The following is a 55,124-nucleotide window of genomic DNA, read 5'->3' on the forward strand; positions in this document are numbered from 1 at the left end:
TTTTTTTTTTTTGTTTTGTAGATAGGCTTATAGCTTGTGCTGGCTTTGACCTTGACCTTATTCTGTAACTGAGAATGACCTTGAATTCTCAATCCTCCCCAGTGCCCCCTCACAGGCGGGCATTCACCCATCGTGCCAGGTTTTTACCCCGCTAAGGACCAAATCCAGACCTTTGTTTTGGGTCACTGACTCCCTTCCGAGAGTTCAGATGTCATTCCTGTAGTGCCCCTCCACGAAGCTCCATGTTTAGACCCTACTGGGTGCTGTCTGCTACCCTACTGGGTGCAGGCCTTTGGATAGGTAAACACTCTAACAACTGGATAACAGCCCCAGCCCCAGCCCAGGCTGGACTTGAATTTGCCACCATCCCTACACTTCTGCCTCCAGAGTGCTGTGCCAACAGCCTAGGCCAGCCTGCACAGGAGTCAAAGGTCACCACCTGACCCCAATGCACCTCTCCAGCTGCTGCCTCTGTCCCCCACACTGCTCGCTTGCTCAGTGGAGTAAAGTGAAATTAACTGGCTAAGCTGGGCGTGGTGGAGCTCACCTTCAATCCCAGTCCTTGGGAGGCAGAGTCAAACAGATCTCTATGAATCCAAGGCCAACCTGGTCTACAGATTGATTTCCAGGACAACCAAGGCTATACAGAGAAACTGTGTCTCAAAAAAGTAAAACAAAATAAATTAGCTGGCTTAGAGAATGACTTAAAATAATAACTTTTTTTTTTTATTGTTATTGGGTTGTTTTTGTAGCCCTGGCTGAGCTGGGACTCACTCTGTAGATCAGTCTGGCCTCGAACTCACAGAGATCCACCTGTGTCTGCCTCCTGCGTGTTGGCACTAAAGACGTGTGCTACCATGCCCAGCCTAGCTTCTATGCTTTACCCCCTCCCTTACCTACCACAAACTGGGAGAAGCTGTTAAGTGCTGTCCAGGCTGGCCTGGGACTCTGGAACCTCCTGAACAGGGTTTACAGGTGTTCTGTACCACACCAGGCCCCTTGGACGATTCCTAGGAGCCAACACTGGGAATGGTGATGGGGGGCAGGTGTATTAGGAGTTAAATGAATTCCTTGATAGACAGACAGACAGACAGACAGACAGAAAGGCAAGCCCAAAATAAAGAAAAAGATGGCAAAGTTTGGCTTCTTCCTCCTGACCAGAGACACCGGCCTAAAGACCTGGTGAGCAGAGACCTCGATGTGTTGTTTTCATAATCCTGAGCCCATGAGCGTCCCTGTCTGTTCAAACTGATCTCCTTAGGAGAGGACAACCTCTCAAAGACCCTTAAAAACTCCCAGCCATCAAGGAGAGACCCAGTTTCACTTCCTAGTCCCTCCTTAGCTAAGCAGAGGGTCTCTTAGTGTGTGTCTCACTCTGCCTGTGTGTGTGTATGTGTGTGTGTATATGTGTGTGTGTGTGCCTGTGTGTGTGTGCCTATGTGTGTGTGTGTGCATGTGTGGTGTGTGTGTATGTGTGTGTGTATATGTATGTGTGTGCCTGTGTGTGTGCCTGTGTGTGTGTATGTGTGCCTGTGTGTGTGTGTGTGCCTGTGTGTGTATGTGTGTGTGTGCCTGTGTGTGTGCCTGTGTGTGTATGTGTGTGTGTGCCTGTGTGTGTATGTGTGTGTGTGCCTGTGTGTGTGCCTGTGTGTGTGTGTGCATGTGTGTGTATCTTTACTGGTTGGCTCTGTCTGCTGTGTCTGAGATTTCCCTAATCTATTATTACATTCAAGATTTTTCCTGCCTATTCTTTTTCTTTTCTTTTCTTTTCTTTTCTTTTCTTTTCTTTTCTTTTCTTTTCTTTTTTGGACTTTTCATTTAACTTATTTAGTTATGACAGTGACGACTGCCCCAATCTCCTAGGGAGTTTCCTCTTGATACTGCTGCAGTTTCGTGGTACCGGGGCTTCAGGTGTCATCAGACAACAGGGCCACTGCACACCATAACACGGGGTAACGTTTGGACGAAAACATTTGGTACAGAAAGATCCCAAAATGTCACTGCCAATTAATTCTTTAACTGGCAGAGAAAATGGACCCTATCAAGACCCACAGACTGTAACAGGAATGTCGGGCTCCCTCTGGCCACAGAGGTTTGAGATGGATGTCGTGAAGCCACAGAACACAACTGGAGGCAAAGCATAGCTCATGGTTTCTGGTGTTGGACCAGAAGGAAGGATGGGGAAGTAGTTAGATTGAGTTAGCTCCAGCCTGAGACTTTCACAGTCATGTGAGTCCACTGAGAAGCAGACAGCACCCAGTAGGGTCTAAACATGGAGCTTTGTGGAGGGGCACTATAGGAATGACATCTGAACTCTCACCAAGGAAGGGAGTCAGTGACCCAAAACAAGTCGAGAGGATTTTAGGGAGCAGGAATTCCTTGGAAACCTTAAAATGGAGAAGTCTGAGCCCATGTGTAACACTCATATCCACTGATGGGCTCCACACACTGCTGCCCTCCAGCCCAGGCAATATGTGGCCTCGGGGTGGATGCTCTGGCCTAGTATGGAGTCTGTAGCCTTTGGACAGACCACAGCCAGAAGCCAGCTCCTTTTCCCTTGATTCTGGGGTTCAGGCTCCACACTTAGGCCTTTTGGGAGCCCTAAGGGAGTAAGAAAATTGATGTAGTAGCCCAGACTGGCTTCTGTGACCCTGGGGAAGTCACTGCTTTTTTTCTGGGCCTTGGCTTAGTGCTTGTTTGAGGACAATCTCTTGCTCCAGGTTCTGTTCCAGGTGAGGACCTGAACGAGGTAGGCATGACCCTTACAACTGGTGTGAAGACCCATTTGAGCAGGAAGCTGGTCTAGGTTGTTTTTCTAACAGCTTTCAGATGGTCTAGCCTGTGACTCTTGGACTATTGTCCAAGATGGGATGCTGGTGTCACACAGGATGATGGAACAGTTTCAGAGGAGAGAGTGGATGCAGGTTCCACAGACTCTCAAGGGAATTTTGGGACTGAACACTGAGTTTTAGGCTCCCGCTAAAGGAGGTCTTACCCTGCAGGCTAGTGTCCTGAGCATGTCTCTTCAAGAGGGACTTCACCTCATGTTCAGGTGATAAGATGACCAAGCTTGAGGTCTCTGTGTCATCTTCCAGTTGGCCCGGCTTCCACAGGAGCAATGGGTTCCCTTCTAGACACCATGCATAAGAACAAAGAGATGGGAATGTTTCCAGAAGTCACCGGCTTGGCTGTTAAAGGGCTATTGTTTTTTTCATGTGTGAACTCTTGGGGATAATCCCAATGCCCAGCCCATAGCACACCCTGCCACTGAACTACTCCCACAGCCTGTCCGAAGCCTTGCTGGATGAAGAGAACCTAGGGTTGGTGGGCACTGGGGGCAGACATTAAATCCTTGAAGTGCTGCCTTGTGGATTCCACAGGAAGGTAGATAACTGAGCAAAAGACTAAGTCCTGACCTGTATGGAGCAGAATGGGATTTGCCGGTGCCTCACATAGTCTTTGTAAGAGTGAAGAATTGCAGGCAGGATTCAAACTCTCCAAGGAGGGGATGACAGAAAGCGTAGTGCCATTCCCCTGGGACTGGGAGAGAGCAGGTGCCACCTTATGAACAGGAGAGAATGAGCTCTGGTCTCCTGTGGCCATCTGCCTTCAGGAAGGGCGCTGCTCGCTCCTCCAGCCCCACTCCATAAAGATAGGCTTGTGACCTACTGTGGAGCAGGCAGACCGGAGGAGGGCTTGGGAAAGGAAGCCAAGACCCTTCCCTCCCACGCCACCATGAGAGGCTGGTCATTAGCTTGTAGTATAGAAGTTGGACTGGGCTGGGCCAGGCCTGGGGGTGGGATGGGAGGATGGCTCCTCGATGAGTCATCAGACCCTGTCTGTCCCTTCTTCCTTGGGGGAGGGAAGCTGGGGAGACAAGCTGTAGCCAGCTGGGTTTGTGAAGGCAGTTTGGCCACCGGATCCTCTCAGTTCTGTGGACAACCGGGGACTGGTTTCTTTAAGCTCCTTGTCCACAGTCCAGGACATGGAGTTGGTGAACCACCTGATCAGGGTGGAAGGCTCCATCCAAAACCTAGTTGCCTGCTCGCACGGCTAAGGTGGCCGGCCGTGTCTCGGCCTTCGGAGAGACTGCTGGGCCCTGACTGGTACTCTGCAGGAGCTGCTTGCATGTTTCCTGTGTGATCACAGCTGAGCCCGAGAGGCCCACCCTCCCTCACACCCTTCGGAGCCTCCTTCCAAATCTGTTCTCACCCAGCAGGCCTGTCCGCACCACACCCTCTCCCAGACTCCCAGGGAAGCCTGGGGACAAGAGGAGTAACTTTGGGTTGAGGCCCAACCTATCCTCCATCTTGCCCCAGTCAGCCTGATGCTGTGTCCTGGATGTCTTCTGGAGTAGGGACCACAGAAGCACAAGGTTATCATACATCTGGGAAACAGAGTCCTTGAAGGACATATGTAACAGGAGAAGCTAGTTTGCAGTAAAGGGGACAGCACAGTAGGAGTGTGTTACCAAACCCTGTCAGGCCTCCACTTTGGGGACAGTTTGGGACCACCTTATGGTTTTTCTAGAGTGGTCTCTCTTTCCTCTTTCTGACTGGGATGAATATAGGCATGCAGAGGGTGGGGACAGTTGCCCTGGGCAGGCAGCAGTTTGGCTTGGGAGCCAAGGCAGATGAGAACTGGAACTCCAGGGGCTTCAGCTTGTGCCAGCAGGAGCTGGAGATGTGCCTAGGTCTCTCTGAGCCTCAATTTCCCCATCTGTAAAATGACAGTAATAACTATCTCCTAAAGCAAGGCATGTTATCTAATTTAATTGAGGGGCAGCAGAACCAGGCAGCCCTAAATATGCCACTTTGGCTGAGGGTTTTATGGAACAAAAGGTTCTTAAAAGCCTGCAGATACGGAAGGACCTCTGAGGTCACCTTTTCTCCTTATATGGAAGAGAAGAAACATTCCTGTTACAAGAAACAGGCTTGAGGCTGGAAAATGTCTCTACAAACCAACCTTGTTACAACAACTTCCTTCATCCAGCTATGGTTATACATGTCTGGATTTCTAACACTTTGGAGAAAGAGGCAGGAGGATTCCAAATTGAAGCCAATCTGGTTTCTATGGTGACTTTTAGGTCGGCTTGGGGTCTTTATAAAAAGACACCCCCATCCCCCGCCTCTGGGTACATTTTAATTATCAATACATTTCACTACTACCATGTGAAGATTTGGAGGGGGGTCATTTGGGTTCTTAATTTTCTTGGAAGTTTTCCATGCACGTGTAAAATAAAATCTGTAGGTTTCTCCTGTTGGTCTGACATAGCTGACTTCTCAAGTCCAGCTGAAGTCTATACTAAGGCAGGGCAGAGCGCTCCTCCCTACCATTCATAGCAGCACTTGGAGGCAGATCCTCCAAGTTTTAATGGAAAAACAGAGATGAAGTTGTTGAATTACACCCCACCCCCACCCCCACCCCCACCCCCACCCTCGCAAGGCAGGGTTTCTCTGTGTAGCATTCACTGTCCTGGAAGTAGCTCTGTAGATCAGGCTGGCCCTGAACTCAGAGGTCTACTTGCCTCCGCCTCCTGAGTTCAGGGAGTAAAGGTGTGCGCTAGGCCAGAGGTGAAGTTGTGAACAGGCTGTCATTGGGAACTGACCGCAGGAACTGCTCTTGGGAGTCGGCTGCTGTCAAGGGGCAGCTTCGAGAACACAGAGATGAGCTGAAGGGTCGTTTTTCGCCTGCTGTGGTTTGTCCCCTGAAAGGCTCACATGCTGAATGAAGGTGGAACCTTGTTAGGGGAGATCAATCTTTGAGGTGTATCTGTGGCGGCTGTAGCTTGTCAGGATGCTGCCCTCTCTGCGCCCTCTGCAGCCTCCTCCACCACATGCAGAGGACACTACAATGCTGCCCTACCTGACCATCTCACTAGTCAATCAGCCCATCACTGACCGAAATCCCTGCAACCATGGGCTGAAAAAGCCTTCCTTCCTTTCAATGTGCAGTGTCTGTCACAATAACCAAGGTAACACAGTGCCCTTCCCTGGACCACGATGCCCCTTATCGGAGGAGAGCACAGGTGGGTGGAGTCGGGACAGGAGAACTTCTGGAGGGTCCGAAGTGGCTGGAGGCTTACACGAAGGGACCAGCCCAAGGACTTGCAGCGATGCTTGCTGGGACATTGGATGAGGGGAAAGTTTTGAGCAACAAGTGTTGACACTTAGGAGTAAAAGTTCAGTGGGTAAGGCGCCCGCACGTGGAGGTGGGAGGAGGGGGCAGCAGGGACATAGCATGGGTGCGTGGCAAGCTGTGGCCGTGTGTCCTCGGGGGCTGGTGTTGAGTCTATTTCACACTACTCTCACTCCTGTGATATTTACGTTTTTACCAATGAGTAGTCAGGTGTAGTGCCGCAATCGTTTAGCCTGAATGCTTAAGAAGTGACAGCCAGAGCCGGGCGTGGTGGCCCACGCCTTTAATCCCAGCACTCGGGGCAGAGGCAGTCGGATTTCTGAGTTCGAGGCCAGCCTGGTCTACAAAGTAAGTTCCAGGACCGCCAGGGCTACGCAGAGAAACCCTGTCTCAAAAAACCAAAAAAAAAAAAAAAAAAATAGACAGCCGCAGGTGGATCTCTGTGAGTTCAAGGCCCACCAAGGCTACAGAGTGAGGAGGCCCTGCCTCAAAAGCAAAACAAAACACATTTTTACCAACACTATACCTGACTCAAACTTTCCTCTCTCTCTCTCTCTCTCTCTCTCTCTCTCTCTCTCTCTCTCTCTCTCTCTCTCTGAGATGGGTCCTATTATGCAGCTCTAGCTGCCTTGAACTTGTAACAGTCCTCCTGACTCAGCCTTCTGTGAGGCGTAATTAGAGACTTGTGCCACTATGCACGGCAAGCTTGTAATTTTTTTAAGGAAAAACTGGAAACCAGGGACTTGTGCCTGTGCCAGCGGTGTTCGGCGCCATCTGTGACTTGAGTTCCCTTGCTTAACTTTCTACAGCAAAGTATTCAAGAAACTCAAGAAAATAAAAGTGTATGCATATATACACATATAAAGTAATATATTGTAATATCTAATATAAATAATACATATTATTTATTTTAATTTTTCTTTAAAAATATTTTAAAGATAAATACATATTAATAAATTAAAAGCAACACAAATATAAAACAAGTAAATAAATTATAGATATATAATTTGAATATAGGTGTTTTGCCTCCAGGTATGTCTGAGCACCAATTGCGTGCCTTTGGCTAAGAGGATGGTGAATGCCCTGCAAATGGAATCAGTACAGCTCTGAGCCATGGTGTGGGTTCTGGGAACCAAGCCTACAACCTCTGGAAGATCAGCCAGTGCTCTTAGCCACTGAGCCATCCTTCCAGCCCTCGAGAGTAGTTTTTAAATGAGAGTCTCTGTAACAAGGGTCTGTCCGAATGGATTCTTCTGCTGTGATGGCATGCCGGCAGCCACAGCAGCTGCTGAGTGCCCGACAGGCCGCTAGCACACACATAATTTATTTCATTTTGACTGCTTTCAATTTAGATAGCCCAGCCTTGAGAAGGCCCAAGAGATGGAGGTGATGAAGCTGAGTTGGAGGCCAAGCTTCCCTCGGACACTCTCTGTTCATCTGCCGTCCTGCCTGGTCCCCAAGTCCTTCTCTAAGCATATGCAGACAACAGAGATCTCGTCAGATGACTCTACGTGTGCCATGGTGGGGACGCTGCCAGATGAGAGAGTCCAGGCAAGCAGATCTTCTTGTGGAAAACTTGGTGACAGTTCCCTTTCTGAGTCAGTTTCCTTATCTGTACAGTGTAGACATGGGCCAGAAGCTGTAGAGAGTCTGCATGTTCTTCAGGCATAGGCAGGTCATTGGGTACAGCCAGGTGTATTTTAGTACCTGGACTAAGGGGACAAGCGGGATGGCTAAGAGGACTTCCCAGATGGAAGGCCTGGCATGGGTGCATGTGGAAGTATTCATGGAAGAGAGACGAGAGTTCAGCAGCCCATCGGCGCTCTGCCCCTCCCCTCAGTGGTTAGTAAGGTACATGATCATTGGCCTCATTCTGCTTCTGTCTTCAGGGTACATTTGGGTTTCTGCGTCTGCCATCTCTTACTCAGATTGCACCACTTTGATGAACAGATGGACAAATGGTTCCCTTGGAGACTTAGCTTTGCCCACTGGCATGGGAGACACGCATAGTGGCTTAAGGAGCCAGTCTTGGGAAGAAGTAGTCAGTGAAACTCACAGACGCCTGTCTTCACTTTCTGCCTCTTTAAAGATTTTTGTTTGCTTGCTTGCTTGTTTAAGAGCTGAAGATGGCTCATGTGTTAAAAAACATCTGATGCTCTTACATAAAACCCAGGTTCAGTTCTCAGCACCCACCAAGTGACTCACAACCACCTGTAATCCCAGTTCTGGGGGGATCTAGTGCCCCTTCTGGCCTCCTCAGGAACTGCACACTGGTGGTGCATGTACATACATGGTCGGGAAACATACTCATACTGATAAAATAAAAATAATTCTTTTTAAAAAGTGGTTTTCAATCATCATTATTAAGGAACTATCAGCAGAGCAGACAGACAGCCCACAGAATGGGAGACCATCTTTATCAGCCATACTTCAGACAGGGACTGACATTAGAATGTACGAAGAACTGCAGAAATTAAATACCAAGGAAATTAAACTGCCAATCAACAAATAGGCTAATTAAATGAGCAGACAGTTTTCAAGAGAAGAAACACAAAAAGCCAATAACTGTTTTTAAATGTGTTCAACATCTCTTATCATCAGGGAAGTGCAAATTAAAACTACTTCGAGATTGCTGCTCATCCCAGTCAGAATGCTGTCATCAAGAAACTTGATGAATGTGTGAGAGGATGTGAGGAAAAAGGAGCCACTGACTCAAATCCAGCCTCTGGAACTCCTCCCAGCCTGGGCTTTCCAGCGGTGAGGACCTGCCTGATGGTCCCAGACAGCCCCATACCGCAGCATCCCAAACAAGCAGGATTCTGATCTTAGGCCTACCATGGGCCCTCCTCTCTCTACAGTGGGATTCTTCCATGAGTAGGCTTCACACAGCACCTTATCCTATCTTGTCTGAGCCTCCAGGGCCTGGTAACTCATTAGCTGTATCTGTCTCTCCCTCTCAAGTTCTCCAATTAAGATGAGAACTTAGAATCCCAGAGACATGATGTAATGATGTGTGTGTGGACACTGGGATATGTGTTTGTATAAGAGCGGTCTTGTATACATGCATGTGATGGCGTGTGTGTATGTATACGTGCCTGTGCAAAGGCTAGAAGGCACATCAGATCCACTGGAACTAGAATTACAGATAGCTGTGAGCTGCCACATGGGCCCTGGGAATCAATGGGTTCTCTGAAGAGTAAGCAGCCTTCATAACCACTGAGCTGACTCTGCAGCCTCTCAGCCTGCTCTCTTATAGAACCCAGGACCACCAGCCCAGGCGTAACTCTGCCCAGGAGCAACGCTACTGTCCATATCAATCACTAGTCAAGACAATGCCCACAGACATGTTCACAGGCCAATCTGACGGAGACAACTGACTCCTCAATGAAAGTCCCCTCTTGTTCGGTAACTCTAGATTGTGTCAAGGTGACAAAACTAACCAGTGTACGGTACATGCTTGGATATTTGTGCTGGTGTTCTTATGTGTGTGAAAGCACCTATATGCCTATGTGTGTGTAACTACATGCATATGTGTACCTGTGCATACATGTGTTTACGCACATAGTTGTGTTCATATGTGTTTATACATTTGTGTATGTAGTATTATGTATGTATTATGTGAGTGAATGTTTCTTTGTCTGCACATGTGTATATACATGTGAATGTATGTTTGTGCTTGCATGCACCATTGTGTGCCTGTATGTATCTGTGTTTGCATTTTCATAGATGTACATGTGTGCCCATGCATATGTTTGTATGTATGTCTTCTTATGTCTATATGTGCATGTGTACACATTCTTTTGTGTGTGGTTGTGTCTCTGTGTTCATGCATACCCAGGTACTCAAAACCAGATTTCTGAGATTGAAATGAACCTAAGGCTAGGTTTAAGGTCATTTGCCTTAATTGAGGGGGACCCTAAGAGCCACAGTGAGAGAAGTGGAAAAAGACTGGGACCCCCGCTAGCACCTTTCAGCTGTGTCTCTCAGGACTGAGAAGGTGAGGGGAAGATGGGTCAAAGTCGGCTGGTTGCAGCAGGTCTGTGATGGGGACTTCTTTCTGGCATGAATTCAATTAGTGATCCATCTCAAGGGAAGTTAAATTTTCTCTTCCTGCCTCCACCTTTTGGGTGTCTGATAAATAGTCAGAGGACCACCCCCAAGTATAGCTTGAGACCTTTCCTGACACAGCTAGTGGTTTCTCGGCTGGGGGATTGACGTGTAGAAGTGGCCTTCCTGTAGCCGAGACAGGGTCTGGCCACAGCAGGCATTTACTGGCCTTTGGCTTCTATACAGTGAGCTGAAATTCCCACAAGGATAAGGAAAGAGGCAGCCATGAAGCCTCAGATGAGGTGCTTAACGGGGTGCAGAACCAGGATCCCCAAAGGCAGACTGGGAAAGAGACTTGGGGTACTTTTGGAACCAGAGTCAACTTGACGAGTCCTTCCTGTAGGCAGGGATGTGGCAGAAGTGACCTTTTCAGCAGCAATGTGTCCAGGCCGTTTCACCCAGACGGTCACTCAGTGAACTATGTCAGGGCTGGGTTGCCAGCGTGGGAGCGCTCTCCTGGAGGCTCTGTGTATAAGAGGCAGTGCTGCTGTCCCCACCCAGACTGCCCTTCTGGCTTCTTGGGTGACTCAGGACTTACCAACATGTCTGGATATGCTGTGCAAGCCCCACCTCCTTTCCTCCCTTGACACCATCCCAGCAGGCCTTGGTGGGGCCCATGGTCTCTTCCCATGTTCATCTGAGGGTTGTCGATAAGCTTTCAAGGCACTTCGCTCTGGCGGCTTCCTTGTCTAGCCCTGGTGGCAGATCAGAGTCCCTGTTGGAGTCCTAGATGGCTGGGAAGTCTCCTGGAAATAGCTCCCGAGGGGGTCATTTGGGGCACTGTGGGACCGCACCCACTCTTGACATCTCTGTGCCTTGCCAAATCCTACTTGATGGGCAATGTAGACATCATTTCCTCTCAAGTGTAGGGGCTGACAGTCTTGCCTCAAATCCATGCTTCTTGACTTCAGAACTCACTCTCTTTCTTAGACACCACACCTGCTCGAGGAGGGAGGGCCCCCCACGGACACATTCACAGGGCTTTGATGGTGACTCAGGACAGGTGGGTCTCAAATTCTAGGATCAGCTTTTGCTGATGAGACTGGGGGGAGAGACTTAGCCAAATAAGCAGGCTGTTAGTCTGGAGGAAACGGCTCCTGGGTCTTCAGGTCAGAGGTGTTGCCAGTGTCACCCTGTGTGTCTCTACAGAGTCCACCTCAGCTTCTCCAAGCGGTTCTGGATCTGGCCACCCAGTGACAGCCTTGACGTGGAGCGGTCATTCTTTGGATTATTTCTCTAAGTTCCAGAGAGTGTGCCATCAAGTTTAGGCATGCGACGTCACGCATGTCTCCTGTTGCCACACCTGTGTACCAGAGACGCCATTCTTACTGGCAGATGTGAGAGAGCAGCTGGGTGCGACAGGTCTAAGGCTAGTGGCAATGTTGACTTTGAGCCCAGATCCGGGATTGACTCCAGGGCCTGCCCCTGCAGGAGAGGTTACCCTGCCTGAAAGATCTGGTTATAGCTCCCCTTCCTCTTACTGTGGTCCCAGTGTCTCCTCCCTCCCCTCCCTCGGCAGCACAGACAAATCAGCTGTGCCCTACACTAGGTCTGGGCTGCCCTTTGGGTTTGCAGAGCTTGAACTTGCTGTGGCTTTGTGACCCAAGAGGTTAGCGAGTTGGCTGGCTCTGCAGGGTACAAAGCACACGTGCGCTGGGCCAGCTACCTGCCCAGGAAAGAGAAAGCACCAAGTCTTCTTATTTGCTCCCACACAAAGAGACCCAGGTAGTGGGAGTCTACCAGACTGACTAAGCTCTCTAGTACCCTGGGGCTGAGACCTGCACTTGCGGGATAGATGCTCTGGGAAGGGCCTGCCTCTAGGTCTTGAAGTCTGAAGGAGGCAGTGGTAACCCTGACTCAATGTCTCACTCTCTGGACCTCAGGGAAGAGAAAGAAGTGGGGGATAACTCACCCTCCTTTAAAAAAAAAAAAAAAGAGGGAACACAAACAGACACAAACAGGGGAGGCTCCCCGAGCCCCAGGATGGCAGGGTTCTGTTAGGTGTTCCATTGTCTCCTGCATGAGGTAAGTAAACCATGCTTTCTTCTACAAAGACGCAGCTTGGGGGCCTGCCACCTCCCTTAGGCTGTTGGCTTTGCAGCCTCAGAACTGACCAAGAATGACCGCTCCTTCCTCCCCACTCCCTTTCGGTGTGGGCCGCAGCTGGCAGTGGCATTCAGAGCCAATTCTGGGAAGGCATCTGACCTTGGGAGGAATGTAGGAAATGTCTAGCCAGGAGCAGCCACCCCCTACCTGTGGCCCAGGAATGTGGGCTCTGGGCCACCTGTGGCCCCCAAGAGAGGTGCACATAGACACGGGTTTGGAAGAGAACGGTGTGTGTGTGTGTGTGTGTGTGCAAGGTTCAAGACTGGACTAGCTGGAAGACTGTCTGGCAGAACTCCTACGTAGCAGAGGGCAAACTCTTGTGGTGGCAGCACTGCGCCCTCTCCAGTCTCTGGGTCCCCTGGAGCCTGAGACCACAGACGCAGCTGCAGTGTTTGTTTGTCAGGGTCACAGGACCCCAGGATGCCAGCACAGAATTGATATGCACAGTGGCCACCTCCAGCCTGCTTTCCTGATGTGGAAACTGAGGCCCAGAGAAGGGCTGGGAGTTAGCTGCGGGGCACTAGTTATGCGCTGAGACCAAAGGTTGTTTTCTGGTTTATTTTTGTTCTGCTCCTCTTGTTGCCTTCTCCTGCAAAGGGACTATTGCAAATATCCACAAAGTTCTTGCTGGGAAGTGCTTTGGGGCTGTTAGGTGTAGGCGCTACAACCACAGGGCAGGCGCTAAGTGCTAGGCGTCTGCTATGTAGAGGGCCACACCACACTTGGAAAGCTGGTATTCCCTGCCTCAGCTGAGCAACAACTGTGACAAAGCCAAGCTAACACCAGTAGCCTTGAGGACTTCATCTTGAGAGAGGTTTTGGAGTATGGACTCTGCTGACCCCTTGTGGCTACAACTGGTCATAGCATCTATGGGAGCTTCTCCATTTCCCTTCTGGGAAGCGCTCCAGCAAAGCTGGGGCTGGATGGAATGATAGGCACATCATTTAAGTTGCTCAGAGCAAGGCAGGTGTGTGCGTGCGTGGTGTGTGTGTGTGTGTGTGTGTGTGTGTGTGTATGTGTGTGTGTGTGTGTATTCCTCATTCAATAAGGGAGACAACATCCGGCCAACAGATGATACCCAGAATGCTTCAGTATGGGGAGAAATCCTGTGATTTTTCAGAGATGGCATAATCAGCAGACACCAGACAGTCTGGTTTGAAAACATAAAGGATATTTATTTCTTAGGAAGGTCCACCACAGCTGGCAGGCACTGCTTCTCCTGCTTCATGGATTCCTCTCTCCTGTTCTAAGAAATCCCCACTGTGCTTGGAAAGGCCCTTGGGGAGGCTGGGTTGTGCAGAATCGAACACAACACTCCAGAGCCTTAAGGAAAAATGACAAACATCCTCTTCCTCACAAACACACATATAAAATAAATATATATATATAAAAGAGGCCATACCCCTCCTGCCCACCTGCTGGGGCAGCTTGGGAGAGCAGGCTGCATGGCCACACGCCCTTTCTTCCAGCTAGGACACCAGAGGATACATGGTCTAGAGTATGATGAACCAAGAATAAGTCCCGGCTTCAGAAGGAGGACGGCCAGGGCCCTCTCTCTGGAGCCCAGCTGGGTAGCAGTGAGGGAAGGGTGGGAACAAATAAATAAATAGGGAAATAAATAAATAAATAAATAGAACTCAACGTGATCTCAGAGGTCTAAGGGTTTGGGCTGGAGGCTCAGGGCCCTTGGGGCCTGTTTTTCAGAAAAACAGCACACCCGGTAACAGGCAGAAAGATGAGCAGAAAAAACACAAACCCAAAGCCACACCCTACCCAGCCTCCAGAAACCAGTCTCAAACCAGCTCAAGTGGAAGGAGAAGCCTGGGGAGGGGAGGCTGAGCTCCCAGTGGCTATGCCAAGCCTGCTTTCTGGCCCCAAGGCTGGGGACCCTCCCCTTTCTGCACTCTCTGGGCTCAGCATAGTCTCCCACTGGCTTTTATCCAGACCATCTCCATGGGAGGAAACTGTGGCTGCCTCCAGGATGGGCTCTTCCCTAGGGAAATTGAGACTGGCCTTCTATCTTAGTGGCTTTCATGACTAGAGCATCCTCCGGTCAGCCCAGAAAAGTCCCACGTGGCTGCAAATAATTCAAATAACGCAGCCCTGGTGTCTGCCTCCCCACTGCTCCACTTGGCTGTGAGTGTCCCTGCTCCCTCCAGCCCAGAGCACCCTCTCCGAAACCTTCAGGCCGAAAGGGAGATGGTGTCAGACAGAAGCAGTGAAAAGAAGGGACAGTTAGGGGCCAAACAGGTCACATGACAGACCCCAAGGGACACAGGAGCCCCGGGCCCTCCTGGAGATGCCTGTGGCCAGTGGAATCCGGAGAGCACAGGGTGGGACGACAGCCGCTCAGCTGGGCAGCAGCACATGCTCCAGGAGGTAGGTGAGCGAGTCCCAGTGCTTCCACAGTAGGAAGAGGACGAGGAGTAGGAGGGCGGTGCTGGTGATCCGGAGGCGCGTCTTCATGAGGGGGGTGATGAAGTTGGCAACGGTGGACACAAACACCAGCAGCACGGCCATGAGTGCCAGGATCACGTTGATGAACTTGCCCAGCAGAGCACGGGCGTTGGCGTTCTCCACACCTTCTAGCTGCACCACCTGCTGCTGCTGCTGCTGCAGTTCCAGCTTGGTGACTCGGGTCAGGCAGGACTCCACAGCCTCCTGTGGGGACAGAGTGCTTGAGCCCAGAGTGGCTGAGACCCTAGACCGAGCCCAGTCCACCTGTACAGATTCCAGTAGGGCTTCAGTGTGGCCTCCGGGGGAAGCTCAAAAGCTTGCTTTCTGCATGGCAATGTCAGGGTAGTGAGCTTTTAGTGTGTGTGTGTGTGTGTGTGTGTGTGTGTGTGTGTCTACTGTAAAGAAATAAGTCACTGGTAGGATTGCTGGACTCTGAGTTAGATCCAGTGGGAAAAAAAATCTGACCCCCAAATCTCTGTGCCTCACCATGTGACAGTTCCTGCCCTAGGGAGGCTATAGCTGTGAGTTCCTTACCAACTCTAAGGAGAGGATGACTCCACACCCCAGTGACAGCTGGGCAGACCTTTTCTCTTTACAAATTATCCAACCTCATGCATCTTGCTACAGCAAAGAATAGACTAGTATGCTACTGTACCAAGAAGGTGGTAGCACATGGCCCCTCTCGACGGCCAAGGGCACAGGCTAAACAGCTGGGACTGGGAACAGAACACTTTAATGAAGACTGTATGAGGAGGATCTAAGGAAGAAAGCCTTGCTTATTGATCCCAGCTCCATACTGAGGCAAGGAAATGCCTGGAAATAACAATTATTCATTTGTAAAACTGTCACCAAAAAGATGTGGCAAATGAAGGTGGCCTTTACCCACTGGTTTGCCTTTATATAGTGCATGTATTTGGGCGAAGTCTTTCCTTGCTCTTATCTCTACCCCACGAACACTCCCCTCTTTGGCTTCCTGTACTTATTGGCCCCATGGATATGCTCCTGCTCGTGTGTCCCATGTGATATGTTCACCCCCACACTGTCACCTGTACCCTGTGCCTACGGTTAGGGCAGTTGCTGTTGGCTCTGTCAGCATTTTGGGACCTCCCCAGGGTGGCCCCGCCATACCTGGATATCCCGGGCCCTCTCGTAGGACTGGTAGGCCACCTTCTCCTCCATGCTGGCCAGCTCCTGCTTTAGGTTGGTCATCTCATTCTGGTGAAGCTCAGTCAGGTCGTTCAGCTGTTCCTCCAGCCTCTCATACCTAGGGGAAAGGGGGCAGGTAACACCATTTCTTTGGCTACTTGGCTGTTCTCTCCCTAGGACCAAGGAGCCAGTCAGTAGCGACATGCAGCCCACCCATGTGTCCAGTCCTGCTCTCGTCTTAACCCCCGTGACATCGCAGCATTTCTCTGTGTCAGCCTTGTGCTAAGCATCACCTCAGAGGATTCTCACACAGCCTCATGAGACAGGACGAGGTCGTCCGTGTTGGCAGGTGCGAGAATGAGACAGAGACTACTAGGGAACCTGTCTGGGACCTCATGGCTCTTGTCAGGCAATTCAGGATTAAGTGACTTCAGCCCAGATTACTAAACCCTGGCTAAGATGCTCTCTGGGTAGCAGAGATCCTGGGGTATAAAGGATGTGACCCCTACTCTGAAAATCACCAAGTATCAAAAAATGACTCTAAAGTGAGGGTGATGAGTTTTTAGGTGGGCTTCCCCTCAATTTTACAAACTATCATCTAGAAAGAAGTGCTAAGGGCAAGATCCCCCAAATCCCAGAAAGGGAGGAGGTGGGGGGAGGATCAGCCTCCAGTCCATTCCTGACCTCAGGAGTCTGAGGCATTCCAACTGTCCACCCTACATGTCTATCTCCATTTTGCATTTTACTTCTTCAGCCTTTTCTTTAAAACAAGCAAAACAACAACAATAACAACAACAACAAAAAAAAAAAAAAACAAAAAAACATGGTTACAGTGTAGCTCTGGCTGGCCTAGAACTTGCTGTATAGACTAAGCTGGCCTCAGTTCACAGAGGTCTGCCTGCCTGCCTCCTGAGTGCTGGGATTAAAGGTGTGCACCATCACACCTAGCCAGCTCATACACTCTTAGAACCACTCCACGATGTCAGTCAGAGCTATCCTCACTTCTCAGCAGGGAAACCAGGTCCAGGGTGCTAGCTGCTTGAGGTACTAAAAGCAAGTTCTGGGATTTGAACCCAAGAAACTGCCTCCAAAGTTCTTTCTGAACAACAGCCTCTCCAGAGGAGCATAGCTATGGTGCTGGCCTTAGTTTCCCCTTTGTGAATTTTAAGCGTGAACCACCCCAAGACATCTTGAGACCAACAGAACCTTCCTTCCAGAGGTCTTGTGCCCCCTCTTCCATTCTGGAGAAAGCTCTGCGGAGGTTCCTCTTGGCATTGCTGAACCCTGCAGTCGCCTCCATAGCTCAGAGCAGCTTGCTTGTTCCCCACTGGGCCCCCACACAGCTGTGAAGCCAAGAGGTACCCACCTGTAGCGCTCTTCTTGCAGGCACTGGGTCATGTAGGTGTAGTCCCTCTGCAGCTGAGTCTTCAAGTCCTCCATGGAGTCCTCCAGGTGTGACTGGCCCTCCTTTATCTCCCGCAGCTCCTCCAGCAGAGTGTCCAGATTTCCGGGGGCACCATAAAGAGTGTTGGATCTAGGGCTCCCCAGTGCGCCTCCTGGCCCAGCCCCAGAGTTGCTGCCTGCCCCAGCTGAGCTGGCACTGGCACTCGAGCATTCATCGTCACTGCCATACTTGGGACTGGACACCAATGTGGCACTGCCACTCAGCGCCCGGGCTGCCTCTTCAGGGGGTCCATCTTCCATGGGGTCCTTCAGGTGGGCGATGTTGTCGGCACTGCCGAACTTGTTGCGAATGAGGCTGGCGAACTCCCGGGGCTTGGACACCACCGCAGTGTGGGTGGCTTGCGAGAGGCCAGAAAGACTGCCCTTGACCCCCTCCACCACACCACCCCCGAAGCCACTGATGCCGGCACGCATGTTGGCGCCCACATCCTTCAGCCCTTGCTGCATATCACGTAGCACATCCTTGGGCTGCCGCGAGGGCCCATTCTGCTCGATCTCCTTCAGGCGCCGACGGTAGTGCTCTAGTTTCTTGTGCAGCTGGGCGATGGTCTGGGCCGACTTCTGGTTTTTCTTTTCAAACACCTGCTTGATGCGCGACACCTGCTGCTTGTCTGCATTGTTGGCCAGCTTCAGGTACTCTGCCACGTTATCATCCCGCGCCTCCTGCTCGATCTTGATCTGCTCAGTGATCTTCAGGATCTTTTGGTGCAGGTGTTCGATGGCAGCCTTAGTCCGCTGGGGGTCCGGCGCTCCATCTGGCACATCCAGGCTGATGGGTCCATCAGTGTCACCATGGCCAGGGCCAGAGGGGAGGCCCAGGGCCACAAGATCTCCCTTGTCACCCTGGGAAAGAGGCAAGCACAAATAAATCAAGAGACATGGGAAGGGTCTAGGCCTGGTCTCTGTGTAGTTCAGGACAGCTCTGGGTGCAGCTTCTCCACCTAGACAATGCCTGCAGGGTGAAGTATAACTTCAGTGGAAGAGCCTGAAGCAGTAGGCCCCCACAGTGGTATGCCGTCATGACCTTTATAAGTTTTTTCTCTGAAATGAAGTCTAAGCAGATCAGGGTGTGACCAGAGCTGGGGTAAGCTGTCTCTTTGGATTCTCCTAATTAGGCTCCTGCCTTAAGTATTCTTGTCCTTCTGAGCCATGAAAGTCCACATGCCTTCCAGCCCTTGTTCCATGTTCTTCCTAACAACCTGCATGGGTCCCTGGCCCCATCCACAATTCTCCTAGGGTCTTGTTACCTTCCTGGTCTCTGAAGGCATCAGAAATCTCCTTTGATTCATAATGGTGGGAATACTCGACCTCTCCCAGTCTCTCAGAGAAGAAAATACTGGGAGAAGAGAGTCCGCCCGCCCACCCACCCACCCACCCTGCCCAGCAGCTCCTTGAAGTGTAAAGACCCACAGGCCAAGAGAGGCTGGGAGTCTGGAAGAGTCTCGAAGGGGAGGATGTGCAAGAAGGAAGGTAGGACCCTGTTCCCTACCCACCAGACAGGCAGGACACTGTCCCCTACCCACCAGACAGGCAGGACCCAGTTCCCAACCTACCAGACAGTCAGGCTTCCTGAGTACAGCAGAGTGGCTCAAACTCAGAGGAAAAAGAGGAGAGGCCGGAAAAAGAATGAGGGGGAAGGAGAGGGTAGAGAAGATATGAATGCAGGACAGATGTGGGGGAAGGCTGGGAACCCACTAACCCCAGTGTCCGAAGCTGAGTCCTGATACCTTATCACTACACGTCAGAAGCGAGCTTGGGTCAGATCCCTGAGGGGCAGGGGTGAGGTAAATTCCGTGTTGTGAAAGGGATTAAACAAGAGAGAGCAGCCTAGACACACACAGGAACTGGAAACAGCCAGAGATAATTCTAACTGAAGGCACAAGTTATTGGAAAACATCACGCATAGTAACAGTGATGGCAGACTCTGGAGGCAGGGAGGGGGACCTCTTAGGCTTTCTCAAGTCACGGATCCCCTAAGGATGCTAAGAGGACAAACTTCTGAAGTAAGGGCTTTCCTCCTGCTAGGCTTCGGGCGTCCCTTTATGTCCCTCACCTTCCCAGCAGGTGCTTCTGCCTGAGGATTCTTCTTCTCAGACTCTGGCCTTTGAAACCCAACTCATGTCTCCCCAGAGCAATCCATCCCAAGGTCTGTCTCACCTTGTTGGACTTAACCCTCCCACACCCGTCACCCCTTGCTGTGATCCCTCTGTGTCTTTGCCTGCATAATGGGTGGAATCATACCAGCTCTCACTTTTCATGGGATAGTTACATGGATGGTGTCTCCTAAGTTCATGATAGATGACACATCTGAATCTAGGCAGAGTTCTCTCCTGGGGGAGTGATGCCTACAATCAAGCTGGGCTAAATTTAAGAGGTTATCAAAGCATATGTACTCAATATTGACAGAACTGTACAAAGTAAGTTCTCTATGTGACACATAACCTTTACTCTACAAGAACTTGGCTTTACCACAGATGTCCGAACCCTTTAACCTCCTCAGTGGGACATCTACACCACTCCCCCAACCCCAAAGGTTCAGAGAGAATTCCGGTGGGAAGTAAGAGCCACAGGCGGTAGACATCTGCAGAGAACGTTATTTACTGGACACAACAGGGCCATGGCACGCATGAACTCAGTGGCTGTGGCAGCGTGCACAAAACCTGTGCAGACATGACAAAGCCAGCCAAAGTCTCAGCAAGCAGGGGGAAGTGTTCATAAAATCCTGTCCCTGACTGAGAGGCTATCAGCAATTGAGTTGCTGGATGAGGAAGTACGTTTTCTTCAGGATGTGGCCCTTGGAAGGCTCCCCATGCTCCAGTAGATGGTCTTACCACACTGCACTAGATGGGCTCAGTGTGTTTTAAGAAAGGAGAGAGAGTTCATGGAGTTGGAATCCTCATGTTTTTCTGGTAAGGTGAGATGGTACAGCCAATGGAGGGATACACATGATCGGTCCTCACCAAGGTAAATACAGAATTATTTCCTAACTGTCTAGTTCGACTCTGAGGTGTGCCCCTGTTCTGGTTTGCTTTCTGCTATTGTGATAAACACTACGACAAAAAGCAACTTGGGGAAAAAATGGGTTTATTTCACCTTATAGGTTTCAGTCCATCATAGAGGGAGGTCAAGGCAGGAACCTAAAGCGGAAACCAATGGAGGAATGCTGCTTTCAAAATGGAGGAACCTTCGGCTTGCTTGGCTACCTTTCTTACATAGCCCAGGCCCACCTGCCTAGGGATGGTACTGCCCACAGTGGGCTGCTTGCTCCTACATCAATTAGCAATTAAGAAAATACCTTGGCCAGGCAGTGGGGGCTCATGCCTTTAATCCCAATATTTGGAAGGCAGAGACAGGCAAATCTCTGAGATTGAAGCCATCCTTGTCTACAGAGCAAGTTCCAAGACAGCTAGGGATAGACAGAGAAACCCTGTCTCAAAAAACAAAAACAAAAAACAAAACAAACAAACAAAAACCCCACCCACCACAAAAAAACACTCCTCAAAAACATGGCCACAGGCTAATCTGACCTAGGAAATTCCTCAGTCGAGGTTCCCTCTTCTCAGAGGACATTGGGCTGTATCAAGTTGACAGCTAAAGCTAACTATGGCAATACCAAAAGGAATTGAAAATAGTATTCAAATAGACACTGGTACAAGTTCACAGTGGCACCCTTCACAATAGCCAAAGGGTAGGCGCAACCCAGAGATGGCATTTAAACCAATGAATGGGCTAGCAACGTGAGACAGTCCATATAATGGACTACTGTTTGGTCACAACAAGAAAGGGCATTCTGATAATGCCAGAACATAGACAGTTTGCTAAGTAGGGGCCACATGCTGAATGGTTCCATGCTGTGAGATTTCCAGAGTGCTAAATCTATAGAGACAAAGGCGACCAATTAGTAGTTGCCAAGGGCTAGGGGAGCGAAGGGATGGGAAATGGGTACCTGATGGGTATGGGGTCTCCCTGAGGATTATAAAGATGATCTGGAACTGGGAGGAGCTAGAGCTGTGCAGCACGAGCAGGGAAGGGCAGGACCCACCCATCGCAGAGTAGCCACAGGAGGGTGTCTTGGCTGTCTCGCTCTGCCTCATGATCAGCAGAGAAGAATCTTGCCAGAGTGCCTCTCTCTTGCACAGAGAGAGGAACAGTGCGGTGACTCAGTGCCTGTCATCAGCAGGTGGAAACTCCAGGCCCCCAGCTTGGAGCAGGGCCTAGCTACAAAGACAGCTCCTCTCTTCAAATGGTGCAAAGCCTTACTCACTCATTCTGACAGCTACTAGTACCACATCTGGGGCTGAAGCCCCCACGGCATGGTCCCCTTACCCTACTTGCCTGACTGAGAAAGGCTGGTCCACTCTGTGGCTACCTGACTTGGGATGAATACCCATGAATAGGCTGAGCAGATTAAGGCAAGATCTGGCAAGGCAGACCTAGGGAGTGGGGAGTTCATGACATGGTCCTATTGAGAGAGCTTACTAGCCAGGAGTGGGGAGTCCATGACATGGTCCTACTGAGAGCTTACTAGCCAGGAGTGGGGAGTCCTTGACATGGTCCTACTGAGAGAGCTTACTAGCCGGGAGTGGGGAGTCCATGACATGGTCCTACTTATTACTAGCCAGGGCTGCGGCTATACCCAAGTTCAAGACACAGTGATGAATGTTCTGGCTAAGGCAGAGCTGGAGTGACTTCTGAGTCTCTGGGGCCAGTTTTTCTTGTTTCTGTCTTGGCTTCAGTGAGATCTCCCCACAGTTCATGAATAGCTGGGCAACCTGTCTGCTATCTTTGGTCATGCCACAGACCTATCTTCCTACCCTGCTTCAGCAACACAAACTGAAACTGGATTAGGTACTCTGCCAAATTACAGAGGCTGCTGGCTCAGGACTTCCCCAGCCTTGGCTCCCATTACCCTCTGGGGTTCTTGCCTCCTCCTGGGCCTGAGTTCAGTGTCCTTGCATTAACCTGGCCAGGGGACATTTGCCCTCCCCACTGAACGATAGCCCAGCATCCTGGAAGATGGCAGGCAGATGGTAGACACTATCAACTTGCCTAAGTCATGCTTTAGCAAGGGAGAAAAAGGTAGTAACTATATATGTTTCATTTTCTTTCTTTAGCATCATATGTACACGGGCCATAGAAATAACCACGGCTTGTGAGGAGATCACGCTTCTGTGCTTGTGTTCCCAAGTCGACCCAGGGCCTTCCACCACCCGGGCAGGAAGCTCAGGGAACCCACAGTGGGCCGGCATGTCTAGTCAGAAAGGCAACAGTAACGTTACTCTTAAGAGGAGGAGGAGGAGGAGGAGGAGGAGGAGGAGGAGGAAAGAAACAGGTCTTTTGGTCTCCTGGATTTCTCTTTAGTGAAGTGTTTACTCTGATCTGTCTATGTGCTTGGCCACACAGGTGGGACCATGCAGGATGCTGCTCCTGAGGGTGGAGTCTGGCTTCCACTGCATCAGAGCTCAGTGAGTGTGCAGGTTGAAGGTGGGGGGAGTTTGTCAGGACTAGTGACTCAGCAGTGACTCAGCAGAGACGCTCTGAGCAGCTCACTACTGTCCTGGAGAGACTGATTGTATCAACTCTTGGGATAGGGAACACTGATTTACTTTACTTTTTAAAAATTAAGTCCCTTGGGCCAGGTAGTAGTGGCGCACACCTTTAATCCCAGCACTTGGGAGGCAGAGGCAGGCAGATTTCTGAGTTCAAGGCCAGCCTGGTCTACAGAGTGAGTTTCAGGACAGCCAGGGCTACACAGAGAAACCCTGTCTTGAAACCCCCCCCCCCCCCAAATTAAGTTTCTCTGGAATTAAATCCAGATCAAGATGGAAAGGAAAGCCCATGGCCAGCTAAAATCTTCCAGCCTCAAAGAGGCAGTTTGGCCAATGGGAAAACGGTAGTGGGCAGAAGGAAAGTCTCCTCCAGCCCCAGGCCCTGAAGTCAGGGCTGCTTCGGCTCCAGTGTAGCAGGGATTACCTTATCAGACTGATGCCCCTTTCTTCCTGGTGGGAACATATGGGGCCCATGGAAATGTTAGCTCCAGCTTTGCATAAGTCATCATACTGATCCAAGTACTTCCAGGCAGGCAAGGGGGTAATATGGGAGAAATACCAAGGAAGCCTAAGGGCCCTTTCTCCAGAGGGTCGGGGGTCAGATGTCAGATACTCAATAGGCCACCCAAAGGGCATATGTATATATGGAGAGCAAGGTGGAAAGATCCCCATAACAACAGCTCAAGCCACACGAGGGGACAGAGTATCCCCCCAGTGGCTTTGTAAGCCCTTTATTGCTTCTACGAGGGCATTACTGGGTACAGACTACACATAGATGAGAGAACACGTTCCTATTTCATGCCGCACCCATCCATGCCAAGGCCACGTGTAGCTACCCGCCTTTCATCAGTGTGCCTCCTGCAGCCCTCAGGCCTGCTCTGCTCCTAAGGACTACTCTTTGGTGCTGGAGGAGGCTCTAACCTTCCCTACACCTTGGTTTCTGATCCTGTTTGGACCACTTCGTGGCTGCAGCCACAGCTATGTCCTCCCTTCAGCCCTGGCCATTCGGAGAACAAAGCACCTTTGTCCACATAAATGTCTACTGTTCTCCTTCCATCGCTGTAGAGCCACAGGCTCTTGGTGCGACTGACTCTGGAGCTGCTCTTTGATTTCAAAGTCTCTTTAACTCTCCAGCAGTCAGATGCTAGGGACCTAAACTCTCTCTGGTCCATGAGGGTCAATGCTCCCAGAACCTCTCCATTTCCCTCTCCCTGACACTCCTGAACACAGAAGCAACCATGACTAGAAGCACCCTTTGCATTTAATTTCATGCCAGCTCCTCTGCATCCAGAGTTCTCTACAAGTGGGCAGGAGAGAGGTTGGTTCTGAGGAGCCCACAGAGGGATGTTGCTGCTTGACAACCTCAAGGACTGACTTCTTTATTCAATAACCCTACTGCATCTACCACATCGAAGTCTTTCCTCCCCCAACCCAGAGCCTCACCTGTATAGATACTGTTTCCCACAGTCGTGCTGGCGATGAGGTGCCAGGAGCTTTAAGGCCCCAGCTGTCTGAGGACAGTGCCAGGCTCCCAGAATCACAGTCCCTGGGCAGCATTGGGCTGGCTGTTGGGAGCCGGGGTCTTCTAGCAGGCATGCTAAAACTCCCAGGCTCTGAAGCTGCCATCTCCAGTCTGAGTGAGGCCCAGCCAGGGATTAGGGGCGGATTGCTCTAGATTCTCTCCTCCCCCAGGGCACATGTCTGTTCTTTCCCATCTGGCAGGATCTATGGAGGTCTATCGAGCCAGAGGATGGAGCGGTGACTAGGGACCTCTTCCCCAGCCCAGTGAGTAGGAAGATATCATAGTATGGCTGGCTGGGCTGTGTGCAGGGGTTGGAAAGCCACAAGCAAATATAGGACAAGTACAGTTCATCCACCAGACAGGCACTGACCAGTTCCTCTCATGCCCAAAAATGAACTCAGTGATCAGAAATCCTCTCACAGCAGCTTGACTGACCAACTCCTCACTTTAGCGCATTATGGAAGTGAGTCTCCCAGAAGGGGTCCCACTCAGAGCCTCCTCTTTCCCTGTTTAGTGACTTAAGGCATGGTCACTTCCACCCCAGATTCCCCAGTAATGGCCCAGAGGAGTCAGCCAGCCTCAATAAGGGAATTCCTCTGTTCTGAGACTTAGTCCCCGGAACCCATTCTGCTCTGAACACCACTGTGGCTCCCTCCTGGCTTCTGCTTCCTGCTCCCCGCTTTCTGTCCCCTAGCACTGCCCAGGCAGACACCACCCACGAGACAACAAAGATAGCCAACTCACAGCCATCTCTTTCTCCCTGGGCTTCATCTGTGCAGTCCCGGTAGGAAATCCTATTGGTCAGCAGAGGGGGCCAGAGGGCCACGCTGGAGGGCAGCAAGTGGTGAGGAAAGAGCCTGCAGAGTCCCAGGTCCACCGGCTCTGAGCAGTTTTCCCGAGGCAGAGACTCTGCACGCATCTGAGCCTCAAGAAGCACACAGGGCTTAAATACTGAGGGCCAGTGTGGATCATACTGATGCAGCAGTCCCAAGTTCAAGAAGGTCCCAAGAGATAAGGAGGGCCCAGTGCTATCTCTAGGAGCCAGTGCCAAGGTTTGCAGCCAAAATCACCGAGACCAGGAATCCCCCACCCAGGGTCTTGGAAACTATGCAAACATGTGTCAGCTGCTGACTTAGGCTTTGTGAGGAGGCTGGCAAGGCACATCACACAGGTCTCCATGTCTGGAGCCATCTCTGACCTATGGGGCCTGGGAAAACGCTAAGCAGCTCCTACTTCCATAAATAACTCCCCTTTATGTTTTGACAAGCACTGTTCCTTTTGTATAATGGTTATTAATAAAAAGTTTTGCTGTCCCTACTAAACTAAAGGAAGGAAAGGAGTAGACCTTCTGTTTATCTAGGGCCCTTCCTGTGGCCATCGCGAGGCAGATCTCCCTTGACAATGAAAGTGTAGGGTGATGGCCGACTATCTAAGTGAGCTGGAGTGGAAGCTCTCTGCAGCAGACCCATCCCAGGGGGGAACAAGAATGACTTGAAATCCTAACCCCAAGACAGCCCCTTCCCCATCCCTGCCTTTTGAGCCTCACCAAGTGAAGATTTTTATTGTTGTTGGTGGTGGTTTTTTGTTTTTGTTTTTGTTTTTTGTTTTTGAGACAGGGTTTCTCTGTGCAGTCCTGGCTGTCCTGGAACTCACTCTGTAGACCAGGCTGGCCTCGAACTCAGAAATCCACCTGCCTCTGCCTCCCAAGTGCTGAGATTACAGGCATGCGCCACCACTGCCCGGCCTTAAGATTTTTAAAGTTAAAAAAAATATCAAAATTATGCATGTGTGTGTATGTGAGTACAGGTGCCTGTGGAAGCCAGAAATATTGGGTCCCCTGAAGATGGAGTTATGGTTATGAGCCACCAATGTGGGTGCTGGGAACCAAGTTTGAATCCTTGAAGAGCAAAATACTCTTAACCTCTGAATTACCTCTTTAGCCCCAGAACTAAGAATTTTTAAAATTATTTCTTTTATATTTTGAGGTTATAATATAATTATATCATTTCCCCCTTCCCTTTCCTCTCTCCAAACCTTCCCATATAACCCTCCTTGCAAATTTCATTGTTGCGTACATATAGATATATATTTATTGGCCAAATGACTTTAAATTCACAACTTTAATATACAATATAAAGTCTGCAAATGCCTGACATTTCTACCTGTGCTCCTCCTTGTAAAGGGTTGAGTTTGCACTTCAGGCTTTGTTGTCAGGAGGGAGGGACACACCTCATCTCTCCACAGGGAAGGATGTGAGTATGAAAACTGACTAGGACAGTGTATGAGTATACAAAAGTACAAGAGCACTAGGCCCACAGGGCAGCATACCCACAGGCATGTGAGCCGGGGGCGGGGGGTGTACCAGGCTCAGAGTGCACACCAGCACAGGATACCTTCTTGCCTAAGGTCTTGGGCTTCCCATGATTCCCTGGGAAAGTCCCATGTCCTCCAAGGCATTCCCTCATCCGTCTCTTTCTAGACATCCCTTTCCTTTTTCTTTTAAAAAATTATATTTATTTCATTATCTATCTGTCTGTCTGTCTACCTACCTATCTATGTGTTCAGTGTATGTATGAGTATGGGCACACATGCCACAGCAGACATATGGAGGATAGCGGCTATCCTGCTGCCGTTGGTGCTCTCCCTCCATAACTCAGGTTACCAAGCTTGGTAGCAGGTACCTTTACTTTACCCACTGAACCATCTCACTCGCCCATAACCTGAGGAAGAGGAGGCAGTGTCAGTGACCACAGGAGACCAGAAGTCAGGGAGAGCTAAGACCTAGGGTTCTCTCCTACCACCCCCAACTTCTTTTTTACTGTAGAGCTCTCTCTGACAGGCAGGGCTTCCTTCCCACACTTCCTGACCCACAAAGCTCAGAAGAGCAGAAAAATGGTTCTGTTAGGCTGCATGGCATTAATATGGCCATGGGGAAAACTGCCCCCCGAAAGGACACGTTAGCTTGACTCCTAGAGTAGCTCATCACAATGGCGATCAGGAAGAGGGAGGGAAGAGCTCAGGGGATGAACCAGTAGTCTCTAAGAGAAAAGGAACAAATAGGGACTGTTCAGTGTCTGCATGGCAAGCTGGTGGGCAGAGCCCCTCTTCTCTATGAGGTTGTCCTTGTCTTTGTCCATGAGCAGAGACCCTCAATCTGCCACTGCGAGCTGCAGGGATCATTTGCACGACCTTGTGTTTCAAGCTTGGTTCCACAGTTGCTGAAACTGAACGTAGGCTGAAAGCATCCATAGGTGCCGTGTGTGTGTGTGTGTGTGTGTGTGTGTGTGTGTGTGTGTAAGGGCAGGCAGGAGTTAAAGGTGAATATGTCTGTCAGGAAGATATGTGCAGAATGGGCTCCGTGGATGCTGAGTTAACTTTCCAGGAGCCTGGCAGAGTGCTTGAAAGTCAGAATGGCTGATAGAGATCCTTACCCCACTACCCACAAACTATACAAGCGATGCGGCCCGAAGGATGAGGCCAATGAGTCAGAATGGGCTTAGGCATGGGCATAGGCATGGAGAGAGTGTGTAAACTGTGCCTCAGCCATGCTAGCTGCCAATGTTACATGGAGCCTGACACACCTTACTGAAATAGGTTATTAGAACTGAGGCCCTCTCACCACATGTGGGTGTGTACGCCCATGGACACATCCCAGTTTCACAGACAGTACCTTCACAACTTAGCCTGGGACGGAAAAGTAACTGTCATCTGGAGTGACGCTGAGAATGGCAAAAGCCATGGGGCAAGCTGCCACAAGTATTCAAGCCATGGCTCTGAAGGCCCATTAGTCACCAAGCAACTCTCTCTGCAAAGAAGATGTGCTGCTGGGCAAACGGCACACATACTTCCTAGTAAGTGCTGGCCATCCCTCTTGGTCACTTCCTCCATGCTCTGGCTGAGCAAGAGAGAGTAGCATGGCAGAAGCAGCTGTCACCACCGGCCTACAGGCTGAGGCAGATGAGCTGCAGCTGGAGGTATCTGACCCCAGCTTAGCCACACAGAGCTAAGTCTGGGGGCCATAGATGGGCTCACATTGTCCTGGAGCAGGAAGTTGGAAGGAGCCCAGGTCTGGGCCCACACTCCTCTGCACACCCCACAGGGCTCAGCTCTCTCTCACACTGGCTCCTTCCTCATTTAGCTTCTCCTTACATATCATATTTCCTCTTCACTCAATTTTGATATCAGGTTCTTATTTCTTTAATATTTTTGTTTTCCTCTGCCTTATTTTATTATTCTCTCTTGCCTTAAATAAAACAAATCATGCCATTTACTTTTTTTTCTCTTAAAAATATAATAAATAGTGTTGGGCATAGCTCAGCAGTAGAGTCCTTACTCGGCAGGCATGAAGCCCAGGGCTCGACTCCCTAGTACCATGGAACACAAATAAAATGTAAAACTTGCTCAGCAGCATCCACACATTCTACAGAGTAAGAAGCCTGAGAACAGCTGAGAAGCAGTTAAATTCAGTTCCTTAGAAGACAAAAGACTCCTGGGCTGCACGTGTGTGGCAAAGCCCCATCGAGGCTTCTCCGGAGGCTGGTAGCTCACCACGCCTCCCCTGGAAATGGGGGTCAGAAAAGTCATCACCCCACACTTACTCTTAGACCTAACCAGGTCACCAGTGGGTACTGCTTTCTGCTAGGAAGACAAAAGAATGGTTTATATTGCTAACTGTGAACTGCAGCAGTCAAGGAATCAAGGCAGGCACGTACCCTAGGAGTATGTGGGAAGACATGGCATACACCCTAGGAGTGTGTGGAGACACAGCCCCAGGAGCTGAAGCAGTAAACAGAGGGTCTAGTGAGGGGAAAGCCCCAGCACAGCATTGGCGTGCATATACCATGAGACCTTTCAGCTGCCTTCAGGAAGGGAGAAGGCGTCTCCTCTGCCTGCCAGGCTTTTGTTGATCTAATGTCTCAGATACTCTGGGGTTGGGGTGGAGGAGGGGGGAGTGTCGGGGCAGGATTGTCACTCCTGGGCATGGGAACCTGGTCAGTAGAAACAACTGTCTAACTGGCTCACAGTTGAGCAAACAAAATTCACTTCTGTATGGTACTCTGCTCCCCAGAGGAGGATGTACTGGGAACAGGCCCTGAAGAAGGTGACCCAGAGGAAATGGTATCTCCTTTCTGTACAATTTTTAGGACACGAAGTACCCTCTACCCGACCCCATTTGCCACAAATAATTGAGCACTTTTTTTTTCCCCTAAAGCAGGGGATTAAAACACAATTCCTGTAGGTTCCCGCTGACTCAAGGGCTCTGAGCTTACCAGGAGCTGATATGATTAAACAAGAAATATGCATAAAAGCACTCTGCAAACTGTGGCAGGCTGTTTGACTGACTGTTGGTACCAGCATGTCCCAGAGGCATGCCTACAAGGCCAGGGAGTCCCCCAAAAGGTAAGTAGACAGGAACAGGACCCAGGTAACATTTGAAGTTGCCTTCTCAGGAGGCAAAGAAACCTTATATAATGAAGTTAATATTACAGGGCACTTGTCTATCCAGGACAAGGTTCACCTTTCCAGCCTCCCTCAAGGGGGCCTCTTGATCACAGTATCACTATGGATCTGATTTAGCATTTGCTGAACATGCTGAATTATTCACTAGCTGTGGATAGCAAGCCAGTTCTAGGGTGGGGGTAGGGGTATCAAGAGAGCCGTAAAGAAGAGAAAGGAATATACTGGAAACTAGACTGGCATCTGGGGTCCAGGGGCAAGGGTGCAGAGAGGACCTCTAGAATATTTGAGGAGCCAGGGCCACAAAGATATGCCTGATGCTCTGTTTGTGACATTCTGGCACTTGTCCCTGGAGTCTAAGGAGAGGTGGGAGAAGGCCTTACTAACCTCCCCACTGTAGCTCAGGAGAGCCCCCAGTTATCTGAGAATCCTCAAAGGGCTGTGGTGCTGTGTGTTCTGTACCTCTGTTTTTATTCCAGAGTCCTCTGCCTGGCAGGGATAAAGCCAGAAAGTACAAACTGCATCGAGAACAAGACACAGATGCAGGGATCAGGTTAATGGTACTGTATTTCCATTGCCTCACCTGGCACCGAGGGACCAGGGTCACGTTTCTCATCTCAGGGATGTGGCAGATGCAGGGAAGAGCGTTCTCAGTAGCTGGGAGATGTTTGCCAACTCCCATGACCCATGCCCACATCCCAGTGCTGGCTCCACACAGTCTGGAGCCGGATGACAGAGCTCTGCTTACTGCTGACGGTTACTAGCCCTGGCTGGGGACTCACACCCAAACCCAGAGCACACCTTCTTGGGCACAGCATGGCCGAAGGAGCCAAAGGCTGAGGGAGGTAGTGATGAAGCCTTGGCTATAGTGTGCTACCTGTGTCTAGACTGGCATGATCTCAACTCCATGGGTTGTAGACAAAGAGCTCATCTCCCACAGGCCCTGGCCCGAGCTTAGCAACAGGGGTTAGGTAACAGTAGAGTTGTCCAACTCGTACACAGTACCTCTGGCAATTGTACACTCCAGAATCCAGAGCTAATCAGGAGGGCAGAGTATTTCCACCCAGAGAGATCAGTGAAGTAAGGAAAAGGCAAAAGAAGGCTGCCTTAGAGGCTGGGAGTGTACTGGGGCAGGAAGACCCAGCTTACGCTCTGAAAGAAATGGAGCTGCTGTTGCTTATGACATCTGGCATCAAGGGCAATCTTTATTCTTTGGCCCCTCTCACATCTGAACAGAACCGCAACAACGTGAACAAACAATCTCATCTGAAGAGGAGGAATGAAATCACACTAAAGTAGATCTTGACTCTGCAGGCACGACAGGACACCCAGGGCAGCAGAGGGCTCAAGGCTTACTGAGCCAGGGAGCATAACGGTTTAAGACAAATCAAAGCCACCCAGCCTTGGCTTGGTGGGCGTCTGGAAGTGCTGCACAGTCTTGGGAGGTCCTTGGAAGGAGTAGGGCAGATGACTCGGTGCAAGGGAACCTTCCATATGGAGAATAAGAAAGGGGGTAAAGAGAAGGGATGGGGAGAGGAGCAGACAGACATGGTAACTGTCCTCCTCAGAAACATAGATAACCATGTAAATAAGTGGCCATGCCACTTGGAAGGTGGCAGTGCTATACGGGAAGTTGCTGTATTTGTGTATACCAGCAGAACAACTGGTCTGATCTGGAAAAAAAAAAGTTACTATAGTCCCTGGACAACCAGGCCTAGAATGGCAGGGGCCTAATGGATGAGTATAGTCCGTGGGCCTCCAGGGCCTAGAGGATGTGTTTGGAACCTCTCTTAGCAATCAGCCCTGCCCCACCACTGAGCCTGCAGACTGCTAGTTGTAAATAAACCAGGGCCCCCTGGGCGTCTGCCAAAAATTCAGTCCTCTTGCCAAGAGGTGGGGCTAAGGGTGGGCCCCTTCCCTCACCATCCAGAAAGTAAACAGGGAACTTATTTACATGGGGTAGGGAAGTTCTGTTGATGGATAAATCCTTGGGAAGTACACAGGATGTCCTCTATCTGCCCTGGGCTGGGAGATGAGCTGCAGCTCACTGCTCCCCCCTCCACTGTCTGTCACTGGAGATAACACCTGCAAGTTATAGCAAACTGTCCATGTGGGACAACCTCTCCCCTCAACACCTCACCCCTGTATGACTGTGGAGACCCTACTCCTTCACCCTAGCCTACCCCTGGGGCAGCAGGGCAGAGTTTACTGGCTGCAGGATTCTCTCAAAGCCATATAGACCCTGGCCTTCGTGGCTCAACCACAGAGGACAGAAGGGAAGACAGGACCAAGCCAACGCAGAAATTAGCCAAACAGCTGGCTCCTGTGTCACCCTCTCACCAGCCTCCAGCATGATAAACTTTGCACTGGTTCAGGATGGGCAAAGATTAGGTGGGGTATGTAGAGACAGTTGAGGAGAAGGGCTTTGAGGGATGTCCAACCACGCACAAAGAAAGGAAACAAAGAGAACAGAAGCCTCTGTTTCCATGTTCTCCAGGAGTTGCTTTTGAAAAGAGAAAAAGGAAATGAAAGGGGGTGGGGGGCATACTGGACTATGTCTCCTTTTCTTTCAGAGAAGCCAAATGGCCTAACCTAGCTAGCACCTCCTCCGTGCCCCAGGGCTGGGTCCCCAAACTCAGAACCACAGACAGTGTTAACCCTCTTTGTCTGCTCATCTGCGATGACCCAGTTCACTGACAAATGATTTTCCCCTACTTGACATGAGTGTGCCGACCTTTCTCAGTGTCACACACATATAGAAAGCAGAAGGGTGGGGCTAAGGGAGAATGCTGTTGTTTGTAATAGGGAAATAACTAAAGGCAGAGCTTAGCTGAATCTGGAGGAACAAATGATAGCCCAGCTCCCCCATTGGGACTCCTGTGAGGCCCCATTTGTCTCTGCCACATCCTGCTCCTTCAAGTAAGGGCTCCAGATGCCTGACTTGTTCTGAGTGGGTTCTGTGTGAGCCCTTGCAGGGCCAGTCAGGAACCCTAGGAACACTTCAGGGTGTTTTGGTAACTCAAGCCCTACCAGGGTGCTCTGGTCTAAAAGCCAGCTGGTGCGTTGCAAACAATGGTGAGGGGTGTGGGGGACTGGGGGAGGCTTATGAATTAAAAATAGACGCTAGTATCTGCAGGGAGCCTGCAAGAGAGCATGTGGGTTGTGTTTACTAGAGAGAAGAATACTTCCTATTCATACCCAGGCCGCACGCTTCTCATGCCAGCCAATGGCCTCTGGGTCTGCAGAATCAAATGATGGTGCTTAAAGCTTTAAGGTGGCTAGAAGACCCTTCTTCCAAGGACAGGAAGGACTTCTCTCTCCTGAAGACCCCCAGGGTCATACCCATCTCTAGAGGGACAGCCCCAGGTCCAGCAAATCTATACCATAGGAAGAAACAGTGCCTCTTTCTCAGGACCTAGCTGGATGTTCTGAACAAGCAGCCCCTCCCTTCTTGAAGGACTTAGTTTTAACTTATGAAATGGAAGCAATGACATCTGCTCTTCCAGTCTCATGGTTTGTTATGAAGGTGGACCAGGCACACAGCAGCAGAGCTCACAGTTCCAAATCAGAACAGAGATAAGAAGCCAGGCTTGGCAGCACACACCTTTAATTCCAGGACTTGGAAGGCAGAGGCAGGTAGATCTGGTTCATATAGCAAGTTCCAGCCAAGGCTACGCAGTGAGACCCTGCCTATAAATTGATAGATAGATAGATAGATAGATAGATAGATAGATAGATAGATAGATAGATAGCAAAAGTTAAACCTTAAAGAAAAAGAATAGGAAAGAGTGGCTTGGAGAGATGGCATAGCAGTTAAGAGCACTAGGCTGCCCTTCTAGAGGACCCTGGTTTAATTCCCAGGACCTATATGGCAATTAATAATAAGCAACCATTTCCCCAGTCATCCCCAAGTGAGGCTGCCCAAGGCTCTGGGTCTGGCCATCCATATACAGCAAGAAGGAATGTTCTTCCCACACATCATCTAGACACAGTGTCAAGATAAACAGTGGGGTGGGAAAGACCCCAGAACGCTGTTCAGCTGGCAACCTGCCCAAAGTACACCAGGTCCCTGCCTTCCAAAGCGGCAATCATCACCAGTTTCTGAAGGTGCCTACTGTCTACCTATTCCCTGTCTTCCCAGGCAGCTAGAGAACTCCAGGGGCACCCTAATTAACTGAAGGTTCCAAGGATTACCTCCCCCACCTGCTAATTCAAGTCCCTCATGTGACAGGATTTTTCTAAATAAAATTTTGAAACGCTCTCAGTGACTCACCCATGAGAGGTGGGCCCGGCCGCTGTTGGACAGACAGAGCTTTCTCATTAAGGGCTGAGCAACCTGGTTCCAGCTGGTGGGCCTCTCCAGCTCTTGGGTTCAAGGGCCACAGCCTTGCAGCCAAGTGCATCCAGACTTACTGCACACGTCTCCCAGCAGAAGCCAGGCTTGCAAACGCAGTGCCATCATTTTAAATGCTATCTATATGCTGACACCTCCCAAATTTATGCCTCTAGGTTGGATCTCTCCCCAGGACTCCAGACTTGTTCCTCCTGCTGCTTATTTGGCATTTCTACAGGGGTGTTTAATAGCTGCCTCAAACACAACACAGCCAAAACCTAGCACTGCCTGCACCCCAGCAAAGGAACTGCTGTTCAGTTTGCCACCTTTCTTGCTGTTCAGCTCACAGACCTGCAGCCAGGCCCCAAATCACGAGCCATCTACGACTTCTCCCGTTCTGTCATGACCCATACCCAATCCGTCGGATTACCTCCTGGCCTTGAGGTCTAAAACAAATCGAGAGTTCGGCCAACATCCTTTCTACAACTGCTCAACGCCAAACACCAGCCCTTCTGGAATATACACCAGCTTCCTACCAGATCCCTGGTGATTTGCATGGATTGAAGAGGGCCATTGAGCCCTGGTCCGTGGCACCCTGGCTCAACCCTGTCACACTATCAGGGTCAGTTCTCACAGACGAGCACCAGTGATCTTGTATCAAAATTTCTTGCACTTCCTCTATCACTTGAGGGGAAAAAAAAAATTACAAGTACTTTTCCTGGCATACTGGTCGTTTGTAGTGTTCCCCACCCCTCCCCAGCCCCCAGCCCAGCCTGTCTCTAATTTGATGCTGTGTTCTCTGCTTTTCTGCCTCCACTCTATATCTGCACATTGTCAGAGAGGCTTTTCTGGCCAACCTGTCAAAACAGAATGCCTACCCACATTCTCTGCCTTCCTGCTCTGAGTCTGTTCTGCTTCTCAGCACTCTTACTACCAAATGTATCCAGCATCCCCAGTGGTTATCTCCTCCCACCAGGAGGGGCTCCCTCGCAGTGGAACTTTTTCTTTCATTCACTGAAGTTTCTTTAATTGCTAGCAAAGTACCTGGCACTTAGAAGATGCTCAGTAAATATCATCAAATAAAGGGGAGCACAGGGAGGCACAAGTGAAAGTGCTCAAGAAGGGAGGGGGCATCTGCTGACTTATGGTGTTACATGTGGAACATATGAAATGACTCAACAGCTCACAGTCACAAACAGTCGCAAAGTCATCCCAGGTGTGATAATTCTGCCAAAGCAAAACCTCAGGTCTGACAAGTTGGTGGCTGAGCCCCTCCACTGATTACTAGTGCCAGCCACAAAGGCAGGGCCACCAGCATGGTGGGAAGAGCGCTGAACTTGGGATTAGGATCCTCAGGTTTGTACAACTGTGCCACAGGTTCTGAGCTACGTGTTTTTAACAAGGCATACCCCCTCTTTGGATATTGTGTGAGTGTGCGTGTATGTTTGTATATATTTTTTATACCAAAATTTGAACTCTCAGAATATGGCTCATCTGGCTAAAGAAACTACTTTAATGAACCCACAAAAAGAACTGTATTGGAAGAGTATCAAGCCGCACCCGAGCCACTGTTCGGCCAGTGCAGGTAGCCAGTGATGGCTGAGTGCACTGACTCCCAGATAATTCTGAGCTGAGATGCCCGAGAAGTCACAGTCAGTGTTAAAAAGCTTGTCTGTGCTGGTGATCGTCTGTAGTAGAAACACTATAGCTGAGTGTCCTTGGAACCATGCTGCTGGAGATCCCACTAACCTGTCACTCTCAGACGGGACTCCACAGTCACCCAGCATTTCTCCTCCTTCACTCTTTCCACTGTGCCCATTCTTTGTGGTTCACCCTCCATGGTAGGTCCCTGCAGCTCCTCTTCCCCATAGTTCCTGTACTCTAGAAGCAGGGCCACTTCCTCCAGCTCTCATGGGCAGACCAGCCCTCAGCTTTGAGCTCCCTGCTGTAGCAATTTTCCTCCCTCTGCCCTCCACACATCAGCTGCCTTAATGTCTCTCTGACCGCCACCATCATTCACCAAGCAAAGCCTGACTCATAGCTTCCCCTCTACCAAGCGGCCCACCTAACCTCTGAGCTCCTGGCATATCAAATGAAATCTCTTTCCATGCCTTCCTTGTCTGGGCCATATCTCCCATTTCCCAAGATACCCAATCCTTTCTTCTTCTTCTAAGGTTCAAAAATAGGGCCTGGTGTACGTGCTAACATACTCTACCACTCAACTACATCCCTAGTCCTTGTTTTATTGAGAGTCCCACGATGTAACTTGGGTAGGTAACTCTGTAACTCGGGTAGGTAACTATGTAACTCATGATCCTCCTGCCTTAGCCTCACTAAGGCAGGGAATATAGGAATGTTCATTCACACCTAACCAAGTTTCCAGTTTTTAAACCCCAAAGGCATCTGTCTCGAGTTCCTCCTTATGCTCTCTCCATGCACTTGCTTTTTAACCCCTGAACATCCCCCATCTCCTCTTCTCCACATCAGCTTTCTTCACCTCCTTTGCAAGCCAAAATTTTGTGCTAGCTCTGCCATCTTTGCCTTGAGTATCTCTCCCATCAATCTTCCAGCTCTTTCTCTCCTTCTGCTGATGAAGTCCATGGGGGGGGGATGAATTCCAGTCCTGGAGGCTTGGAGGGGCACCAAGGTGTGTGGGAGCAAACCTGCAAACAGATGCTGCTGTGGCCCGAGAAAAGAGGGAAGGAGGGAAAAACCGATGTAGCACAAGCAGCAGGTCAGAGTGGCTGCCTGTCCTACATCAGCGGGATCTGGCCTCAGCCTTCTCTTCATTGGAATTGTCCCCTTGAGGATCCAGCTCATCCACATCAGGGACTTCAACCCCAATGCTGCTTTTACCTGCCAGCGCACCCTCCGGCCACTGCCATTACCTGAAACAGGACAGCCCCTCTTCCAGATCTGCTTCCTCTCCCCTCCATTTCCTTTGTTTTCCTTGTCCTCTTTCTCCACTGATTCTGACTCCCCAGTATGTTGTGAATTTCTCCCCTTTCCATTCTCATGGCTGCAGTCTCCTTGGCTCCTCCCCCACTCCCTTCCTAATCTACTGCCTGAGTCCTAATCACTCTCTGCTTCCTCTTCCCTGCCTAACAGCCTCCCATAGCTTCACCTGACTCTCAGACTGGACACGGTATGACCCTCTGTAGCCTGGCCTCTGCCTCCCTGAGTCTCCACAAGCAAGAAGCACATGCCGCCAGCTCCCTTGCTTTGCTATATACCAACCTTCCCTGCCTCCTTCAAGAGTGAGTTCAGTAGAGTCTTCCAGACAGTCTCTGGCCAGTTCCCCTCCACCCTCACTGCCTACTGTGTTCCCAAGCTCCGAGGCATCCATCAAAGCCTTTCCACTCATCCACTAGTGTTTCTAGACACTGGGTGGCATGAGATCAGCCACACTGGTTTGTGTGCTCCTGTAACATCCAATAAACACTCACTTAACATCTGCTGCACAAATAAACAAATGAGTTGGAGACATTCATGAAGTGCCAAATCACACTTCATGGATTCCTTCCCTTCTTTGTCAGTTGGCAACAAGTGTGCCAGGTTCCAATCCAGGAGGTCACCTATGCTAACTCTTTACTCTCATTGCCCCCATTTTAATTGGCAATACAGAAGAGCAAAGAGATTCAGTGGCTAGTTAGTAAGAATAACTAGGCCCCAGTCTCCTCAAAACATGTTTTCCTTAGAAAACCAAAATTACTATTAGCCTGGGCAAACAACCATTTTTGAAAAATCAATCCCCTAGACAAACAAAAATTAGATCCTTGGATAACGAAGTCCGTGTCTGGCTTGGTCATATCCTAACTCCTCTGCCAGAACAGATAATAGAGTAGCAAGTATCAGCAGTGCCAGTCGGGACACCAGCTGGGCCTCAGAGGTTTCATCATGGCTCTCCTTCCACCCAGACTTACCTTGTCCCCGATGCTCTCTGCCTCCTCAGTCAGGAGGTACGCACTGCTGCCATCGGCCAGGAGCAAGGCGGTGTCAGTGGTAGAGGAGGAACGGGGTCGGCCCTGGTGCTGGTGCAGGATGGCGGCCAGGCTGCTGTCCTGGGGGGCCTTACGAAGCAGGTGAGGACTGCCACGCTGTGGCTCCAGGGAGCTGCTCTTGGCACGGCGGCCACCGCTCCCGCTACTGCTGTGCAGGCTGGCGCCCCGCTTGATGGAGGGCCTGGAGCGGATTTGCTGTAACACCCGGTTGAAAGCAGTAGGTCTGGCAGGCAGGTCGTGCAGGGACACAGCATAGGAGACGCGGTGCATCTCCGGGGAGCGTTCCTTCTCATCTGGGGAGTCCTGATCAGATAGGCCCTGCTGTTGCTGCTGCTGCTGGGCCTCCTGAGAGGCCTGGTGCTCCCTCTCCCGTGACCTGCGGCGGCTGTGAAACAGGTGCTTCAGGCCGTGGCCAAACATGGAGCCCTCTGAGAGCTGCTGGATTTTCTTAAGGGGGAGAGATGAAAAGCCCTGGTTAATGGAAAGCTCCTGGATGTCTTGTCAGTCGGGGTTGAAGGTGGGTTTATTCATAAGAGACCAAAGCAGCTAGTTTAGACATCTGAACGCTGGGATTCCTATGAGTGGCCTGCCATGCCTACAGTGGCCTGCCATGCCTATAGGGTCATCTACCTTTTGGTTTCTAAAGTTCAGCTTTTAGAAATCTGAACAGGCTGTTCTCAGGCTGTAACCTGTGGCTTAGTAGCACAAGTAGTGAACAGGCATTCCTGGGGCTACATCCTTCTCAACTGGTCTCCCCAGTCTCATCACCTCCTTTCTTCCATGTCAGACTGTCCTTCAGGCTGTACTGGGGCATTGAGATCGCCAAACCTCCCTTCCCACAGAGGTCTCACTGACAATCCTTGGAAAAAGCAGGTCCATATAATCAGGTTATACCTCCGAAGCAGGCTCTGCTAATTCTGCACCCAGCACCTTTCAGCCTTCCTCGCCAATCAAACTGCAAGGTGTTAATGCACCTTGCTAGAACCTCCTGCTTCACTTTCTCCATAAAGGGACTGGTCCTTTTTAATTTCCCCATCTGGGACGTGAAAGTAGTGTCTGGGGAATCAGTAGCCATACTGTAACCATGAGATAATGTAGCCAATGACAGAGGACAACACATGCCAGAAGAGTCTACAAAACAAGAGTCTACAAAAAGCTACCTCTGTCCACAGGTCTGTACTATGACTTTTGGTTACTTACAGCCAGTTAAGTTCTGACATAGCTGACAATGAAATAAACATTATTTTTCTGAGCCTAGAATACCTACTGCTGTCCAGACAAGAGGCTTTCACACACACACCCCCAGACTAGAGCCAAGCTGAATCCCTGGAGCCCTGCTGCAGCTCTGCCCCAAGAGATGCCACCTGCTTGCCCCAAGCCCCAGTACTGCCAGGATAAATGGCTGGTGGCAACTGCCATGTAACGGCAGGCAGCTTCTCCGTGAGGAGATGGCTTATCTGTGTAGGCCATGTCTTCTCAAGAGCTCCAGAGCGGCAGGAAGCTGGGTGGGACTCAGAAGACCAGGGGAAACATTATCCTGTGTCCTCTAAGAGGGAAACAGAGCCAAGTTACCTGGGGCTCAGGAGCCACAGCGGGCTTTTCTCTGTGCCAACATCCTATCACCTCACAAAGCAACCTCCATCATTAAAATAATTGTTTTAATAATCCAAAAAATTAGACGCTAGTTTTTCTTTCTTTTTATTTTCTTTTAGAAACAAACAGAGCAAAAGTTTGAGCATGAAGAAAGCAAAAAAGAGTAAGTCTGAGTGGCTGTCCACTCAGTGCTGTCATTGGCTGGCTACACCTTTGCTTCCATGCAACTACAGTACCCTCACAAAAAGGAAGGACCCTCATGTAAGCCCTACAGTCCACTCTGGTTCCTGAAACCTCACAGGCCCTATCTGTCCATCCTCACACCTCACCGTGAGCTGAGTTTGGAGCGCTGCTCCCTCCTGCATAATCTCATTGTTTCCTCAGATCCCCACAGAAGCAACAGCCACACACTGGCACCCACAGATAGGAAATTATTCCTTCCGAGAACTGAGGTTTGGGGCAGCCCTAGAAACAGGTCTTCTACGCCAGGCACTCCCAGGGTTGCCATTCCTTCAGAGAGGCAGCACCCCAAGTCCACTTAAATTTATACCGGTCAAAACCAAGATGTGCAAGGTAGAGTGGATGGTAGCACATGTAAGCCAGACAGATCCTGGGCCTCCCGACTACAGCTGAGCTACCATCTCTCTTCCTCACACGGCCAGGCCCAAGCTGATACAAGACTTCCAGCAAGGCACCCCAGATGGGGCCTCTTGGCCCTGGTTTTTGCACGACTGCTCCTGCTAAATACACTACATCCCCTGAAATTTCTTACATTCTATTCCTCCACACCCCATCCCTAACTTGCTTCTCCAACACAGAAGCCCCTCTTTCCCACCCACTCAGGGTGACAATATTTCCCCTAAAAGACTTTACTTGAGTTCCTGGGTACACAGCTCTGGCATCTGGTGCATTATGGGGCAGGGGGTTGGAGAATCTCAGTTACCAACCAGCCACATCATCTCCACCCCTACAACCCTTGTCTAATTTGCTTTTAAAAATATACATAGTGTTTTCAGCTTTTGCTGTCAGTCTAACCCAGCACTAGTCTTATTCCAGGAGCCAAAAGCTGACGGACCATAGTAGCCATGTTCCATTTTGCAGATGAAAAAAAAAAACTGAATTAGCCACTGTTAGGTGGCTAATTCAAACCACAAAGATGAGCCTCCAACCTCTAGTCAAATTTACCTTTCCTGGCCCACATCTGGCACAAGACTACGGTAGTTGTTGTGTCTCCTGGGATAACACCTAAGACAGGATCAAAATATAGCCAAAATCTCAGAGTCAGGAGGGACGGGCACTAAACTGTAGGGGGTCTGCTCAGGCCTCATCACAGGACCAGGCAAGCCTCTAGCCACAGGTCTGCAGGTCAGATCTTCATTTCTCCCTTCTCCAGGGACTCTGTATGGGAAAGATCTCTGCACCAGCAGTACCCAGGAGTCCATGGAAGATATGAAGGAAAAAAGCAAAAAGTACGTTAAAGAACGATGTGAGGTGGGGGGAGTAAGAAGCAAGAATAGCAGGGTGACACACAGGCCAGCTGCTTCTACCTGTGGGTGTCAGCAAGATGGTTAGGGTTTTGACATAACATGATGAGAGGGAAAAAGAAAAGAAAAAAACCCTCAGTTCATATACATACCCAGCCCCAAGTTTCAGAAGTGAGGAAAACCATGGCGACTAGCTCGAGGGAACTTAGCCACCAACGCAGCAGAAAGCGCCACCTGCTCTGACAAACAGGTTCCAGCTTCTAAATGTCACTTGCTCTCCACATTGACTTTTGCTCTCCTCCAGCTGCCAAAAGCCACTGCCAGGGCCAGACGAAACCGTGTGTCAAGAAGAGACCTGCGAGGCTGGACAGTCAGGGATGGGGCACAAGCTTTCTGTACCCATGGGAAATACAGTGTGTCCCCAAGCTGGCTAAGAGGAGAACTAAAAAGGGCAGCTTCCAGCTCACCTGGGGAGGGCAGTGAGGGAGTCCTACTGCCCCTCCCCTGGAACTGTCTTCAAGAGTAGGGAGGACCCGTGCTCTCTGGGCAGCACTGTGTTCTGGGGAAGAACGGTGCTCTTTCCTGAGAACCCTGTGGTTTCTGAACAGCAGGCTTCAGCTGTTCTCCTCCCTGGGTGTGGGTCCAACAAAGGGAAGTTTGCTCCAGATTCTGCAAAGACAGCTTAAAGATGCCAAAAGGAAAAGGCTTCAGGGTGTGGTGTCCTTGGTACCATTTGGCTACAACAACATGACCTAAAGCAGTTTCCAGTACCTCCAGGTCCCTATGTCCTTATCAAAATCCCAGAACCACTGACAGGGTCATGGGCAGGCACAATTAACCCAGAGCTAATGATCTCCAGGTATCAGCTGTTTAGCCTTCCTTAACCTGGTCTGGCATTCCCTCTGCCCTACTACAGACATGGCTGTGAGGACTCAGGGGTACCTGGGTCACCCTGAGCCTTTATAAGCCTAGGTCGCCAACGTTTCCTCTATTTATAGGGTCTCTATGGAAACAGGGCCAGCTTTAGAGCACGAGTCACTGGGAAAACCCACAGAGACTGTCAGGATCCCAAGGGGATTGTTAAGTCTCCACTACTCCCCCCATCCCAAACAGCCAAGGCAGGCTGTGGAGGGGGTGCAGGGCAGGGTCTGTCCCCCAGGCTTCATGCTGCTGACCACAGAGTGGGGTTTCTATTGGAAACACAGCCATGGGGACATGGTTTCTGCATTCACTCTTCCCCAGAATCAGTTCACATCCAAACCAACAAGAAAAAAAGCAGGCCTTACTTAAAACAAGAGCAGTGGAGTCCAAGTGCGACCCCCATTTCAACTCTTGTGCCTTTTGTGCTTCGAACAGTCTGGCTGGCGCTGACGAAGGTCAGCTGGGAAAGGCCACCTCACCCACTGGGGTCTCTGCACAACACTAAGTCATGGATCCCAGCACAGGAGACTTTTATTAAAGTTGCCATTGCGATGCGCCCTCTCTCTGCCTCTCCCGGTTGTAGCTATCCCTCTACCGGCTCTCTGGTCATGCCAGCATACATGGCGTCCCTCTACTCCGAACCCATGAGGGCTCATTATCTGCACCATTCGCTGCAATCAATCACGGGCTGTCTCGTGCCTTGGCCTCTCGAGTGCTCTCAGAGGGCTCTCCACCCTTTTACCCACCGGTTTGCCGAATCCTTGACAAGATGAGTGGCTGCCGAGCCGCAGCTGTCTTACCTATTACCTGGTAGAGACCTCACTGCAAACCTGGCATTACAATTTACTTATTTGTCCTCAGTCTACAAAACAATCCTAAGAAGTGATGTAATCCTTAGAGAATCACCTTCTCCACAGGCTTAATCTTTTCCAACATTTAAAAATGCTCAGTTGAGCACTTTTTTTGCTTGTTTTCTAACGCAGACCCCTCCTACTATGGCTGGAACCACCGTCTCCATCTATCATCTTAGTAATTGCCAAGAATGTGTTGACTTGGAAGGAGAATGGCCTTGCTGTCCTCGCAGATGGCTCAGGGAGAGTTTGCTGGGGATTCATGCCCTTGCAGCCAGCTTCCCTTCCCACAGTGGCTATCTCTTAGCTAATGTGGCTGGACGGGGGAACCTTTGCTAGTTTGGTTTGAGAAGTCAAATCCACAACCTGCCTGTTCTCTTCCAGCTTTGTTTTAACTTCTTAACACAAGTGACAGACTCCTGTATTTAGCAGACAAGCAGAGACCCTTCTTTATGGACTCTTGTTTAGCCAGGGCCTGGGTCCAAAGAACCACCATCCTATTAGATGGGGGTTTCTAAGGGAGATGCCAAGTCTCCTGGGAAAGGTCAACACGGGCAATCGGGGTTGTAAGCAAGACCACCCACCACACCAGAGCACCTTAAAACCTCTCCCCATCCACAGCAGCATTTAACCTGGCCTCCACATTTAACCTGGCCTCCACATTTAACCTGGCCTCCACATTCACAACCCATTGACCGTTTCGACTCCTGGTAGAGGGAGACATTCTGAATGTGATTGGCAGCCAAGCCACAATTGGATACACACAGAAAAAGAAGCCCATTCTGTAAACACTGAACTGCAACTAGGGCAGCTGGGAGTGACTCGAGAACCCAATCTGTGGCAGAACAGAGAGCTTCATTTGCCACATGCTTCCCTGCAGGCCCTGGTTCCTCCCGAGCCCACACACAGGGCTGCTCTGAAAACTGCTGCAGACTGCGGGTGGGGGGCAGTCCCCGGCCTCAGGAGCCAGTGTCCTCATAAAGTAGAGACGGGTCAAAACTAGCAACTTGAGCATCCTCGGAGCTGCACCCCCCCCCCCCGCACCAACAGGGAAAGGGAACAGGGTAAACACTATACTGAGGTCTAGGTTCTCATCATCTTATGTATCCTAGTGAGACGTTCTCCTTGTTTGTTAATTAATGCTCTGCCCTTTCTTTACTATTCTGATCTCAAGCCGTCTCCTCTTCAAGCATCATCCCTGATTAACCCATGGCTCATATTCCACTGCATATGCCCCAAGCACACTGAAGCCTGGGTGTCCTGGGGGTTTTCTTGCAAGTGTTTCATTCCAGAGGCCCTGGAGGCTCACCTGAAAATGAAGAAGGCATTGCCTTGCTGAAGAACTAAGTTTCCATTTCCTGGGTTTGTTCTCCCTCAATCCTGCTTCCCCTGGTGAAATCTACCTGAGGGGCCCATGCCCCATAGATTGCAGGGATACTGTCCCCTAGGATAGCCATACTCCACAGTCAATGAATCATCCAAAGTCCCAGGATATACACAGGCCTTCATACCCCCGCACCCCCACCTGAGTCTAGTAGTAGCTAGTCTTCTCCTTTATTTAAAGACTGATACCAAAAATTTTAACCTACTCTTGGCCCTTAAAAAAATAAACCAAAACAAAACAATAGAACAGAAATGCAGAGGGTCGGGAATGTCAATGTTATTTTGTGAATAGATGACCTGTCTATTTCTGCTTTTATTAAACTGCACACGAGTCTCTCTATGGACACCTTTATATGCATGTCCTACTTCAGTGTTTATAATAACATCTTTCCGTCTTAAAGTGCCCAGTTATCTGCTAGTCTACAGAGTAACACAATCCTACCCTCTCACCAATAAACTGAAGAATGGGGAAGGAACAGGAACCATTCGCAGGACGCTGAAACACCCTCAAGCACCCGACCAAGCAAACCACCTAGGGTTCAGCTCTAATTTCCCTTGGCATCTCGTCTTCCCTGCCCCTCACTCAGTAGGAAGAGAGAACAGAATAAGCTATGAACAGAGGAACAGGATCTGAGCCTTGAGTCAAGAGCACTCCCAACCAGATAGGAACAGTATGAAGGTGGAACTCCCCTATCTTCTTTAAGGAGTGATCATGATACTGTTCAGAAATCCCAGAGGACAGAGCACCTCTGGGAACTTTCCCTGGCCAGCATCCTCCAGCTCTTCCTCTCAGAAAAGGCTCTGCTCCTGTACGGTGTGATTGGAATGGTGGAGGGTGGGCAATGCCTTCCCGCAACCTCAGGCTTCTCCGGGGTTCAGGAAGAGCTGTATACTAAGCTCAGCCATTCTCCAGGGCCTCAACTACAGGCTGTATTCTGAACAGGCTGTATTCTGTGTCTGAGGTCCCCTAAGCTCCTCCCCACACCCCTTCTCACTACAGCCAATCTCCTCACTAGAGGATTCTGTTACACTTTCGGTCAGCCAGCCAGTCTCTCCTCAACAAGCAGGGACTCTGGATAGCAGCAAAGGGTGGGATCAGGAGAGCAAGTGAATGGAGATGTGAGCTTGGGTGGTTAAAGGAATCCATGTTAACTATCAGGCTCCCCTTACATACTGTCTGCTGAGATCTTTCCCCTGGAGGATACATGCTTATATGAAGCTCTGGCAAAGCCTCCTGTGGGGCCAGGCCCTTTCGCAGGTTGCTTTTCTGTTATAGTTACCGTTTTAAAACGTTACTATGTAACTATTTTCCAGCCGCCCCCCTCCAACCCCATAATCACAGAATCCAAGCTACCACAGAAGAAATCTATGGTGACAGAGGGATTGTCTAGCATGCTCAAGACGCTGGTTATGATCTCAGGCCATCTACCCCTACCCCAACCCCCACACAAAATAAACGGAGAAATGCACATCGTGCAGTATGATCATCCTTGAAGGACCAGAGATAGCCGAAGCCCCTGGCACTGCTGGGCATCACTAGCTGGGCATCATTCAGATCTCTAGCAAAGACCAAATTCTCCTCTGTCTCTCCTGCTATGGAGGTGCTTTAGACAGAGCTTTACACGCTTTGGCTCCTTGCTCAACAATCAAGATGACTGTCTCCATGACACACAATAAGTCACCAAACCTGGAGCTGTCACAAGAAAATAGACGTGGGACTAAGGGACTGAAAGTTCCTATCTCCAAGTTCAAACTGAAAGCAAAAGCAAGCCAGAACTCCTGAACAGCATCAACTATACACAGGCATGGGAAAAGGGCATTCCAGATTAAAAAGCAAACACATCCCTCCTGGTACCATTGTCAAATTCAGAACAAGTCAGCCCCCGCCCAGTTCCAGAGACAATGATGAAATTTTTCCACTAAACTGTCAGCCATGGAAAACTTGTCCAGCACTGGAAAACAAGTTTGGCCACACTCCAGTATCCCTTGTTCCTTTCTTTAGAAAAGTTAAGTGACATGTCACATTTTGATGGCCCTGAGTTACATCTGATAGAGAGGTCTCTGTCTTGCAGTAAACATGCTGTGATGAGACAGACAGAGATAAACAGGCAAGCGCTGTGTGTCTCCCTGTGCTTGCATGAGCTTGGGTCCACACTGCCTGGGCTTATAGAAGTGTGTGTGTGTGTGTGTGTGTGTGTGTCTGTGTGTCTGTCTGTGTGTGTGTGTAAGGGTCCTCAATTCTTAATTCCTCAGAACTGTTCATCGGTTAACATATTGTAGTCAAGTGCAGTGCTCTTGCTCTATCTGCCCCTGACCAAAATGAATGTCATCAAAAAAGATGACACAGGAGTGTACAGACAAGGGGCCTCAGGCAGCTTTATAGACACAGAGAAACTACAGCCCCCTTACCACAGCCAGCAGAGGGAGGCCGAAGGGCCAACCCCTGTTCTTCTCAGCAGCATTAAAGGGACTTTTCTGTGCTTGCCATCTCAGTTAAAACAGAAAACATGTCACTTGGGGGAGGGAGTGACACTTCTTGGAGCCTGAGGGAATCACAAGCTTTGTGAAGAAAGTCTAGGTGTTCAATAGCCCATCATTACGAATAAGGTGGGTGGAAAGAGGTCAGGTTTGCAAAACTTCCACAAAAATTTAAAAGTTCACACAAGGAGTGAGTGGGCTCTCTTCCCCAGGGAACAACACACACACACACACACACACACACACACACACAAAGTGCACATGCACTCACCTGGCTTCCTGACTTTGAGCTGCTCAGACCAAAGGAGGAATGTCATTAGCTTATTCTAGTGAGCTCCTCAGGACCCACAGCCATTTGCTTTAACCTAACGGGAGTCCTTTCTGCTCCCCTAGCCCAGACCCTGCACCCTTTCCGGAGAAAATTTCCAAGGCATCAATCCCCAAGGCATTTAAGTTCCTTCCGGGAGCTGACATCTCTCTCAGCCCAGCTGTGAGCTGGCCTAAGGAGCCTGAGCCGGCAGTCCCGGTAACTCCAGCAAAGGCGCATTATTTATCCTGGCTGCTGCTGTAATTGATACAGAGATGTATTCAATACAGCTCGCCAATAGTCTGGAAGACCTCGGGCTGGAAAAGAAACAGCTCCATGTGAACAGCCCTTTCCAATTCTGGTTCTAGCTGCCGGCTCAGCATGTGTGCAACTTGAACCGAGGCCCCAATCAGCCCAGGCTCTGCCCTGCCACCTGTCAGTTCTCCACCCTGGGGGTTGGTTCAGGAGGCAGAGAGGGATCTCCAAGCACTAGCTTAACCTCTGGCTCCACCTAACGGCAAGACATCTACACCCCCCTTTCATAGATGGACAAACTGAGCTTCGTTCAGGAAGGTGCTCAAAAATAAATAAAAATAAAATAAAAATTAACGGTCACCTATTTAGCTTCCCAAGCTCCAATCTTCTTCTCTAGCCTTCCTACAGAAGGGAGAGTACTGTGAACTTTCTAAGTTAGCATCTTAGATCTCGCCAGCCCTTTGTCTGCAAAACAGCGTCTCACACACGTTCTTCAAACAATCTCAGATGAGTGAGTCATTAGAACGTTTGCTGAATAATGAAGAACACAGAGGCCTGAGATGGAGCTGATAGACAGGAACAAATGGTGCCTAGCTTCCTCCTCCGAACCTAGCTGAACATCATTCATCCTCTCTGACCTCTGCGAGCTTCCCCATCACTTTTATTCGGTTAAGACACTTCTGCGAGGGGTGGGGGAAGCTACGTGGCGGGCTGGGCTTGCCTGGAGACGGTCTTCGCTCACCTTTAAATCAGGAGGCTTGCTTCGGGGACCCGGGTTGGGTGCCACCGCAGCGCCAGCATCTGAAGTTGGCCCGCCAGTGGAGTTAGCACTCGAGGCCTCCCCATGCCGGAGGTCCGCGCCTGGCAGAAGGCAAGCAGCGTCTTCCATCCCAGCCCCATCCTCCTCGCCCTGCTGTTGCTGCAGCTCGTCCGATTTGCACCTCTTCATGGTGTAAGTGGGTCGGCAAGGGGAATCTGTCCTTCTAGCGTGCTATCTTGGGGAGAGACCGCACCCCCCTCTTGCACTCAAAAGACCTGGGGTTTAAATTATGGACGAGGGGAGTAGGCAGATCACGAGTTCTTGAATTTAAGAAATTATCTTTTTAAAGGAGGATGAGGGAGGGGCGAAGAGGGGGAGCCTTAGGATAGTTCATTCCGACCTGGGGAGCGGAGGCAGGTCGCGGGCGAAGCCGGGCTGCAGCGGTCCTTAGGCAGTCACTGGCGCGGGAGGGGGGCCGCTCCCGACCCCCAAACTTTCTGCCTCGGGGCCCCGCAGGGCGGCGGGGAGCTGGACCATACCGCGCATCCCCGCCCGCAGGCCGGACTGCTGGGCCAGGCAGGGCACGCGGGAGCCGGCCGGGCGGGTCCCATAGGGCCGCCCTGGGCACCCGGCCCCGCCGCCCGCCGCCGCCCGCCACCGCCCGCCACCGCCCCGCATGGGCCTGCCTCCTCCCGCCCCGCGCCCCGCTCCTCGTCAGCAGCCGCGCAATTCTGCGGCCACAGCCCGCCGAGAGCGCGGCCTACCCCGCCCGGGCCTCCGCCCGCCGGCGCCAGGGCGAGGCGAGCGCAGATAGCGCCGCCCGCCAATGGGAAGGCCGGAGGGCTGCGCGACGGCGCGCGGACACCGCTGTAGGCTTGGTTGCACCGCGCGTCCCCCGGGAGGGTCTGGAGGGCTGAGGCTGTGTTGGAGCTCAGCTCTATGCCAGCTTTGGAGCGACCTCTCCCAGGCTAGGCCTTCACGATCACCCCGCCCATTCGCTTTGCTGGGGGCACATTAAGGTATTTATCATCACTCCCCTAACTTTGCACCTTATGTTATATGCATCCCTTCAGTTAGAGACAGACTGGTCCCTTCTAGAATAGGTGGTTTGGGTCGCAAACCCATGCCTACCTTCATAGCTACAAAAGCAAAGGAGAGGTACTGTTCTGCCACATCCCCTCTTTCTCTGTTTTAAATACACATCTCATAAGAACATAGGCCTTACGTTTAGAAATTTGGTGCCCAAATACATGCTCACCGGAAAGAAGCTTTTAAACAGGAATGGGTATTAATGGTAGGTATTAATGATACACACTGAAGAATAGAAAAAGAATGTTACGTTTGTCCTATACTATTGCTGAGCAGTTTGGAAGATGAGAGCAGATGTTGGAGCTACCAAAAAATGGAGAGTAGTAGTAATCTACTCTATTAATTCCTATTCTTTCTGCAAACTGTGTGCCTTCTTTGGCATTGATGGGTTGCCCTTATTCAGCATCCAGTAGTTCTCAAAGCATAGACAAGAACCTTCATCATCACCATCGTCATCATCACCACCACCATCATCATCAATATCATCATCATCACCACCACCAGGGAACCAGACAGAAATACAAATTCCTGGATACAACTAAATCAAAAGTTATGGATCCAACGATCCATGTTTCACAAGCCCATTGGGTAATTCTCACAGATGGTAACATCTGAGAAACACTGGCCTGGGCTGCTGTAAAAGGCTGAGCCTCCCCCCCCCCACCCCCCCCCGTGAGTCACAGAGCTTTCTCTGAAGGATTTTACAGTTTGCCAGTCTCTTTCACACTCACCAAACCCTTCTTGCCTCACTTCGGTCCCACTAGTCTGTGAGTTTCCTAACTCTGTTAAGCCTTTTCCCCATTCCAGTCCCTTATTTTGTTGTGTATCCTAAAAGAGACCAAGTTGTTAAGAATTTACTCTATTCAGGGAGCCACTTTCTAAACTAAGCTGCTCTGTTTTTAGAAGATGGGAATCTAGAATGGGCTGGGAATGCAAAAACACTCTACCTCCCCACCCTGTATCCACTACACAGTATCAGGCACAGTTTGGGAATGCAAAGTTATAAGCCTTTTGGATTTTCAATGGTGAGGAGTGGCAGAGTGCCAGAGCCAGAGCAGATCGTGGGCAGGGACTAGACAAGCCTGTGGGGGGTGGGGCAGATTCCCTCAGTACATGGTGAAAAGGAAAGGAACACACTGCTCTCTGCCTGAGCTGGGAGACGAACGGGTAGAGGCCCCTAAAGCATGAGCAAGTCTTGGGTGGCAAGGAGTTTGGAACACACAGTGGGCCCTCCCTGACTCCAAGCTGAAGAAAAGCAGAAGAGGTTCTTCAAGAATCCTTCAAGAATGGGGCTGGAGAGATGGCTCAGCAGTTAAGAGCACTGGGTTCTCCTCCAGAGGACCTGGGTTCGAGTCTCTGTACCCAAATAGCAGCTAACAACTTATGTCCCAGGGAACCTAACATTTTCTCTGACCACTTCTTCCAGCCTGCCTGGGCATTAAACATCAAGCACACACGTGGCACACAGTCATACATGTGGACAAAGCACTTGTACATATGAAAATGCAGTAAATAAATTAATAACAGAAAATTAAATACCCCCCAGGAAGCCGAAAACATAATTTTTACTTATGCTTCATTTCTCTAACAAATCGATGATCATCCGAGTTTGATTTTGAGGCAGTGCTTCACTAAATTGTAATCTCCCTGAATCAGCCTCTGAGGGTTGAAATTAGAAGCATCTGGCTTAAGTTTGATTTTTTAAATAGTATTATGTATTTGTTATGTCGGTGTTAGTCAGGGTTCTCTAGAGTCACAGACCTTGTGGAATGTTCTTAAGGGAATGTATTGGAATGACTTACAGTCTACAATCCAACTAACCCAACAATGGTCAGCTGTGAATAGGAAGTCCAAGAAACTAGTAGTTTCTCAGTCCCAGGAGGCTAGTTGCTTCAGCTGGTCTTCTGTATAAGCTGGCATCCTGAAGTACTAGGCTCCAACAGATGTGCTGGCAAGCAGATGAAGAAGAGTGAGTCTTCAGTCTTCCAATCTTATGTAGGCCTCCAGGAGGAGGCATGGTGTACTTCTGCACCTGGATTTGTAACTTGCACTGTCCCAGGCTGGCCTTGAACTCAGAGATTTGCTTTCCTCAGTCCTCTGGATTAAAGGCTTTTACTACGTTGCATGAGCCTAAGCTTTTCATGGCCACTATGCCTCAAGATCTGAATCAAAGGTGTGTGTCATCCCATGTTGAGATCTGGGTCAGAAGCTTGTGTCTTCCAGCCTCAAGATCTGGATCACAGGTGTGCCCTCCAGCTCTGGATTATAGTTCATTCCAGATGTAGTTAAGTTGATAGCGAGGAATAGCCATAACAATGTCCAAGGTGTGAAACACATCAACAGGAAGTCTTTGGTGTGTTTCATAAAATCCTCTTTGTTTTCCTTCTTTTCAGGGTGAGTTACTGGGACTTGAACCCAGAAACTCACACATACTAAGCATATGCTCTACCACTAAATTACACCTCCATCCCTAAACCATGTCCAAGTTTCCTAGATATTTGGAAATTGGGGTAATGGCTATCTACCTCTTAGGGTGTTGGGTTATATATACATATATATATATATATATATATATATATATATATATGTATAAAGTATCTAGACACTGCTTGGCACAAGGTTACAGGCTATGACCTCTTTCATAGATGTCATCCATAGAATTCAAATAGACCTCAGCCATTTCTGAAAGGAATGTCCAAAAAAATAATAATAAAGCTACTTCAAAGGAAGTTTAGGAGTGACATCATTGAAGAGACCTAAATGACCTGTAGCTGCTGGCTTGAAGCAAGTGACAGATTTTCATTAACCATAGAACGCAAGTAACCTGAGATCCATACAACTTGGAAGTATTTTGCTGATTGAAATTCTGCTTTAAAGGATTGGTCTGATGATCATCCTATTGTACTCTGTTGCTTTGAGAAAACACAATCACAAATTATGTATTTATATTTATATTAAGGTAGGACAAACCTTTGCAGACTTACAAAGCAAGAGGCTATGTTTGGTATATAGGAATAGAATATCTCATTCGGTTTTGGCACATCTATTTATTATAACTAAATATGGTATAGTGGGAAGCCTGTTAGTCATGTCAAATGTATTATTATTATTATTATTATTATTATTTTACTTATTCACTTTACACCCTGCTCATTGCCCCCTCCTGGTTAACCCTACCACAATTCTTCCCCTGATCCCTCCTCTTTTCCGCTGAGCATGTGGGGACCCCCTGGATATTCCCCAACCCTGGCCCATCAAGACTCTGTGAGGCTAGGTGCATCCTCTCCCACTGAGGCCAGACACAGCAGCACAACTAGAAAAACATACTCCATGTATAGGCAACAACTTTTGGGACAGCCTCCACTCCAGTTGTTAGGAACCCACATGAAGACCAAGCTGCACACATATATGTGCAGGGAGGCCTAAGTCCAACCTGTGTATGTTCTTTGGTTGATGGTTCAGACTCTAAGAGTCCCAAGGGTCCAGGTTAGTTGACTCTGTTAGTCTTCCTGTGAGTTCCTATCCCCTGAGGGGCATGTCCAAAATTTTATGTGAGAATTCTGATTCTGTTTGAGACAACCAAATCAATGAACCTATGTTCTCTACTGTAAGTGAACAGGGACAGCAATATGCATGGCTCTTCACATCGCTATTGTGAGGAGTTGAGTGAGTGAATTTATGTCATGCCTGTGCTGAACACATGACTGGCATCAGTAAATCTGAATGAAGGGAGCGATGTGTTCACTCCCCCACGTTGTAGGAGAAAGGCACACTTGACCTACTAAACATGCTCCTTGAATAGAAATCTCAATTAGAATAAAGAACAAAGTCAGTCCTCACTAGTATTACATTTGCTAACTTGGTAACTATGTATGGAAATAAAGATAAGAGTGTTACAGCGTCCTGTATCCTTGTTAACACCCAGATCAGTTTGGTCAACTGATGCTTTTCCCTATAGAGGCAAAAGTGCCAAGATGGACAGAGAAGTCCAGAGTAGATGAACTTTTCTTCTTTCTATAAAAGCAGTTAGGGCTAAGAAATAAAAGGGTTTTCTTTTTCTTTCTTTCTTTCTTTATTTCTTTTTTTTTTTCTTTTAGGTTTTTCAAGAGAGGGTTTCTCTGTGTAACACTGGCTGTCCTGGATCCTAGAACTTGCTCTATAAACCAGGCTGGCTTTGGACTCAGAGATCCACCTGCTTCTGCCTCCTGAGTGCTGGAATTAAAGGCATGTGTCACCACTGCCTCTGCAGTTTCTCTTTTTCTTAACAGTGAAAGATTTGTAGATCATCGCAGAAAATAATTTGTTAAGTGTGATCTTTTACTCTGTTAAAAGTTAGGAGTCAAGCTGGGCATGGTGGCACACGCCTTTAATCCCAGCACTCGGGAGGCAGAGGCAGGCAGATTTCTGAGTTCGAGGCTAGCCTGGTCTGCAGAGTGAGTTCCAGGACAGCCAGGCTTATACAGAGAAACCCTGTCTCGAAAACACACACACACACACACACACACACACACACACACACACACAAAGTTAGGAGTCATTTTTAAGCCTTTTTTCTTTCTTTCTTTCTTTCTTTTTTCTTTTTTCTTTTTTTTTTTTTTTAAGATTGAGTCTCATGTAGTTGGGGCTGGCCTCCAATTCACTATTGTAGCCAAGGATACCCTGACCTTCTGACCTTGCCTCTACCTCCCTAGAAACACATTTTAAAACAACACTTAAACATCAAATGAATAATGAGTTATCAAGTTGTTGGAGTGTCATTCTAAGATTCAGCATACCAAGTGGAACATTTAGAAGGGCAAAGCACTCTAAGAACTTTTTGATCACTGTATTTTTATTTCAATATCATTACAAATATTTCTTTTTTAATGCAATTTTCTTCTCCCTTTTCTGTTGGAGAATAACACTTCCACTCAGTGCTATCATGACAAGAATCAGGTTCTTTTGGATTGGGAGTAAACTATGCAAATCATCATCAAAGAGATTGGCTGGAGTGTTGATGATGTCACAATCCCACCACCTAAGCCTAAGGTTCTTATTGGCTCTTGTAGGAGCCAGGGAGCACTGGGAAGATTCTATATCATTCCACAATTCCAGAAAGCCCTGAGCTTATCTAAATTTTGCATTTTTTTCTGATTTCCATAAAATGTACCCAGAGCCTTTTACAGGTAAGTCTGTATAGCCCTTTAGAACAATTCCTTTACAATCCATCAAATAAAGCTCTCATGTTTTACTACTGGCCACTTTATTCTTAGACACCAAGAATTGTCTCCGCTTTCTTGCTTTTAGCTGAAATGCCTACAGAAAATATAGATACAGATGCAATTTCCTCCATGGCACAGCCCCTCTTAAAGTTAACTGACTGTATTCCAGGGGACTAGGCAGGTCCAGTGTTCTCACAGTAGCTCTGCGATCCCAATGTCTGCCTCACCCCTAGGGTATTTCCTCTCTACAACACAAAGCTGAAAGTTCACATGTCTTCTTTCAGATGGGATTCATAGTCTTTATTTGGAAAACTGGGTGTTCCTCAACAATGGGAGAAAAGTCGTGATAATCACATGACCAGAGAAGATCGGTGAAGCATAAGCCTTGGTTGTACTGCTCTATGGAAGCTGGGATGGTAAATGGTTCTCTCATCTCTAAAGAGAACCCCACATATGTTTTTGGACAACCGGTTTCCTAAAAGCTTAAAATTCTAAACCTTAAAAAAAAAAAAAAAAAAAAAA

General features: G+C 49.5%; 1 protein-coding gene across 1 annotated transcript; it reads right to left on the reverse strand.

The window, feature by feature from the left end:
* Positions 1–13,502: 13,502 nt before the first annotated feature.
* Positions 13,503–48,955, reverse strand: Tmcc2 (transmembrane and coiled-coil domain family 2). The gene is made up of 5 exons (XM_021197975.2): positions 48,295–48,955; positions 38,203–38,727; positions 17,321–18,261; positions 15,937–16,072; positions 13,503–15,012 (listed from the first exon to the last, which is right to left on the reverse strand). Exons 1-5 carry the CDS (start codon positions 48,499–48,501, stop codon positions 14,701–14,703), a joined length of 2,121 nt encoding a protein of 706 aa, XP_021053634.1. The 5' UTR covers positions 48,502–48,955; the 3' UTR covers positions 13,503–14,700.
* Between the last annotated feature and the right edge of the window lie 6,169 nt (positions 48,956–55,124).

This window comes from Mus pahari, chromosome 5 (genome assembly GCF_900095145.1).
Source record: "Mus pahari chromosome 5, PAHARI_EIJ_v1.1, whole genome shotgun sequence".
NCBI lineage: Eukaryota > Metazoa > Chordata > Mammalia > Rodentia > Muridae > Mus > Mus pahari.

Coding starts and splice junctions, on each gene's coding strand:
- Tmcc2 (XM_021197975.2), bottom strand. CDS start 48,501: ATGAAGAGGTGCAAATCGGACGAGCTGCAGCAACAGCAGGGCGAGGAG. Junction 38,728..48,294: donor GCAAGCCTCCTGATTTAAAG/GTGAGCGAAGAC, acceptor CTCCCCCTTAAG/AAAATCCAGCAGCTCTCAGA. Junction 15,013..15,936: donor AGAGGGCCCGGGATATCCAG/GTATGGCGGGGC, acceptor CTGTCCCCACAG/GAGGCTGTGGAGTCCTGCCT.